The following is a 61,845-nucleotide window of genomic DNA, read 5'->3' on the forward strand; positions in this document are numbered from 1 at the left end:
TTTGCCAAGTTCAGACACCATTGTTTGTTTGTGTCTGAGTGTGTGTGAGAGAGAGAGATAGAAAGAGAGAGAGAGAGAGAGAGAGTGCGTGCGTGCGTGCAGGTAAAAAAATAAAATGAAGAGAAAGATGATAGGTCACGATTTAGACTGGCGAATTCACTGTGTCTTTTGTTGTCATATCAATATTTAACGAGTGTCTGTGTCAAACCATGAAGTTGTAGCCTACATAGCTAAAGTCTTCAGATTTTCACCACTAAAGTCGGTAACTCAGTGTCGAGGTCATATTTGGAGCATGTGCTGCTTATTTACAGACATGGAAACACAACTCTCTTTCGAGCAACCAATAGATCTCCAAATGTGGCTTTGTGAACAATATATCAGACAGTGATATCTGAACCACGAATCTGACATGATATTGGATTACACATGTCCAAACCTCACGCGCAGGTGTTATCCCACCTTTTCCAGTGGCAACAAATGAACTGATACAAGCATTTTTTGCGGTTTTTGTTTCATCACCCATATGGGCGTTGTCATTTTGCAATGAAGATGGAAAAAGTGCTTAAACGCAATGAAAACAAACAATGGAAGGAATTTACATTTTCTAATTTTCTGAGGTGGCCTAGACCTATTTCTTAACTGTTTTTATTTGTATTTTCACAGATAAAATGCAAACAACAATTGAATTAGAATAGGCATGTGAATGTCTACACCCCAATATAATGTGGGAGCATAGTAAAACTAAAAGGTTGCCTATGCCAAATTAAGATTGGACCTATTCTTTAAAAATTGTTTTTTCATTTCATTTGCGTGCTTTTTTTTGACATCCTCGTTCTTTTAGATAGTTTTCATTCAGATTTTGCTTAGATTTTTCCAAAGATTTTTCTAAATACATCGTCCAATATATGGCCTACGCCTAAACCACGGTGCATTCATTTCAGGAAGACCAACCGCGCATTGGTTCGGCATAGATTCAACTATATTAAACAATGTAAGCTACGTTTAAGGTGATGATGTTGTGACATATGGCTGTGTTGATATGTTTAGATAAAAAAAAGGTTTTATACACACCTTTTGTCAATTTTTTTACTATATTGCAAACTTATCTGAAAGGCCTATGTGTAACGAGCACCATTTCTCTATTCTTAAATTCAAAGTAGGTATGTTGTTATTATTATTAAATAGCATATGTCTATGTTGTTATGTTTGATATGTTCAGATTTAAAGTAGGTTTTATGCACGACCTTTCTCTAATCTTTTTTTGCGATATTGCTGTTTAGACATCCCATATCATGTGCATTTCCTCATAGAATATCGACCTTTATGCACGCTGAGAATTTTGACTTTTACGCACGTTTATCAGATAGGTTTTACGCACACCTTATGTCTATTTTTACATTCAAAGTAGACCTGCTATTAAATTGCCTATAGTTAATCTCCATAATGTCTTGATGAACTAAAACCCATCACCTGAGTTTTTTTGAGTAACTACTGTCACTTGATGTGGAATCTTATTTGCATTTTATTAGCAGCCTATTTGCCAAATAAAGTTACTGTGGGTTGTTCGGTGTGCTTGTGGGGCTCATGGCTTAGCTTTGCGACATAATCCTTCGTCATATTTGCCATTAGGCTATAGGCCTATTTCTACCTACTACATGCCAAAAACGCATTTAGAGGCGTATATCTGAGAAACTTTTAAAACTTTCCACATGAGTGCGCCATACATATGGCTGTGCATTGTTTTGATGTTAAAGATTTCCACACAGCTGCGCTTGCGGACGGTGTGGCACATTGTTCGTGTTTTTCCTGCGGTCTATGTGGGCGGAAACCCCCCGACAAATTGAAGGTCAAGTTAGTAAGCTCCTTATATGGGGCTCCATTGTCCATCGTCAATGTTTTGGGAAAAGGGCAAGAATGACCGGTTAAAAAAGAGGGGGAAAACTGCTCCTATAAATCGTATGGTGGTTGTATTTTATAATACATTTCTCGTTGAGTGTAAAGTAAGACTTACAACTTAGGTGGATAGAGAGGGACAGGAGAGGAAAGGTTCCAGGGCGCGTTTTTGAGAGAATAAATTGTTTCTCAATAAGAATAGGAGATGTAATATATCCAATGTGATCGGGATGCCAACTTCAAAAGCGGCAGTCTCCGCTAGATCTGAAGGCAGCAGTGTCTAGAGTTGGAGAGGAAATTAAACGTCATAAAGAGAGAGGCTTAATTAGGGGCCCAATGCTTATGCGCTACCGAATCCTGTAGGAAACAAAGACGGATATTTGGTAAGAAAATACAGATTCTATTTCCTTTCTCATAAATCTACTTTACCTTTCAGATACTTAAGAAACAAGTTTTACTGCGTTTTTTGTCTGATCTCAGATAGTCAAATGCCAAATGTCTCAGATCAGCTAAAGTTCATTGGGTATTTTGGACATGTCGTGATTTTTGACCTAGGCTATAAGCAATTTGATCCCAGTTTAGAGGATAAAATAGCCTACGATTGTAGATGCGCTAGCCTAGTAGTAGGCATAATCTGAGCAACGCAAATGTGCAACTTTTTTATGAAGAAATTCACACGTTGATTATTTTCAGAATAGTAGCAGGTGATTTTATAAACCCTATCCAAGTAAATAATGGATCACCTGAATGACCGTGAATGCCTACTTGTGGTCATCCGAAGTCATGCATTGGTACCCACTGAAACCTCTGGTTGATATTCTATCAGTTGATTTGAGGGTATGCCATGCAAAATGGAGACATTGCTGATCGTGGGATATCGACCACGTGGCTTATCACCTGAACACCACACAAATATGTGACGAATAATTCTCAATTCGTAAGGTTACAAAAAAATAAACACGATTTGGGGTCAATTCCAGTTCCACTCAGGCAGTTCAGTAAATTAAATTATTTTATGGAAACCATCCTTCAAAATATATGTATATATGTAAATATATGTATATGCATGTATGATGTATATGCATTTGTCCAAAGCGATGTACGGTACACGTACTGAATATCCATTCGTATGTTTCCAATGCGGGAATAAAATATAGTTTACACAATCCTGGTGTTGCAGATACCTTGTTCCAACCAACTGAGGCATCATAGCCTTAAAATTTGACAATTTCCAGTTGAATCTCAACTCATTACCTGAATTGGTGTAACCATCACTTACTTGTATGCTCATATTGCGTTTGAGAGCTCCAGGGCACATGGCACATGTAGTCTATACCAGTTTATTATTTTTGGCTCATTTACGAATTTGAGTTTTTTTGTTCATTCGTAGTATAGTACCTATAATATAAAAGTGTATAGTACTTTCATATTAGGTCGCTATCTAGTTTGTTGTTTTGATGCGCTGTGCTTTCCACTGGATGTCAGCTTTATATCCAATTTGATCAATATGTGTTTGTTGTGTCATTGTATGGCCTGGCCTGGCCTAAGCTCTCATAGTCTTACGTCAGAATTAGACCTTCATCCACGTTTCTCAAAAATCAAATTTCGAAGTTGTTCCAAAGTGTGATTACTTCTCTGTATTAATCCAAGGATAAGTTAAAACAAAAATATCTATCTCTGGATTCGAACATGCAACCTTTTTACCATCCACGAAGCCCTGGCAAAACCATAGCCTACTTGAAGGTAACAGCGCTCACTATTGCCTCTAGTGGCTGGTTTCCACGTCCTCTCCCGACGTCCTCCGAAATGGATTGACATTAATACTGACTTGTATCATGGGTGACCTGCCTGGTTGTATTTTGTTTTGAAACAAGGCAACATGTGTATTGTGCTAGTCGATAAATTTTTCATCCTCTAATTAGTTTTCAACTTTGATGCGACCTTATCACGTTGATGATTTGTTGATGAAATAATGTAGAACTAGCTACGATTAGAGTTTTTGACGAGTTGATTAATTCTCATTACCGCAGAGACATGTTGCGTTTATTCCCGTACATGGATGGATGTGCTAACGAAATCGTGACACTTGAATGAATGTTTAACCCTTTCCAAATACTAACCATTTCCAAAAATAGGCTATATTGGTATTGAACATATTGCCCAAATTCGGTTTATTCCTGCTCCAATTGATGTTATTTTGATAATCTATCAGTTTACAGATATGGATTGGTTTTATAATCGTCAACATTTGATAAGCCTATATCATAGCTTTCTCGAACAGTGTCATCACTCAATGGACCCATTTTATCCAAGTATTTGTAATGTTCTGAGGTGTCTTTTTTAACGAAATAAGATGTGCCAACTCAAAATGTATTCATCAGTTTGTATGCATCCTATTTCAGATAGGTAACGAAATGAACCACAGCTTGATAATATTAACTTGTTGTTGCTTTTTTTTGCATGTTTGGGATTCAAATTAGTATTTGGTTACGACTATAAACCAGCTTCCAATTTTATTTTTAAAAACAAGTGTACAAATCCCACACTCGAAAAGAAAGGCGAGTTTAGTTATAACGTTGAGTATAGTTATAACGTTTTCAGTGTTCGTGGATACTAGCTGTTCCTGTCAGCACCTGGAAACCGATTACTGTGCAGAAGGTTTTCTTAATTTTTTCCTTAATTTTTTTGCCTAGTCTGTCCACGCGAGTCGTGCAGATTCACCCCACAAATTACAGACAAATCGGTAAATGCATCGGTAAATTTGTAGCCTGTAATATTTTGTCTTCTTCATATAATGCAAAAGTGCACAAAGTGAAATGACACTATAAATTCGACTCTATATGCCTACACACGACTCTCCCACACACGTGGAGAAAATAGTCCTCAACACGCGCAATCCAACCACATCACTGGGTTTGTAGGCTATATTAGGCCCTATTGTAAGTGACAGATGGCAGCCATGATTAAAAACAAGAAATGAAAAAAATGTACTATATGGAATGAGCATTTTAAATGCCCTCAAAATTGTTTGTGGAATGTATGCTGTTGCAGTTTTGGTTTTAATTTCCCACACATAAGCATAAAGCAAATATAGCTTGTTCGAGGAGCGTGTTCTGTCAACGTTGACTCTCCCTGGGCTGGACCACACCTCAGCTAACCCTCCAAAATATTTTTTCATAACACATTTGGGTTTGTTATATCCATGAGGTAGGCTACCCTCGCCACAAATCATCCCCAAAACAAGACGGCAAAATCAACAGATTTAACGTTACGAACTTTATCGTTAAGTGTTTTATTCATGGTTTATTATTGTGTTAGGCTATATGGTATAGGCAAGTTATAGTATCGTTTAAAGTATGGCTAATTTCCACAATAAATAGGCTAGCACGTGATATTTGTTAGCATATTTAGAAGCTATGTATTTCTAATGAATAGTAGCTTAATGTAACTTTCAACCTTTCAAAATGCTATATCCTGAAACTGACTTACCAAAAAGTAAGTTATAGCCTATACCTAACTCACCTGCAGTCCTTGTATTTGAATTAGGCTATTTATTGATAAATCCACTTTTCCACTTGAGTGGTTTGCAAAACAAAACTTGCACAATGAAATGCGTAAGGTTGTGTGCTTACTGCACAATGAACTCCTGATATTTTCACCTAAGGGCATATATGTTAAAACCTGCTTGCCATTCTCAGTTGCTGCGGCTCGTTGCTGCAGCCAGGACCTCGGTGTAACCATGGCCTTTTTTTGTCGATGCTTGAAACTGTTCACAGCTCATACAACCGGATTTAATAGGTTGGCTTACATCCAATTAAAATGATCTGGGCCATGAGGGGACAATAATATTATTTCACACGCTTGCCACATTGAGCGATTGTTTCTGCTCGATTTTTTGAGGGTATAGACATTCACGGAGCTAACTTGACCACTGTCTTGAGAGAAATGTTCGCCTATCCTGGTCTCCGTTTGGTCTCTATTTTCATGATTTCTCTTTGGATTAAAAATAGGTCAGTAGTCTTGTTGGATTACTATAAGGGGTGGCGAGGCGTTGCCAGGATTCCGCAGTCAAACACATGTCGTAAAGTCTTCTCCCGAACAGTGGTGTTTTCAAGCAGAGAATGGCAAATATTTACAACACCCCTTTCATTCAAGTCTCAAGACGCAAGAGACCATTGGCACTTTTGGGGATATTAGGCTACCCGCATCAATATTATATTTCCTATGCACAATATTAAACCGTCGGATGCAGTCTTAGGAAATACCAAACTCAGCAGAACTGTATAGGACGAAAATCTATTTTCAAATCGAACTAATACCTAGATTGTTTTATGTGTGCAGGGTCCTATTGCGAGCAGACTTGCGCCAACCTAGCCATAGCTCTTCAAGTGCATGCAGACGCAATCGTTACTTTCTGTCAGCCTTCATGAAAGCAATATCACTCACATTCAGATGCTATAGGCTACATGTAAGCGACTATAGAAAGGATCTGTATTGTGCCTAAAAGAAACAGTATATAGCCAGTATGTTCAAATGAACACTGAATAGTGCACTTGGCATCCCTGCAGCATGGAAGAGAGCATTTAATGGTCATACACGGCCGAAGGTCCCAGGAAGAGGATACCATTTTTATGGCAGGCTATTTGTTTATTAGTTCTACTGCTCTCCGGGTGCAGTTTCTGTGCCGACATTCAATCTAATCTTTTGCTGCATTTGACAAGAGATATACAGAAATCTTTAAAAGCTAACACTATGACTAACATTACACTCAATTAAATTCTAGTGTGCACACCTCACCTTTCTTTTCTTGAAGTTCAACAGCTTTGGAATGGCATGCATGGAGCCTATGATATATTTAACACAGTAAACACAATGATGTAGTCTTCTTGTAAATGTCTGTTTCGGATATGCCACATGTTGTGTTAGTGGTCTAAATGTAAGGAATTAAAATGGCACAATTGTATGTAAACTTCGCTCCTTTTAACAAAAGCCTAGTAGCCAAAGAGGTGAAGAAAAGTCTGTTTATTGCAGCTATTCGGCCTTTTATGGTGGTTGCTTACAGGATTTTGGTGGTCAAATTCAAGTGCTGTGTCTGGAAAGCTGTCTGGTTTCTTTGTACTTGATTGCAGGCGTCTTGTGCCTCGACCTTTATTCTGTTGAAATTTGGGTTTTTGAACAAACTGTCCCCCCCAAAAACAGCCACCACATTTAGAAAGTGATGCAGACCTCAACTATTTGAGTCAAGTCTAGGGGAGTAGGACCAAGGTCTTGGTCAATTCTCTGATTACAATGAATATAATTTCAAAACACGAAATTATTTGAATTCCAATGGAATGGACCGAGATCGTGAACATGTTCCTGCATGAATCTCAAACTATGCACTATTTATTAGTCCACAGCATAACTCTGAAATATATGTTTTGTACACTTGGCCCTTTTCCTTTCGGGAAAATTCAATGAAACCATTTGGTTTTGGTAGCACTGGCATGTCTTATGTCTTGGTATTATGGAATGGTCATCGTGGATTCTAGTTGATGCAAAAATGCAGGGAAGAAAATATATGTGAAACCGGGCTAATGTCTAAACATAATCATGCAGGGGCAAGCATGGGGGCACACACACGCGCGCGCACACACAGGTTATAAAATCGAAAGCTGTGTTTTTTCTCTCTGAATTCCTAGTTTCCACGTCGCCAAACACTGGGCTGTGTTGCAGCCATATATGTACAAAAATAATAATAATTTATATTAGTTTCTTTCTTTAAGTGATCTTGGTGCTGGGGATAGAGCAATGAACTGCGTTAAAATTGGGTCCCTTAACGAGATCTTTATACCAGTTATTACAACAGGTTTACTTGCAATTCATAACTTATAATACTTTCACGAGGAACAAAACCATCGGACTGTATGATAATGACTATTTGAACTATCTTCGATGTCCTGAAATCTCAGGATATATGTAAATTGGGCCTTCATGTATTTTCATTCACTAAAGAAGACAGGAATACATTGTACGTCTTATTATAACGTATTTGTAATAATTCAAGAGTTTATAGAATATGTCTAATATGCACTTCAAGGGTTTTTAGGATAATGGATTAAAAGAGGATTTTCATTGCTAGGAAAATACATTGGGGAAATGGGTGAAAATCTCAAACACTGCAATCTCATATGGTCGAAATTAAGTGAAGGTTTGCAAAATAACTTTTATAGGCTACTAGTAGTAGTAGTAGTAGTAGCCTAGTAACTATCAAGATATAGACTATAGTAGCCTACATTTGCATGGCCCAATACTACTACTACTATTACTACTACTACTACTACTACTAATAATAATAATAATAACAATAATAATAATTTGAATTATTATTAATTATTATTATCATTAAAAACCCTTAGCATACCTGTCAGGGTTATATGCTATATTGCATTGCGCATGTGCTATAAGGTATTCATATTTTGATTACATGGTTATAGGCTACGTAGCTAAGATACCTGATATAGATTTTTATAATGCTCATGCGGTGTTGGAAAACCAATCGTTTGAACCTCCTATATCTTACCAAAGTGAACCACTCCTACGCATGTAAGTGTTTCAAATTGATATATGACAATATCTACTTTCGATCACGTGTCTTGGGGTGACTTAGATGGATAGCGCGTCATCTCGCCTTCCCAAATGTTCTCCTTCTGCAGTTCAATCCAAAAAATCTATCTATAGTGCACGAGAACGGGAAGAACGATGTTTAACTCGGTTAATCTGGGAAACTTCTGCTCACAGACGCGAAAAGACAGGACTTCTGAGTTCGGCGACAGAGCAAGCTGTGGGTCCAACCTTTACCTCCCCAGCTGCACCTATTATGTCCCCGAATTTTCTGCCGTCTCTTCCTTCCTGCCACAGGCCCCTTCTCGGCAAATCACCTACCCTTACTCCACGAACCTCTCCCAAGTGCAACCGGTTCGAGACGTTTCTTACAGTTTGGAGCCTTCAAGTAAGTGGCACCATAGAGGAAACTATGCGTCCTGCTACTCAGGGGAGGAACTGGTACACAGGGACTGCCTTCCGCCATCGTCCACCATGACAGAAATGCTGATGAAAAACGAAAGTGTCTACAGCCATCACCATCACCACCACCACCACCCAAGCTCCAACCACCCTTCCGCGGGCTTTTACTCGGGTGTAGGGAAAAACAACGTTCTTCCGCAGGGCTTTGACCGCTTTTTCGAAAGCACACACAGCGGGGCGGATAACAGCTCGCAAGAGAACTGTTCTCAGAAGGGCGACTCCAGTAAACTGGATTCAGCGTCTCAACCGCCTGCCGCCCTCCACAGCGCCGCCGACCCGGAGAAAGACCCAGAAGATGAAGAGGAAAACACTAATTCGGGTTCTTGTGCCTCTTCATCGGTCACGAAAGACGACAGCGCCAGCAAAACCAGCCACTCGAGTAGGTACCGAAGCTGTAAATGGGAAAAAGGTTAAGGGACTAGCCCTGTGTTTTGTCGGTCAGATTTTATGTGGAGTTTTATAAGCATTCAAAGGATTTTATTATAACCTACAAAGCTCTTTCTTCCAGCAAGAATAATTTTTACGATGGGAAAGCGCTTTCAAAAAACGATACGTTACACACAGGCAGCAGCTATCCCAGAGTCTGTGAAATTTTAAGAGCGCGCTATTGTGACAAATGCTAACTTTGATCATGAACTTGCGCTGGGCTTTTTAAGGCATGTTTCGCCAGGCTGTCGAGGGTAAAAAGCAATTGGGCAGAACACTGCTTTTGGGCGTCCTGTGATGTTTCCCTTCTCGGCAGCCTCCTATAAAAGTAAAACTTATATTGTGTTGCTTCTGTCGACGTGTTGCTTTACGCTATAACAGCAGATGTTAACTGTTTTATCGAGATTTTATGTAAATGTTTATGTAAAATTGTTCAGAAAATATCGGTTGTGATAATAATAACGTTTGGGTTTCTTTGGGATGCTCCATGCTCTTCTCAAAAAGGCTATCCTAGTATTTCAGTTTGTAGACTAAGCAGTGATTTAAATATTTCAAGCGTTGAGATATTCTGTAAATCACCAACAAACTCGTTCTGCTTCGTTATAGTCCATGTGATAACCCAATGAGCATCGGTAAATTGGTAAAAAAAAGATATAATTATCTCAAATGTATTCGTAGACTATGAAACGGTGGTTCCCACTTCGCAGGCCAAAGCGCCCGCATAGTGTCATGTGGAAGAATTTGTCTCTAGCCTTTAATAATATCCCACCCATTGGTTATCCTATCTAGCTATCCAGTGTTAATTTGCCATAAATGATCGCAATATGAAAGTAAATATGTTCCTTGATAGGCATATATTGCCATTTTGGCAGTGTATTGAGAGAGGGAAATAATGAGGTAGGTAGGGTGTAAAAGTGCAATGTCTTGTGAATAGCGTTAGAAAACTAGTCAGAGGTTTTATAGAGGAGAAGGCTGATTATACTTTTGCATCATAAGTTCTCCATGTCACAATAGGTAGGCACTGGGGGATGTATTTAAGGATACAGAGAAATACAATGTATGCGCAAACTTAAGTGTACATGTTTAGCAAACTTACGTTTTATAAAACTTAACAAACCTACGTTTTGAATCTCCACAAGATTCAACGAGTCTCTAAATGCTTATTTTACTTAAAGTGTACATGTTGGATACATTTGACCTTACATTCTTCTGCGTATTTGTTTTATATTGCTCTAAGGTACACCACGCACGAGGAAGAAGAGGTGTCCTTACACGAAGTTCCAGATTCGAGAACTGGAAAGAGAGTTCTTCTTTAATGTTTATATCAACAAGGAAAAACGGCTGCAGCTCTCCAGAATGCTAAACCTCACTGACCGTCAAGTCAAAATCTGGTTCCAGAACCGCCGAATGAAAGAAAAGAAATTAAGCCGAGATCGCCTGCAGTATTTTTCTGGCAACCCCTTATTGTGAACTCTAAACTGATAGCTTTGGTGAGAAATAATCATTAATATTATCACCTCTAAAACTGAATTGCCTTTGGAGGACAAAGCCAGAGTCGACTTCAGCTAAAAACAAGTGTTAGGTCATGGAAACGCTGGGACTGAAAAGAAAGATAAGCAATTATTCATGTTTATTTTTTATGTTTCCTTGTTTTGTTGAACCAATAACAAGAACCAGCAAAAAGCAAGACCTCAGAGAACTGTATCTCTGACAATAGCAGAGAAATTAAGGTAACATTTTCATTTTTGTGCACAACATTTTTGCTAATTAAAGATTTTTATTCACACGTTTGCCACATTAAGCCAAATATGTGAAACATTATAATCGCAAGTACGACAGTTCTCAGTATTTTTTATTTTGTTTGATTATATAGCCTATTTCAATTCACTTGTGAAATGCTGTCTTTCCAGTGACATTTCTGTCTTTTACCTCTGCATTTCAACATTATCCTTTCTTTGTGAAATGATTTCGCTACAAACTGAACCGACTTGAGGACAGCCGCACAGATTCTTCATAGGTACCTTGCCGATACAGACACATTTTTGCCGCAACCAAGAACTTGGACACGAATCATTGGTCCCAAATGAATAATGTCCTTTAAGAGACTATACAATATGACTGACTGTATATATGAATTTCATTTGTTTATCAAATTTGATCCCTTAAACTAATTACTATCTTTGAAAGATTTCAAACAAATAACTTAAAAACTCTATGGCTTACAAGCTCTTTGATTCTATAGTGAGCTTTTTGTTAATTGCTTGCCGTTTGCTTGCCGATTTTGAGTTTATGCAGTATGAAGAGATGACGTCGCAAATATGCATCGAGTGAAATAATGTAACAAAAATAAACGAAGAGTGATTCTTAAATCAAGCCATTCTTTGAGACTGTTTATGTTATTATTTCCACTGGGTCTGTATTTCAAAGATCATCCACCAAGAACATGCGTTATAGTCTATAAGTGTATTCATACAGAATGCTTGGGCTTTAGTTATCAGTAGGGCTATAGTCCTCAAAACTGGTAGAAGAGCAATGTAATGTTACCTGCCACGTGACTTCTTAAGTAGGCCCTTACTAGCACAGTATACTAGGCTATTTAAACTGGTCACAACGGCCTATAAAAAGTTGTGAAACCCTATGCATGTCCCCGACAAGTCGTTGAAATTTCATGTGAAGAGTAATGGGAAATATGTATAGGCTCTATCGCAGAACTAGGTATTTAGGCTAATTGATACAAATCAAGACTCCATGTCTACCCACAAATCAATAGGCTAAGGGTAAGATGTCAGATTAGAATATTGGGAATGCTTGTAAAATAGTAAAAAATTAGGCGGACTTCGTGCGCAATTTGTCAGGAGTATGAGGGCGCTATATTTGTCTTCATTGTCCAGTGCTCTTGTTTTCACGAAAAAGTCTGCAAGTAATTAGGGGTGCTATAATGTTGAATTGGTTTTCATCCATGTATGACCTATGTAGGCTAAATGAAAACACATTTGCGTGTGCGTGCATGTTTGCCCGTGTTACTGATGTTGGTGAGTGAATGTGTCAATAAGAGAGTGAGAGAGAGAGGTTGATAAGTGCACTAAAATAAATATCCAATGGTCATTTTGAAAACTAGACCTGTCCAGTCTAGACACTGTCATAAAGACCAGGGGCACTAAATAGTTAGTTTTCTCTTAATTGCACCGTCTGCCCAGTGGAGTGAGATACCTTCCGTCGTAAATGGGGAACTCGAATAGAAGGCCTTTTACTTTAAAACATACAAAAATCTCATGTTGATATCATCACTAGTGCACAATATTCACGTCATCCTTATCCTTATCCGTTTCTTCTCGTGATAACAAAACGAACCCAAGGATATCTATTGAGAGGCTTTCTGGCGAGAAAAAAAACCCTCAAGTTTATTGACCATGTGGTGGTGTATAGGCCCTCCTCATCGATGTCCTGCGGCTGTGGCATGTGTTTTACTCTGTAGCTGTGCATATATCGAATGTAATTCATACCGATGCCCACCAATTTACAGATATGGAGTCCTGGGACGTTTAGGTGTATTTTGATGTCTTGCAAGAAAGAAAGAGATATTGTCTTTGAACTTCCGGGAAGTCAAGGCCATCACCTTTAACCCGACGCAATAAAGTTGAATCAGAGAGTGGCTTTGCTCCCGGAAATGCGGGTACCAACAACCAGCCAATGAGGTTTGCGAAGGAGAGAAGGTCGGGGGAAAGGGGGATGGGGTTTAGAAGGGGATGTTTAGAGAACCCAGCACTGACCTCTTGAAAACTGATGCATATAACGTGTTTTTTTAACAGCTGTGATTGTTTTATAATTTTGGAAAACAAATTTCCATTTTTTAAATTCTATTGTTTAATATCTGTTTCATTTTAGGCGTGTGTGCACCCAAAATAAGCAAAACAGTTCGTGTGTATTGGATGCACTACGGCGAAGAGCATATGTGTAACCGGGTCATAAAACTATATCATTAATTTTCTGTTATTGAAATGGAAAAGCACTTGGAAACTAGCAAAACTGTCTCATGCCCAGAATAACCTTAACGTTTGGCATTTACTTATTTTCATGTGCCATCTCAAAAGTCTCATACATGCAGGATTAAATAATAGTTATATACCGGCCTACATATTTATAATACGCTTTTTAATTGTATATTTTTACTAGCAAAAACAAAATAGATAATGATCGAAAATGTATCGATTTGTCTTAGCTCAACTAACATGGAACCCGCGCCCCAAACTAATTTCACAGCCTACCGAAAAATAAACGAAATCTGGCCGAGGGATGTGGGTTTTGGATCAATGTTGGAGATCAAGACTCTCACACTGCGCTTTCACACCCTGCCGAGGGACCTTGGACCTGGACTGCCGAGTTTCACAAATCCGGGCCCCTCTCACGGCATCAGATTGCTTGCTCTTCTTTGACTCCCGCCTGTTCCCCATTTTCTCTTGCGTGCATGTGCCTATGAGACCAGTGCATTGAGATGGATAGAGCACTCATCATGGATATAACTCGTTTTAATATGGGCATTGCCATTGAGGGCTTCCACCATTTAAAAGTTGTCCAGTTGGTGGGGCTTCCTGTGAATTGGGAGAAATCAGCCAATGCATAAGAATAAAATGTATATTACTTTAAAATGGAGATGGTCTCAACGGCGCTGCCCATGCTGTCACTGACGCCATAATGGCACAGATACAAGATGAGTCGTCTATCTATCTCTATGAACCAGTGGGATCTGGAGTATGATGCGATAAGCTGTTCTGTCTGGTGGTGTCCAACGTCACTCAAAGGTGGCAGGTCTCGGCTTACAATATTAACGTAATCAAGACACCCTCTCAATATTGATCTGGGAGGAGTCTTGGCTGTGGTACAATCAAATAAATGTTAATCCAGGGCTCCACAAAATCCTGTCCTGCGCTTTGATTTGGTGTTATGTCAATGTTGTTATGTTCACGAGGCTACGCATCCGCACTTGATAGACAATTGTGTAACAAGGCCCAAATGGCTCTATAGCCGTCCTCTAAGGAGAAGAGAACCACAGGGAGGAGAAAGATGAATTCTTCGAATAAAGCCTACATTGCTTGGAACCTATGTGTAGAGGTTTGAACAGGAGCAATAGTGATATGAGCTTGCTCTCTTGAAGACTTTCTTTGTTTTGCTACGGTTAATTTACTTTTCTGAAATATTTAGCCTATAAGCTAGCTAGTATAAGCTAGCTACGTATATGGTATGAAGGCATGCGAGAGGACGAGAGGATGGAATAATGAAAATCTTTTAGAAATCCAGGTCAGGTTTTGAAAAATTGTATTTGTGTGTAAAGGTCCATATGTAGTCTATGGTGTGCGTAAAGGCTTGTATAGAATAATGTGTACATGTGCATATGTGTGTGCTTGCACATTATATCAGAAAAAAATACATTGCTTAAACCCACAAGGTGATGACAAGCCTATGCATCACCAGCCCGGTGCGGTGTGGTCATTTTTTAAAGCTTTTTGACGATATTCCCATTTAAAATGGAATGCTTACTTCTCTTGTATATCACACCTGAACGATGTATAATAGGATTTAATACAGAGAACATGCACCACGCGTAAATGTAACATTAGTGTGTCGGTAGAGCGGGCTTCCAGCGCAAAATAGCTCAACGTTACTTCAAATTGAATATGATTTTTCGGTCATTTTGATGGCTTGGCATGGAGGGGGACTCCATTTTATTGTGTGTTTTGTGGCGACAGGAGGATTTGCTGTGTGAGTAATAATGTTACCCCATTAAGGCTTTAGGTTTTATTGAATATTTTTGTCTCTTCTCACATGTTCGAAAAAAGTAATTCACATTCCCCGTAAGAAAAGCCACGTGAGGCATGAAATACCAATAAGTAAAACACATATATAATAAGCCCATATAGTAATCATATTAAGCTAAAAGTAATTACGAATGTGAATGTGTTTAATAAGAACATGGATACAATTAATAATAGTCAGTTTAATGTCGGCAATGGGTATTGAACCACTTGAAAGATTGATTTTGAACCGTTAAGATGAATATTTTCATTCTATATTTCAATTCAGGCGGATGTTTTGACGTGCTCGTGTTTATTCCAACTCGTAAACCCCTCTTATGCATTACCCCGGGTCGGTTTAGCGCACACCGTCAAGTTGGCTATCTGTGTGCATGGCTGTGTGCATATTTCAGTGTACATATTTGATGGTCTTTCACCTCGGTGGATTGGCATTCGTAAGTTGTTTAGGAATGGCACAGGATTTGAACACGCGTGTCTGTCTAATATAACTATATATGTTTAAGGTTGTGGGGTTTAGGACAGTGGGGCGGACCTAAAATCAAATCAATAAACAAACGTTGATTCCATGGGTTCATCTGGCTCACCTTCTTTTAGCCATAGTTTGTCAGAGATGTGTGGAATTCCATTGCAATTCCAATCAAATTATTGGATTTAGAAATATTTTTAGGCTACCTTATTACCCGAAAACCCTTTATAGAAAACTGTGATAAATACAATAAAAGTAGAGACTGCACCATCAACTCTACGGATCTTATATAAAAAATATTATATTATCGGCCTATGATATGCAGATTATGAAACTTTATGATCCAAGACGTTTTATGGAAAAAAAATAAAGAAAGTCGCACATTCTATCCTCCAACTAATGTAATGGGTATAAACACCAACGTTTCGGCACGACAACCAATCACAGTGTCTTGGATCAGTTCTATCAAAACACATCCTTATAAACAAACTCGTTTTGTTCCAAATGTTATAGGCCTACTGAACATATATTGTTGATATTCAAAGAAGGGTGGAAGTTAATCATCGAATTAATAGCAACAACACAGTTTGCATTGAGAGTATCCACCACATTCATTGGTGGTGCTTAGAGTTCCAGAATTGTCATTTTTGCATGCCAAGTCAATGACTAAGACAGGTCGACCAGGTGCTACGGTTAATTGGACACGCAGTCAGTCACATATTACAATTCATATTGTTCCTCACGATCAGTCACCCTGTTTAAAATGGTATTGATATTATGTAGGCCTATGATCCAAAAATGGGCTACATGTGACTTTTTTGTTGTGTTCTTATTAAGAAGCAACATCTGAGTGCAAGACAGTTAGGCTATGGCATATATTGAACTCACATAGCCGATAGGCCACCACACCGAATAAAGCGCGATCTCTTAACAATCATTTTTAAGTTTGAAAATAAAAGCTCTGTGAGCTATAGTTGTTTTGTTTGTTTCATAGAAACATAACTTGGCGATATTATCAATATCAAAACGGATAGCCTTTTTGATTTGACTGGAAATCAACCCAACCTCCCTAAAAGACTGAATGAATTCTTATTTCAGATACGGCCAATTTCTCGATGTTTCGCACAAATCATGTAAGCTATTGATATAAATGCTTTTTCGCTGAAGTTCAGGATGCACACACAAATAGTCTAGCCCTACAGTTATAGGATTCGCCCGACAGCCTATATTCACTTTCTCTCTCCCCTGAAAACGTAAAAACGAGATCAATGGTTTAAATCGTTAGGCTACACCATAACATGTTGAACGAAATATGCCCTTGCAAAAAAGATATGCCTTTAAAAAATAAAAGTACTAACGGTGACAGAGAGAGCAGGTAAAGCTGATCTCTTGCTGTGGACAGGCCGGGTCATTGTCAGTGACCTCTGTCGGCGCCATTGAAGGCAAAACTAGACTACAGTTCCACCGTCACATAACCGATAAGATCAGAACCAACTAACAAAACAGTCGCAGCACAACAAAACTGTTTTTGTATTTACTTGTATGTCTAGATGGTATAGCTTGTTCATTTGTCGATTGCGTTTACTTTTAATTGCAAGGCGAAACGTAACGTTAACTGAGTAATTATATCAAAACATATATACATCCTTTATCTGGTTAAAGAGGATGCCTGTGAGTAGGAATGTATGTTATGTTGCATTTGTTAAATCACCATAGATTATGTAGGTCTACAGGAATATAAATGAATGAAATAACATATAAAAAATCGGGTGCACTGGAGAATAGTTCAATATACGTTAAATAAAATACAACAAATAGTTCCCCGTATATAATGCATGTCAATTGCAGAATTTATCCAAAGTTATTTAGAAAACCAAATAAAGTGGGTGCATACTCTACATTTTGTTTGTGTAAGTGATCCCTGCAGGAATTGAACCCACGACCATAGCGTTTCTAGCGACACGCTCTTACCGTATACGAACTAAGTAACACAACACAATTAACACTAATACGTGATGATGATTGAATCCACTTTGCAATGATAAAGAATCAACTAAGAAAACTCAGCACTTCATTGGCACTAGCCTATATTAATAGATTTGGAATTGTTCCCAAGTATTTTCTGTAATTGCTCATACTATGGGCAAACAGAGGATTCGCTAGGAAATTGCCTCTCACACAATTCAAAAATAAAAAATCTAATCAAATTTAGCAGGTTATTGCGGGTGTAGCGACATGCTTGTGTTCTTAGCTCCGACAGTGCAATAATATTTAACAATATACAACAATACACAATAATCTAAAAAGTAAAGGATGGAATTAAGAAATCTAGAAATATTAGGACAAGCAATGTCGGAGTTATAGCCAATATCTAAGCCTAGAAGCCCAAAACAACATATGGCAGTAAGGTTTACAAGAATTGGAAATAGATTAACCATGATAAAATGGGTTTATTGAAAAGTAATTCAATAAAATCATTATGCACATATTTGCAACACTATTGTGTAGTCTAACAAATGTTGTTCAATTAGCTATATTAATCAATGATCAGCACAATAAAATGGCCAAAGACAATTCAAACCATAGACAAATCAATGGCAAACAGAAAGGGTAGACTATTGCTTACTTTTTAATTGCTTGTCATACCAACGACTGTTTAAATGCATTTCTATTATTGAAAGGTTTGCACAAAAATAGGCGTTTCGATTAAAAAAAATAGTAGTGCATTGTAATGCAAATTCACGAAATTGTGCCTCTAAAACACATTAAAAAAGCTTAGAAGTGAACTAATTCATTTTGGGCTATCGATAGTAGAGTGCCACAATGTTTATAAACTTTGCGTCCTTATTACACTCTCTCTTTGTCCTCAATTCACCCCCCTTTTTTTAAACTTAGGCCTGCTACTGCTACAGCCTATAACTAAAGCTACTGCGTTCGTCCCAATTTGAAGGAACTATAGGCTAAATGATATTTAAACAAGCAAACAATTTTCGTTATCACCTTTATCAACTATTTGGCAGTTGAATTTTCAAGAATCATTGCCGAAATGTTTGTTTTTGCTTTTGTTTCATCTAAATAAAAAATATATATATAATTTTGTGGAGAAGTTGTACACAAAAAGCAGATGATGGAATCTAGCCTACATGTTATCCAATTTACATAACCAACATCTAGTTGCTATTTAGGTTTATTATCTTATTTTTTTGCCAGCTCAGTCGCTCACATTTGTTTTCTAGAACACATAATTAAAATAACACTATTTTAATTTTAGTGACTTTGTGTTCTAGAACGTGTGTCTGTACCCTATCTGTCCTACTAGATGGCGCCCTTACTCTGTCCTAGAACTGAGAATTCGACAACTTGACCCCAGTGTCGTCATGGTAATCTGGTGCGTCAAGGCCACTTTCAACCCCCCATTGGTCTGAAATTCACGTGGCATGCCTCGTACAATCATAATTGTGTTGCTGATATTTTTTTATGCTCCATGCCCCCAACTCAAATATGTCAGCTTCCTACCCCTCTATAATCCTTTAGGGGGGCACTGAACACTGGTATCAAAATAAGAAAGATAACAATAAAATGGAATGTCCAAATAGAATCCCAGCTTCTATCTTCCATGTGGAACAGTTGGTAGGAGGATCCTCTGTGTCCAGAGATGAGGGCTATTTCGGCAGTTCCGGAATGTATGCTCAAAGAGTTGCGACCGAGTATGACTGTTCGACAGCGAGAAATTATGGAATCGCTTCTTCGCCTCTCTCCAAAACGGGAGCACAATCTCCGACAAACACGGCTCTCAGCGTCTACCATCAACATCATTACCTTTCGCAACTAAATGCTTTTGGGCCTGAATATAAAAATTCATCCCAGGTAGCACAGCCTGTTATCCGACCCCTGTTTCCATGTTCTTTCCCATCGGACAGTGTGAAGGAGGACTCAATGTTCTGCCTATATAGCGGAGATCCAAACGGACGCACGGATACAGTTGTTGGAACTTGTTCCTACACGCGGATGGCTGAGAGACGCCATCCCAGTCAAACGCACGAACAGTCTTGTCCGGAATCCTCGACAGCTAATCAACGGTACCTAAGGAAAGAGAAGGCGCATGGCTTCGGATCAGAAAGTATCTTCTCTGTGTCCGGAATTGAGACAGATAATCCAGAACTATTTAACGACACCTGCGAAACCAATCAGGAGGCGCATCTGGCAGTGGCAGACAGTAAACTCGAGGAGAATCACAGTCCCACGAAACAACTGCCTGAGAAAGAGAACGTCCTAAAAACGGACGGTAGCACAGACAACTCAGACAGTGAGGTTAAAGGTAACACACACAAACACACACACACGCACGCACACAGGGTATATAACACGTAAACAAGCATATTGAGAGAGCGAGAACACACACGTATGGGTTATAACACATCAACAAGCATATTATCAGTGCGAGCACACACAGTTTATAAGACATAAGCAAGCTTTATCATCACACTCAGAGGAAGCACAAAGTTGGACAAGCCAATATCATATGAGAAGAGGAACTGTTTTTTGTGTTTTTTGATGTTATTGCGATGTTTAAACTTTTGATTTGAGATAAAGTCAACTAATACTTCAAACGATTATGCAACGCTGAGCCTTGGCATAGGCTTATATGCTATTTTTCATCATTTGTACAGTTTGTAATAGGCTACAATTTTCAGCACTTGCAAACTTGATTCGATTGGTAGGCTATGTTTTTTGTTACACTCTTGGGGAAAAAAAGGTTCAGAATAGAACAAAAAAGGTTCCACATGGACCCTTTTGTAGGGTTCTTTGATCAGAATCCTTGGGTTCTATATAGGGTTCTATATCGAACCTATTTCCATATATGAAGCAAGCAACCTTTTTTCTCTAAGAGTGTAAGCACATAGGCTACACTTCCCTCCCAACACTATCTTTATAATTAGGATCTCCTAGTTCCTAATCTCTTTCCTAAACATTTTATTTGTAAATACAGCAACACAAAAACAGTTAAGCAGACTACTTTTCGCTGTTTATCTTAATAGACTTCAAGGGTGAACACCAAAGGCGAGGCTGCGTGTACTCTTGACATTGTTTATTTAAGCAACTTTATTTCATACACTCAGCTGCCAGTCCATTACCAATTTGCTACGACCGACATTATCTGTTTAGCATTGAACTAATTGCAAGTTTGCATTGGTAAACCTTTGCAATGTTACTTGATAGTCTGCGTTTTTGGTTTTGATAAATTAAACTGCACAGTCGCAAATATATTTTGCAGTTGAGATGACGCTCATTCATTCTTATTAGTCGCTACATCTCTCTTGGATATTTTATAATAAAAAAGCATTCTAGGCTACTAGGAAATTGTTCCTATCCAAAGGAATACGCACGCACTAATTACAGCAATGAAGACTTCAAAACAAAACACGATTCACTTTATGTGCGTCTAACCTAGCCTGGTTTATATCTAATTGGATTTATAACCGGAGGGGCCGCTTTCCCAGAAACAGATTACGATTATTCCTAGACAAAAAACATCCTGTTCAATGGATATTCACCATTGAAAGTGCTTAGTCCAAAACCATGTTAAAACTGGGCACTAGAAACCGTCCCGGGAAGACATAGGCCTACAGACAAACTGACAAAAAACACATCACAAGGCATTTGCGTCGGAAAGTTTCTTGGAAGGTGAAGGGCAACGAAATGGCTGCTACATGATCGCTGCTGTTTTTCAGTTTGTCCACCTTTGAAACGATATTTTGAAGCTAAATTCTCGATAAACTATTTTTGTACGTGTAAAACAACAAGTATTATGTACATAGGCTTCCTCAAGTTCATTGCATTTCAATTTGTAAGTTATGTGTACTTTAGGGTAATGGTGAATCGATTAGTATTATTAGGCATATTATTATTATTATTATTATTTATTCTACTTAGGCCTGTTATTGAGCATATGTTGCCACACCGCGTGCATCCGAAATTCACGCCAATGCTTACACAATGGTACTTTATCGAGTAACTCGTGTTAAAATCAGGCAGATATGAGGCCTCTATGTACGTGCGGGGCGGCAGGGTAGCCTAGTGGTTAGAGCGTTGGACTAGTAACCGAAAGGTTGCAAGTTCGAATCCCCGACAAGGTACAAATCTGTCGTTCTGCCCCTGAACAGGCAGTTAACCCACTGTTCCTAGGCCGTCATTGAAAATAAGAATTTTTTCTTAACTGACTTGCCTAGTAAAATAAAGGTCAAATTTAAATAAAAAAATAAATAACGTTTTGTTGAAAACAACTTGTGATTTAGGTCGAAATAGAATAAGTTGCTTCAGTCCCTAATTTCTCTCTACATTAAATCTGAACATGAACGTCAGATTCGTTACAATATTAATAACTTTCTATTAAAATATGACACTTTTATCCCAAATGTTTAAATAATAATTGATCAGTGATTCACTGAAAAATGAAGCGATGACTAAGGCTACATAAAAACACTGGTCTGGAATAGTCTGAATGTGTAGGTTATAGGGCTATACCTTTGCGCAGTTCAATTACTAGGCCTATATGATTTCCAGATTGTGTGAATAGTTGTATTTTTCGTGCCCGTTGAGCCATGTAATCAAGACGGAAGTCAATAACATTTAGATTTGAAACCCCTCCGGACTCCTTTGTCGGTAGACTAGACAAGTCCGTCATATCCATTCCACTTACCAAGAGCTGTAGTGGCATTAACTAATATAGGCTACATTTTATTTCTCTCTTTTAGGCTATTTATGAAGGGATTGAAGAACATAATGTAATTCTTATCGCCAAAAGGACCCAAATTGCCCAGATGAATTATCCATTGATTTACTTTATTTGCCTGATGAGATCTAGACAAATGTTTTTCTGTAGGCCCTGTCTTTGTACTTAATTACTTCAATTGAACTTGAGTGAGCGTAGACTACTGAAGATTCGCAAATAATGCAACATTATTTGTAGGTCTGCCTCTAAGAAGCGGTCATTTATCATCTCACTAAAAGCTAGAGTAGCCCAATTATATCGTCCGTTCATAAAAGACATCGAAGTCAACGACAAGTTGTATAACAATTGGAGTAGAAATTAGAACGTTTTCCTTGCATCTCAGATTAGTGGGCCTACTCATTTCAGCTAAAAAGGGAAGTTGCAAATATAATGGTCGAATAGATTAAAAACGTGCAATGATATAAAATGGCAGGCAGAATATAAAAGATAGTTTTGTCGTCAAGACGTGGCCTTTGTAACCTGATTAAGTCAGTGCATTATTGTTTTATATCACAAATAAGCCTATGGTTAGGCTATACACTGAGAATTACGTTAATTTAACTCATTCCTTTTTACAGGGGACAGATTGGAGAATGTCTTTGGAAACTGGCTCACAGCGAAAAGTAGACGGAAAAAGCGTTGTCCTTACACCAAACATCAAATACTGGAACTGGAGAAGGAGTTCTTGTTCAACATGTATCTGACGCGAGAGCGCCGCTTGGAGATCAGCAAGAGTATTGACTTATCTGACAGACAGGTCAAAATATGGTTCCAAAACCGACGTATGAAGCTCAAGAAATTCAACAGGGAGAGTCGAGTGAGAGAGCTAACCTCTGCTTATGACTATACTTAAACCTTACATCTTATTTGGAGATAAATACTTTTACGCGTAAGCTGCACATACAGGCTAGGCATGCACACATACAGGAGAAAACATCTAGAGCAGGATAGGAATTGTAAGCCTTTCAAACATCTTCATGTTTTTTTCGAGTCCATGCATGGTTTTATGAAAAATGTAAGTTTCATGATTTGACAGTGAAATGCTATGATGCTCTAAAGATGCACATTGTTTATAAGGCTGGAAATTAAAGTGGCACTCCAGACTCCTTTTCACCTCATTTAACACCTGATGTAGTTAACAAAAGGCACATCTCAATAGGTGGTTCAGGTATGTCATGAAATACATAGCAAAAGTGGTGGTGTGTGTGTGTGTGTGTGTGGGGGGGGGGGGGGGGGGGGGGGGGCTTTCCTCTTTTCTTCTCTATTGCTCCTCTTTTGTTCCTCAAGCAGGGGGATGCCGATGACATCACGAATTTCCATCAGACCAACTCCTTGAATGCCCTACTTCTTGAAGTCTGCGGTTGTGTCTAGAAAACATTATTTTGCTCAAAAGTTGTTGTTTTTTTAACCTGGGGTGTACTTTACTGTATTTATACTTGGGATATCGCTTTTCAACAGTAAATGTTACACAAATCACGAAAGGAAGTCTTTAATTGTTTGTGAAATGTGTCTTAAAGTGACAGTCCTGTGTCTGAAATGGTTTCCATGCACTTTTAATGAAAACGTGTCATTACTTGGTCTCTTCCTTTTCATCATTTCTGTTCTTATTGTTTTGTGTTTGATTATTTTGTCATTTCTGTGAACTTGTGCATTACAGCATCAAAGTGCATTAACTTCTAAAGCATTATCCCAAGAATTATGTTGCTGGACATTTGTAAAGATATCAAATAAATGGGTTTGGAGCATCATTTACCCTGGTTATCCTTCTCTTTCGTGTCCTTTATGGCTTGCTTTGAGAAAGAGAGGGGCGAGAAAGGAGTGGAAAGACCGACCATATAGCGGTGATTTAAATATTAGCCAGGTGACCAATAAGTCAAGGTCATAAAATAGTAATGTCAGGATGGTCGGAGTACAGCGCCAGAGGTGGGTTTAATGATCTGCAAATCTAATGTGCGCCGCGGCAGTAAAGATGCGTTTAAAGGTGAGGAGGAGGAACTCTATACCCACAGAGCCGCACTACGATGGGGCTGGTTTGCACGGGCACACGCCACTGCTTTCACCGGATGAGGGAAATGCGACATTCTCCAACGGGTGATGGAGGATAAAGAGACCGGGTGATTAAGGGAATGTATATAATGGCACAAAGTCCGCAACGAGACATGGCTGCAGAAACATGGAAACGGATCCCCGCATGCAGCCAGGTTTGAAGGTAGGACTATAGCCGCTGGCATTTCTCTTCTTTGCTTTGGACTCGATCACGTCTGGCTCTGCTCATTTGGCACATTTGCAACTGGCAGCACATAACAGTTCTTTACACCGATGGTATTTCGTGTTTTTCTGTTGCTGTATTTGTTTTGTTTTTTTACATCCTAAAGACATGCGAAATCCGTCCTGATGTTTATGGGGGGTTTGTATGTTTGCAAGTGGATTTTGGATTATGATGTGTGCTGTGATCATTTTGTTGAATGTACCTCTACCTTGGATGGACAACGATGTTTTTTGATATAATGAACAGACGATTGTGCACCTGCATGTGTTCATGGAGTATGCTATCTATTTGACTATTAAACATTTTGTGTTACAAACTATCTTCCAAAATATGTTCGCTCCTTGGTGGATGTCCACTCAGATCGTGGACATCATAGGCTGTATTACCTTGCTCTTTTCAAACTGGATTTAGATGCAAAACAAGACACATGCATGAATCACATCAAATTATTATTGGGTCCAGTATCCCGTTGTTGAAGATTAACAGGTAGCTTTAGTTGATGAACATGGAAACGTAGACTAATAGCCTAGGATCGTTCGTCCTTGTCTAGAAATACATCACGTTGTTATTCGTATATTTTCTATTGATTTTCTTTCCCATCGGTCAAAAGAAAAGCGTTTCACAGTATGCGAGACGTTTGATATTGCGTCTAATTCTCAATGGATTGCCCTTTCACGCTTAGCTGATCCGTGGTTTAGGTAGTTTCATGTTGTTGGGATTGACTTCCTGGCTCGGCAACAAAAAACTGCCTTGATTACGTCAGTTCGCCTTCATCAAGGGCGTCCATTTCCGACAGATTATACTCTCTGCTCTGGAGTCGCCGCAAATGGCATTGTAAATGAACCGAGCCACCAATATCCACGACGAGACCTTTTTTCTTCGCTCTTTGGCTTTATGTGGTGGACACTAAAGGTCTTTTGGCTGCAGTGGGAGAATTGGGGTTGTAAACATCACGGGGTAAAATCCTTTCAGCTTTGTGTTGTGGCGCAGACTTTTGAGGTCTAGCCTTGCAGACGGGATTATTGACCGGAGGTGTTTTAAGGATGGTAATCAGCATTCCAAGACCGTCTCCAGGTGCCTATATGGGACATCTGCCAAGTAGTGAAAATCCAAGTCTCATCTCTAGACTAATTTAGATATGCTTTTGTTGGAATAGATAGACTTGATCATGATAGTGTCTTTATCTATCATATTTTATCGTATGATATTAGTGTCCTTATCACATCATTTGTATGATCATTAAATAACAATAAAACTACATGTCTATTAAAATGACTCGCAAGATTATTAGGGCTTGTTTTATATTAACTGAATTCGTCATTTAGGTGGGCTTGCTTTCTCTGTTGTACTTCATCTCAGCTGAAATAGCCTAAGCAAAATTGTAATTAGGCCTAAACATGGTTTTGCTACATAAACCATTTTGAAACATTAAATGAACATTACATCCCGACGGTCTTATGTTTATCGAATGGTCACGGAACAGAAATGTGCCACACGCTCAAATGTGCAGCACGCTCTTGTGTCCACTTGAACCGATTTAGTAGACTAGATCTGGGCCTTTTTGCTTTCTTAAATTTGCCGTTGTGAATTTATCTCAACGTTTTTGCTACATAAAGTGACTGATCTCCGTTTGTTATGACACTAAATCGAGTGACGGAAGCAAACAAATAAATCATTTTTTCGTAAAATGAGACGTACATAATTTATTCAATAAGCGTTGCCTATAATTCACTAACAATTACAATTGGCCTATGTTACATTGTAACAAATATAGGCTTATGTGTGTTTGTATATTATCGCCTATTGTAGGCCTATTGTATTATATAAGGCCTGGATTCAAAATCTGGTGTTTAAAAATATTTTTCTGTGTATTTGAGCATTTTCAAAGGCCTACAAAGGCCAAAACAAATAATTTTTCTTAATTTTTATTTGTAAAAATCAAATAGTCTACCAAATTGTATTTGACAGTATTTTCCCGCGTTAAATGCATGAGAGTGTATTTGAATAAGAGTATTTGAGTATTTTCAAATACTTTCCAAGTGTATTTCCAAATTGGCCTACATTAAAATATTGTACTTGTCTTTTTAAAAAATATAACATTTTAATATTTACTTCGAATGTATGTGAACGTAATTGAGCTATTTGAAATCGTATTTGAACCCAGGTTTGATGTATAATGACTGTATTACAAGTTTAATGGGTTGAAAGAACTACACCCTTTCTGAGGCCGGTAACAGTAAATATTCACCATCTGCATGATATCAGGTTTCATAATGCAGAAGGAAGGTGTTGACCTATTAGGATACTAGCTCTTTTGTCTTAATCACCACGAAGATTTGACAAAATGTAATTGAAATCATCCATGAACGACAAACATTGACATTTACCACAAACATGGGCCAGAGCAAATGTTGGCCCCGTGAGCACATATATTGATTGGCTCTTCCCTGGTCTGTATATTTAGTATTTAGTACATTAAGTATGTTGTGTATGTCATGGCTCACTTGTAAAACAGACATGGGTATTAATGTGACTCCCTATATAAAATAGGTATATGTATATATATTGGCTGATATTGTTGTTTGCCAGATGCTTGCGTTCACTTTTATGCACGGACCACAATCACACATAGGCCTATACAGACGGAACGTGTTTCAATGACAGCGTGATCTGGCTTGGTGTCTGCCTGCAGGGATGCAATACCAACGCGAGGACTCAATATGACTTATTGGAATATTATTAGGCCCTTTATTAATCTGCCGTGCGGCGCCCGTCTCCGTGACCAAATACATTTCTACCATTTATATATAGTCTTCAAAAGTAACCCTCGTAAGAGAAAGAAGGCCTAGCAATGCTTTAACGCCGAATTGCTGCCCCAATATGAATGTCTTTACTATATGATAGCTTTTATTCAAACGTTTCCTTTCAGTAAGGCCTTTAAGTGGTGGCTTTAAATGCGTTTACGAGTTCGCAATGTTACTCCAACTCCACCAAATGAACGTCTGTAATAAACAGCATTCTTCCAATCCCGACGGCTCTAATTTCGTATCCCACGGCAGAGGTATAGGCCTAAATGTATGTTATGCAGTTATAGATAATATTAATACATACACACATAGACTCTCTATCGCCAGCAACATTAAATTGTCATATAATTCCAGAATTTAATAAACAACAACTGAAAAAATATTTCTGGGTTCATACTGAATATTAGTTTATAGGATTATTCCCGGGAGCATTGCTGTTCAAGAAATAACGTGTGGCTGTTAATCTACATTTCAGGATTTATGAAAGCTTGAGCGAATGTGACTGTGTTGAACTAGGATGTGGTTCTCTCATCTAGCTATTTGTTTATTTATTTGACCTTTATTTAACTAGGCAAGTCAGTTAAGAACAAATTCGTATTTACAATGACGGCCTACCAGGGAACAGTGGGTTAACTGCCTTGTTCAGGGGCAGAACGACAGATCTGTGTCACCTTGTCAGCTCTGGGATTCGATCCAGCAACCATTCGGTTACTGGCAAAAACGCTCTAACTACTAGACTATCTGCCGCGCCTATCTTGTGAGGAAAGCATTAACTGCGTCTGCTAAATGACTAAAATGTAGGCTAACTGTAATTAATGTGGAAATACTTTTTTTCACTTCTTCTCCTACACACACAGAGAGAGAGAGAGAGAGAGGAGAGAGAGAGAGAGAGGGAGGAGAGAGGAGAGAAAGAGAGGAGGAGGAGAGAGGAGGAGAGAGGGAGAGAGAGAGAGAGCGAGCGAGAGGAGAGATGAGAGCGGAGAGAGGAGGAGAGAGGAGAGAGGAGAGGAGAGAGAGAGAGAGAGAGAGAGAGAGAGAGAGAGAGAGAGGAGAGGAGAGGAGACGAGAGAGGAGAGGAGAGAGAGAGAGAGAGAGAGGAGAGAGAGAGAGAGAGAGAGAGAGAGAGAGAGAGAGAGAGAGAGAGAGAGAGAGAGAGAGAGAGAGAGAGAGAGAGAGAGAGAAAGAAGAGAGAGAGAGAGAGAGACACACGTTACCTTCAAGATGAATTCTAATTCTAATACCACCTGCTTGCACGCACTGAGCTGTCACAGTTTTGTATTCTTGTTCTTAATGTTATCATTAATCAAGGATCATTCTTTTTTTATTGGAAATAACAAAAGTACTGAAGATGTTATTAACATAAACATAATTATTTCAATCCTCTTATACAATGATGAAAGTTTTGTGGGCTGAAGGTCAAAGAATGAACGATAGTCCCACCATCTTTGCTAATATGCTACCTTTCTAATACCTACTAATGACTAAATGGGTATGTTGTTTAATGTTTTCAAAACGTTGTTAATGTACTCAAATGGATGATTTAATAAAAAATAGGCTACATTATGGGCATTAGTCAGTAAACAGTCAGGGTAGCCTATCATTACAGATTTGTTGAAATGAAATGACCTCACATCTTAAAATACAGTTTCAATTTTAAAATGTTTTGCCTTCCCAGAAGAGTGGAGGCATATTATTGCCATTCATTAAAATAGATGTTCGATTAGCAGGCGTCCACATACATTTGGTAATGTGGTACATGTAATGAATACTTCAACACTTGGATCCATATTAAATAGGCAGTGATTTCACCTTAAACTAGGCCTACTAGGCAAATGGTGACCGTAGATTGCCTGATTCGCATTGATTATCCGTCACTCAATATTCGTATCTACGTGCACATTCATATGATTCCAGTTGTAATTCCTCTTAGCACGTTATTGAGTGTTTCAACACTCCCATGTGACTGAATAATATAGCCAATATAGCTGTAGCGGTGATATAAGTCAAGACCCCATGTGTTCATGCCTTGCACTAGACTGTGAAGTTGACCAATGTTGCATGCGGTGTGGCCATGTCATTTTCTTAGCAACCTCATGGTGCTCAAATAAACTGAAATGGGTGATGAACCAAAGTACAGCATCCTATGTATTTTAAGTATATTCGGCTGTAGGTAATAATGCAAGAAACGTAAGAAATAACACACAAAAAAAATACTGTGTGTGTGTGTTAGTTCGATTGCATCTTCCCAATATTATATAAAGGTTGTTTATGTCAATTTGATTTCAGATCCAGATATTTTATTTAAGGAACTTGAAATGGAAAAGATCCATCCCTGAATCTTTTTTAAGAGGATCTAAGGCTACCTTTAGACAAACACACCAATTCAGATCTTTTTTTTCTCACTAATTGATCTTTTGACCAATCAGATCAGCTCTGAAAAAAATCTGATTGGATGTGATTGGTCAAAGTGGATATAATATCAGAATTAGGTTGCGTGTCTAAATGCGTCCTTATATCTCTAATAATGTTGAGTTCATTGAAATGGAGTCAACACCTATCCTGGTTAGTTTCAAGAAATCACACTGGACACAAATGCTCAACGTTCACTGTTTATTTGTTCAGTTTAAGGTCACAAAAAGGGAAGAAAGGCTGACATGGATAATGTTACAAAAAAACACGTGAAGGCTTACATGGGTGTAGATCTGTAAATAAATAGAATATGAATTACGTATTAATAAGAGTGCAAACTAGTCCTACACCGACAAAACTCAATAAAGCGCTAACTAGAACCTGGTATTTACATTTCTCCAAATGCGCTACCGCGACATGCATAAATGTGGGATAGGCCTACACACAAACATCTGGAATTATATATCCTATAAAACAACATTTGCATTCTAAAATATTCCGTATGGCTGATTAACCGACTTAAAGAACATATAATTATAATTATAAATGTTGCATTATCATTCATGTAAGCTACTGTATACTTACTACTGAGATGGTAATCACACTGATTCCTCATAAGAAAGAACATTTGATTCTACGGGAGTTCTTGAATTCTACGGGAGTTCTTTGTTATAGTTGGTACTAAAATGCAGAAAATGCACCATATAACCTTATATAGTTTATTACAACAACAACATAAAACATTTTACTAGGTTTTTTTTATCAACCTTCCAGGCAAGAAAGCACACTATCTGAGTGATACCCTGTTGTATTTACAAATTAAACTATAGAATATACACTGAGTTTACAAAACATTAAGAACACCTGTTCTTTCCATGACATAGCCTGACCAGGTGAATCCAGGTGAAAGCTATGATCCCTTATTGATGTCACTTGTTAAATCCACTTCAATCAGTGTAGATGAAGGGGAGGAGACATGGTTAAAGAAGGATTTTTAAGCCTTGAGACAATTGAGACATAGATTGTGCATGAGTGCCATTCAGAATGGGCAAGACAAAAGATTTAAGTGCTTTTGAACAGGGTATGGTAGTAGCAGCCAGGCACACCTGTTTGTATCAAGAACTGCAATGCTGCTGGGTTTTTCACACTCAACAGTTTCCTGTGTGTATCAAGAATGGTCCACCACCCAAAGGACATCCAGCCTACTTGACACAACTGTAGGAAGCATTGGAGTCCACATGGACCAGCATCCCTGTGAAACGCTTTTTGCCAGCTTGTAGAGTCCATGCCCCAATGAATTGAGGCTGTTCTGAGGGCAAAAGGGGGTGCAACACAATATTAGGAAGGTGTTTCTAATGCTTTGTACACTCAGTGTGTTTAACTTATGAAAATCTACCTCTTTAAAGAACATCTTAAAACATCCCCATGCCAATGACACCTACTACCATACCTCATTCAAAGGCACTTCATCTTTTGTCTTGCCCATTCACCCTTTGAATTTCACACATACACAATCCATGTCTCAATTATCGTAATGCTTAAAATGTATTCTTTAACCTGTCTCCTACCCTTCATCTACACTGAAGAAAAATGCACTTGTCTTTTCCTACCAGCTCTAACTTTGCTGATAAGTACTTTGTTGAGGGAAAATGTACTTGCTACGATTGTGATATGTTGTCTCACCTTGCTATCTTAAGATGAATGCCTGAGAGCAGATGCTAAATTACAAAAAATGTAAATTGAAAATGAATGTCCATTCACAGGAACACAGGGTATTGCTTTTGCAAATCAGGATTTCGTTTTTTACTAGTATGCTAGTATTAGCCTATAATTACTAGAACCCGTATGGTACTACTATAGTAGCAGTACTTGTATTAATAGTCGTATAGGTCTATAGTGGTTGGCTCCTTGTAATATATTATTTAAGAGGGGGCTCATTTGTCCATGAAGCTGTAATGTACAGCATCTATGTGTAACTAGACCATAGGCCTACAGGTCACAATCAAAGAGCATTCGTGGAGATATTTTTCACTATTTTGTTACATTTTGCTGATACAGAGGAACATATGGATACTTTGCATGATATGCAGGCTATTTGCATACCACCTATTCATATTTTGAGACATACGTTTACAGAATCTCTGCAATATCCCGACCACCAAGATCATGAGACAAAGAAGATCATAATATTTGAAATTGAGATATAGACAAGGTTTAGGCTTATAGGAAATGCAAATTACTTTTTCCCATCTACTTTTCCGCATAACATACAGCATTTATGCACAGGAATAGTGGCCAAAAGCAATGCTCATGGTAAACGTTTGGCTTTGAGATACATTCTTGTTTATATATACAGTCGTGGCCAAAAGTTTTGAGAATGACACAAATATTAATTTCCACAAAGTTTGCTGCTTCAGTGTCTTTAGATATTTTTGTCAGATGTTACTATGGAATACTGAAGTATAATTACAAGCATTTCATAAGTGTCAAAGGCATTTATTGACAATTACATAAAGTTGATGCAAAGAGTCAATATTTGCAGCGTTGACCCTTCTTTTTCAAGACCTCTGCAATCTGCCCTGCCATGTTGTCAATTAACTTCTGGGCCACATCCTGACTTATGGCAGCCAATTCTTGCATAATCAATGGTTGGAGTTTGTCAGAATTTGTGGGGTCTTGTTTGTCCACCCACCTCTTGATGATTGACCTCAAGTTCTCAATGGAACTAAGGTCTGGGGAGTTTCCTGGCCATGGACCCAAAATATCGATGTTTTGTTACCGAGCCACTTAGTTATCACTTTTTCCTTATGGCAAGTTGCTCCATCATGCTGGAAAAGGCATTGTTCGTCACCAAACTGTTCCTGGATGGTTGGGAGAAGTTGCACTCGGAGGATGTGTTGGTACCATTCTTTATTCACAGCTGTGTTCTTAGGCAAAATTGTGAGTGAGCCCACTCCCTTGGCTGAGAAGCAACCCCACACATGAATGGTCTCAGGATGCTTTACTGTCGGCATGACATAGGACTGATGGTAGAGCTCACCTTGTCTTCTCCGGACAAGCTTTTTTTCCGGATGCCCCAAACAATCAGAAGTTTACCACAGTCCTCAGCAGTCCAATCCCTGTATATTTTGCACAATATCAGTCTGTCCCTGATGTTTTTCCTGGAGAGAAGTGGCTTCTTTGCTGCCGTTCTTGACATCAGGCCATCCTCCAAAAGTCTTTGCCTCACTGTGCGTGCAGATGCACTCACACCTGCCTGCTGCCATTCTTGAGCAAGCTCTGTACTGGTGGTGCCCTGATCCCGCAGCTGAATCAACTTTAGGAGACGGTCCTGGCGCTTGCTGGACTTTCTTGGGCACCCTGATGCCTTCTTTACAACAATTGAATCGCTCTGTCACGTTCTGACCTTAGTTCTTTTGTTTTAGTATGGTCAGGGCGTGAGTTGGGTGGGTTGTCTATGTTAGTTTTTCTATGATTTGGTATTTCTGTGTTTGGCCTGGTATGGTTCTCAATCAGAGGCAGCTGTCAATCATTGTCCCTGATTGAGAACCATACTTAGGTAGCCTGTTTTTCACCCTTGAGTTGTGGGTGATTGTTTCCTGTGTCTGTGTTTGCACCATACGGGACTGTTTCAATTTTCGTTTGTTCTTTCACTTTGTTATTTTGTATTTTTTTAGTGTTCAGTTTGACATGTTAAAATGGACACTTACCACGCTGCACATTGGTCCGACATCTCTTACTCCTCGTCAGAAGAAGACAACAATCGTTACACAGTTTTACGAGGGTATGTTTGGCAGCATGAGTGAAGGAAGCTTTGTTGCGAAATAGATTTAATTTTTGATTGGAGATGCTTAATGTGATGAGTCTGGAAGGAGAGTTTACAATCTAGCCAGACACCTAGGTATTTGTAGTTATCCACGTATTCTAAGTCAGAGCCGTCCAGAGTAGTGATGCTGGATGGGCGGGCAGGTGCGGGCAATGATCGGTTGAATAGCATGCATTTGGTTTTATTTGCGTTTAAGAGCAGTTGGAGGCCACGGAAGGAGAGTTGTATGGCATTGAAGCTCGTCTGGAGGTTAGTTAACACAGTGTCCAAAGAAGGGCCAGAAGTATACAGAATGGTGTCGTTTTAAAGCTTCCAGTCTGTTATTCGAACTCAATCAGCATGACAGAGTGATCTCCAGCCTTGTCCTCATCCTTTGTTAACGAGAGAATCACTGACATGTTGTCAGCTGGTCCATTTGTTGCAGGGCTGAAATGCAGTGGAAATGTTTTTTGGGGGGATTCAGTTCATTTGCATGGCAAATAGGGACTTTGCAATTAATCTGATCACTCTTCATAACATTCTGGAGTATATGCAAATTGCCATCATACAAACTGAGGCAGCAGACTTTGTGAAAATTCATATTTGTGTCATTCTCAAAACTTTTGACCACGACTGTACACTACTGTTCAAAAGTTTGGGGTCACTTAGAAAAGCACATTTTTTGTCCATTAAAATAACATCAAATTGGTCAGAAATACACTGTAGACATTGTTAATGTTGTAAATGACTATTGTAGCTGGAAATGGCAGATTTTTTATGGAATATCTACATAGGCTTATACAGAGGCCCATAATCAGCAACCATCACTCCTCTGTTCCAATGTCACGCTGTGTTAGCTAATCCAAGTTTATCATTTCATTTTAAAAGGCTAATTGATCATTAGAAAACTATTTTGCAATTATGTTAGCACAGAAGAAAACTGTTGTCCTGATTAAAGAAGCAATAAAACTGGCCTTCTTTAGACTAGTTGAGGATCTGGAGCATCAGCATTTGTCTAGAAGGCCAGCATCCCGGAGACGCCTCTTCACTGTTGGCGTTGAGACTGGTGTTTTGCGGGTACTATTTAATGAAGCTGCCAGTTGAGGACTTGTGAGGCGTCTTTTTCTCAAACTAGACACTCTAATATACTTGCCCTCTTGCTCAGTTGTGCACCGGGGCCTCCCACTCCTCTTTCTATTTTGGTTAGAGATGGTTTGCGCTGTTCTGTGAAGGGAGTAGTACACAGTGTTGTACGAGATCTTCAGTCTCTTGGCAATTTGTCACATGGAATAGCCTTCATTTCTCAGAACAAGAATAGACTGACGAGTTTCAGAAGAAAGTTCTTTGTTTCTGGCCATTTTTAGCATGTAATCGAACCCACAAATGCTGATGCTCCATATACTCAAATAGTCTAAAGAATGACAGCTTTATTGCTTCTTTATTAATCAGGACAACAGTTTTCTGCTGTGCTAACATAATTGCAAAAGTGTTTTCTCATGATCAATTAGACTTGTAAAATTATAAACTTGGATTAACTAACACAATGTGCAATTGGAACATAGGAGTGATGATTGCTGATAAAGGGCCTCTGTACACCTATATAGATATTCCATTAAAAATCTACCGTTTTCAGCTACAATAGTCATTTACAACATTAACAATGTCTGCACTGTATTTCTGATCAGTTTGATGTTAATTTAATGGACAAAAAAATTTGCTTTTCTTTCAAAACAAGGACATTTCTAAGTGACCCCAAACTTTTGAACGGTAGTGTAGGTTACAGTTAATCCAGATATTAGGCCTAGGCCTAAAATAATCAAAGGGGAGCAATTATCGGTAATAACATAATATTTTGTATAGGCCTAGTCTTTCCAAAGTTGCATTTTGATTGGCTATTGACAGTTGCATTGAGAATAATATTGATATGATCTTATTCATAAAAAATAGTGCTACACAGTAATTTCTCGTCTGTGTTAGTTGTTGTGTGTGTACTTCACGTCCGCTGATCATCATTGTTAACTTTGGTTCGCAGATGCCAGTAATAGATAGCAAGACAATCGATTATCTGGGCTATACAACAGACTCACCCCATCGCCTGTCTTTATAACCATTTCCATCTACTCATCCATTTTTGCAGATGAAGTCATGACCACCTCAGTCCATGACCTACAGTATATAACTATATTCGTGCCCCTGTAGGCTACAAGTATAATGTCGATAGGAACCTACCAAATACTAATGTGTACATTTGAGTGTGATTGATAGGTCCACCAAATAAACATAAGCCTAGACCTACTTTTTCCAACATTTGGTGTTTGATATACCACTTAATATATATAGCCTTTTGATTATCAGCATGGCACAAGGCTACATCGTGTCCAGCAAATTATATTTTAACATTTTAGGCTGATCATTTAACAATGACGTCAATGTTTGTTATTTCTTTTGTCTACAACAGTCACAGAGTCATAGCAAGTATGGAGGCCTAGTTGTTAGGCTTATTGAATTGATGAATCGAAATGGCTTAATCCAGTTGGCCATCTTTTCCGTGAGGTTTCAAAAGACAGCATTGTAAAAATACAGGTGTTATTGCATTTGTAGTTTATTGCATTTCTGAATAGAAGGTGATTTGAGCCTTGGTATCCTATTTTCCGTGAAAAGAGAGAAACGCAGACTGACGTGTTGAGCCAAAATGAATATTAGGCCTAGAGCCCAGACTGAATTACAATGACTGGTCCTCCGACGCCCAGACACCGCACTGCGGAGTGTCCTAGAACATCATGCATGCCTATCATCTCCCCCAATTGATCATCATGAATAGTAGCCAATGTTACTAGCACACGTATATAGATTTCCAGATGTAGGCTACCCATACCAAAGGTTTCTTAAAGAGATCAGGTGGCAATTGCAGGTTTGCTATTTTTGTAAGGTTATTCAATTTACTTATTATGCTTTATTTTCCCTGATGACCACCGCTTAAAGTGTGAGGTTGGGAGGTGCATGTGTAGTAGAGCATGCACACAAACTGGTGGGCGAGAAATAGCAAAGTCAACACCCAAGAGATGAGAACAGTGTCACCCTTAATGCACACCAGATATACCGCAATATTACCACTTAAACCCAATTTAAACTGGACTTACTCCACAAGGCGCTCAGTCATTATATAAATAGGGACTGACTAGCCTACATGATCACAAATACACTATGTTGTGGTAGGTCTAGGCTATTTGCTGTTATCGACACACCATCCAACCAACATTTTATTTTATGGATCGGCCTATGTCTAGGCCTACTCCGAATTGTCCCTCAGACCAGGGATTCCCAACTCCTTTCTGATGCATAGGTTTAGCATGTGATTTTTTTCCTGCATTAAATTGTTGTGGAATGTTGTTTTTATATTGTCATTCGTGCAATAGTTGTAATTTGCTTATTGTTCTTCGTCTATGTTGGATTTATGTTTATGCGATAATATGAATTAATCAGTTGTGTTTTTTTGATTAACGACACATTTATGAACAATCAAATGGTCCTCATAAACATTTATTGAGGGACATAAAAACACGAGCGGCCTCTATCCGAATTAGGCAGCAGTGGTGGGCAAGAGTTCCGAATCTACACAGACACAAAGTTTTAGACTCCATTAACTGGTCTTATGTGTTTCTACAACATAAAAGCCTCATGTGAATCAAACATGTGTTGTATATTATTGTATTATTGGATCTTTAATCTCTTTTCGCTATTGTGCATGTTACAGCAATGTTGTTACCATTGAAGTGCACGGTGCTTTCAGATTGGAACAACTCTAAAGGAAAAAGGCATTCGTATTTTCCTAAATTGTTTTACTTTAAGAATATCCCTCAAATTTCAAATGTACCATTCAGATTATGGTCGACAAAAAGATAAATTACGTCGAGAAATAGGGTATCGTGCTGTGTGATCAATGTACCTCATGCTCCAATACGAGGGGATATAGCCTACCGTTCTCCATTTTTTATAGACAAGGAAAAACTTTAAAAAAATGATAGGTGGTGAATCCGTCTTAATGATTGCTCATACAATAGAAATCCTATACATAAATAGCATTCAAATGTCTGAGGTACATCACAGTCCTAGGAGTGCATGCGCATTAATCGACTGTGTAATTTTGGGGTAAATATAATCACGTGTTCAGCGGTGGCCAATGAGAGTCGAAGAACCCCAGAATAAATAATTACCTGGCTTGATTGTTCTACGGGTAAGATTTGTTTTAAAGTACACATACAGTCCATATAATAATCGGATGCATGTTAAAGAGACGAGAGGCATCGTCATGTCGACCACTGGTCCCATAAACAATTATTATGTGGATTCTTTGATAAACCATGAGAGCGAGGATGTGCTGACATCGCGGTTCTCAGCTCCAGAGCTTCTCCCCACCGGTTCTCGACCGACGACACTAGCACCAGAGTGCTCCGAATACCCCTCCTGCAGTTTTGCGCCGAAACCTCCTGTCTTTACCTCCTCCTGGGGCCCTGTTCACCCCCAATCTTCAGTGGTATACCACCCATACACCCACCAACCTCACATTGGAACGGACTCGAGGTATGTTCGCTCATGGCTAGAGCCCATATCTGGAACAATATCCTTCCCAGGCTATCCTGCGAACGGCAGACACTACGGACTCAAAACAGATGGTTTTCCTCAGCCCGGTGCCGGAGACTCCATCGCCTTTAACCGCCACGGATACCCGGATTATTTCTACAACACCTCGGTGGACATCCGAGACAAGACACAGCAGATCATCCCTTCTCCAGAGACAGAGGTTTTGGCTTCTGGAAAGCACAAAGACGGCAAGCCAGAATTCGACCCAAGTAAGTAGAAGCCATGGCAGTTTACGCTGTTTTTACAACCGGCTATTGGAGTCGTTTGTTTGTGGGTGAGTTGGGGGTGTTTGTCTTCCATGGGGTTTTCGCTCCTTGTCTGTTGTCCTACTATAAAACGAAATCTCTTTTCCCTTCTCTTTGAACGCGAGGGGCACTGGGGGCTGTTAGACAGTGTTAGACAGGACAAACGCCAATCCCCATAAGGTTGTAAAATAGGAAGAAGCTATAAAACGGCTATAAAATGGGGAACTCTGGAATCAAGCTTTTCATTGACGAGATTAGAATCTCCAGTAAACTCCACTGTCTTACATGGCCTAAACTTGTACGTAAACGCATTTATTTTGTGCGTAAAAGCATATTTTATTTTACTTAGATACATTTGATGTGGTATGCAGGATTCATACACACGAGGTGTGGCCCTATTAATCATAGAATTTGATTTACAGTGGATTATTTATGAATGTATTATTATTACTGTACTTATTATTATTATTTGCATTCTGGGTTAATAGCCTACGATTGGAATGCACATCCAAAGGCCTAAAAGGCTTATACAGCTTGTAGAAACGATCAAAAGTCACCATAGATTTGATCTGCAGTATGATTATAATAGCTCGTTTTTTTCTTTCATTTATTGTAAATCTATACTGGTTTATTGCCACGTATTATTTAGTCACTAATGGCTTATTTCTCACGTGAATATTCATAGTTCTGGTACAACCGAAGCCGAGTAGCCTAAGTCACAAAACATAACGTTGAGATGCAACCTATTAAGCGAGGACCACAACCATTGATATTGAAAGTTCCTCATATCAGTACTTAGAAAACATGACAACAGCGAGCAAACTCCCTGCAATAAACACAGAACATAATATTTGAGGCCACAACAGGAATGCCAGGGTGAAATGCATCTAGCTGTATCTGTTGCAGACCTGCCGAGACTTGAAGCTAAAGGCTTTTAAAATCATTTATGGGCCAATAAAACAAACCGGCGCACTCACAGTTTTACGACTCGGTACTTTTCTAGCACTGTTGACGCTCTTAAAATATGGATGTCTATAAGAGAGATACTTATTTATAATTATTAAGGAAAACATTGATGACACACTTGACAATGTACATGGATTATATTGAACCAGGCTTATTGTAGTTTTAGAAAATCAAGAGAGGTATGATGCTCTCTGTTTGCTTTATTGTGTGTTGAAGTGTTTATGATAATGCTTTTAAAGTAACTTGTAGTTTATACACTGCAAAAGTTCATCAGAAGTGTTGAATTTATTTACTTTTTTATCTGTCCTATCATTTTACAGGCAACCCGGTGGCGAATTGGATACACGCTCGTTCAACAAGGAAGAAACGGTGTCCATATACAAAATATCAGACTCTCGAACTCGAAAAGGAGTTTTTGTTCAATATGTACCTTACCAGGGACCGTCGTTATGAGGTCGCTCTGGTTCTTAATTTGACCGAGAGACAGGTCAAAATTTGGTTCCAGAATCGGCGGATGAAGATGAAGAAAATGAATAAAGAGAAGACAGAAACCAATGAGCAGTAACGTGCCCTATGGACACATTGACAAGTACACATTCAGAAAAATGCCACTCATGAACTGTGTGCGACGGTCTCTCCTCTTGATAGATACTATTTTCCTTTTTTATCTGATATAATTAAGCCATAGGCCTATTATTGGCAAGGTAGCACAGCGCAATTTAGGCCCACGTCTCAATATGAATGTATGCAGCTTGTTAGACTATTTATTCGTTATTAGGCCTACTGTTTCATGTCAAGACCCACAAATGGGATTTTGGTAAAGAAAGGTAGCCTGTAAGGGGAAGTTGGATAACTATGTGTGAATGGTGTTTCATCTGTTCACGTGTATAACAAAACCTGTGTATTTTTGTACATGTTGCATCTTATTCAAGTGTAAATTAGTGTTTTGTACACGAAAATGAATCAAGGTACATGGAACGTTTGTCTGTGTTTTCGTCTGTGAATATATATTTAGTTGTAGCCTGTATGTCTTTAAATCTTTTTTTTCTCTCGACAGTTGAACTTTATACTGTATACTGTAGATTTTGGTCATCTTTAAATATAACCCAAATAGTCTAATTTTCTGTATTTGTTATGTCATTCTTATTAAAACGTTTAAAAAACTCTTACCTTGATCAGAAATATTAACATATGAAAAAATGACATTGGGAGATGGCAGTGTTCAAGACGCAGTAAATTCTTGTTAATTCTTGTTAATTCAACAATTCAAATAGGCTACACCCTACAGTTAGATATACGGGCCACTTCTTATTGAAAGCAGCTGTGACTTTTAACTCATTATTCTTCATTTTCTATTTCCTTTCATAATGCACGTTTCCTGACCACTTCCCGCCTCCACTTTTTTTCTGCAATCTGAATGGTTCTGGGAGAAAAATTAGGTGACATTTGAGGCACTGTGTAAACTCATTGCTCAGAAAGCATCACGTTGCTTCCTTTATACGTGTTATCCTTTCATAATAATTTCAGATTATTGCAACCATTTCAACGAATAGATTTTAGGTTGACATTCTGGCACTGAAATGTTTTCTGTAGTACAAAGGTCCGTATCAGTCTCAACCTGGCTATATTTCTAATTGGTGATCAGTTAACAAAACTTGCCACACGGTATAACTTCATTATTGTGACTCAGGTATAATAAAGGACTATTTTCTAGGTCCGAGTGCATTTCATGCAACCACGTTGTATGGACCTATCTCAATGTAGGGCTTTAGTCCGTGCTTAATTTTAAACAAGGTGTAGGCTAGTTTACGACAAAGGCTGTTAGATCTTGGACCACGTGAGTTGTTTTATTGTTTTTTTTCTCAGCCTTCTTGTGCCTATGGACTCCACAATATTTGAATCAAAATGTTGGCTATATGAGTGTTGTTGTCACATCACAAATCTTGAACATAGGGCCTACACATTGATGGCATTACGAAGTAACTTTCAATAGGGCAATGCGTCATGCAAACTATCGGTCATTGATTCGAGGCAATTGTGGCTGAGTTGGTGCTCTATGTTGCAGTTTAGATGGGTAATAATGGTCATGTGTCGTGGGTATGTGAGACATATAACCCACAACAAACGTCGACAGATTTGCTCACACCCTTTGTCATTATGTTATTTTTGAACACCTTGGACACCACACTAATTTGCCAGTCATATTTTGCGTTCTATCAATTCATTTGAGAGGATGTGTGAAGTATCTTGTCTGGCGTTTATTTTTCCTTCTTGCTAAATTAGCTTTCCTTTTAAAAAAGTGCCACAAACAATACTGACAGCATGCAGAGATTATAGAGCCTAGTAATAGTTGGACATTTCCCTCGTGCAGCGCTGTTTGTCTCGAATGTAATCTAACAAAGCAACCCTGGCAGAGCTGGCTAGACGTCTGGAGTAAATTACTTTATTGTTCTTATTTGAGGATATGGTGTGCTCGTTTTAAAGGGGGCTTATTTCACTTGTTTTTGTCTACTGCAAACGTGACTCCCGCCCGCTTTATTTTTCCACTCTGCATGTGGCGGAGGGGGAAAGAGCAACACATGAAAGGGCCCAAATTCCACTTCCTTTATTCCAAATCTAGCACAGTGCACCAATATTCTGTTTGAACGCTGGCACTGTCCCCGGTCTAATGGACATCTCCGTAAATCTGAAATAGCCTCGATTGAATTCAACCCATACCCATCTATTTATGACTTTGGCCTGTCTATGGCTTCTGTATAGCCTTTAAATGTCCACCATGCCATAATTTCTAGTTTTGCTATGACTATATGCCAACAATTATGAAGACCGCTATCACTGATATAAATGTTTTGCTCATTATTAAATGGTTAGTATTTCTACTTACACTATTAGGCTATAGGATTTGTATCTTTAGAAGAAGTTATCAAATAGCAAGCTACCAGCCGTAGCAACAGGCCCATTTGTGGTAGTAGCATTCTATTGACATGATTCATACTGGCATATACTTTAATTATATCCAATCTTCCGCTATCATTATATAGCCTACCATACAACACCACCAATAGTATTATAGCCTAATAAATAATAATAATGATGATGATGATGATGATGATGATGATGATGATGGTGAAGTTTATAATAATAATAATAATAATAAATTAAACACAAATTTTTTTAAAGAATTTTCAGCAAAGATTTCGTTTTTCTGTCTTAGTTTTTTTTGTCTAAATGTCAATTCAATTGTATTTCCTAAATACAATATTATTGTATCCATTCCCATTTTGTTTTTATTCGGATGAAGGCCATTGACTTTCGAAATGTCATGGTTTTAACCTAGATTAGATAAATAAAGCATAAATAAAGAATTACATTAATAAAGCATCAATATTTTAATTGTGAGAGAGAGTTGCACCTATTCCTTCCAAATTGTCTAAATGTCAAGAAATGATTGTGGATCATAGTGTAATCATGCCAGATTGAAATAGAATTGCAATGCACTACTACTACACAGTCTCAACATTAATCCCAACCCAAACATTGAAGAAAGAGTATAATTATAAAAGTTGAGGACACGAAATAAAATGTGTACTTTTCAAGAACCGAAGAGACTGAATCTTCAACCAAATGTGTAGGCCTAGCCTATATGGCTACATGACGTACTGTAGGTCTATCACTAATCCAGTTAGTGTAGTACCACACACCAAAATGCCACTGGATGTCGCTGTTGACTAAGTATTGAAAACGTTCGAGCCCGTGTAGCCTGTTCCCCTATATATAGCCTGTATCGGAAGCCTGTGGGGGACTTCGAGGTAGATGGTGTCCTTACAGACAAGACCAATGATTAGGTCTACTAGTCACAAATTTAGAGATGAACAACCAATGAATACAACTGAACAACCAACAGGGCCCGTTTTTTTGTCAATAGCCTACCTCTTATTAATAGTCTACGCGTAACTTTCACGGAGAATAAGTATCTTTCTTCACTCTACTATGGGCAGTAGTTATCTGAGATATGCCAATCTTTTTTTTCTTCTTAAAAAAAAAAAGATCGATAGCGCAATTTATCTAGCCTATATCTTACGACACTCATGTATCTGTCTGCCTCTATCTCCTTTTTTCTTGTTGTATTATTATGAAGAACACTTCGTTGATATATAACTGATTAATACTATTGTATCGATATGTTTTATGGATAGCCGATAGGTGTAGTGTTGAGTAGCCTAAGATACACCTGCTATGGCCTCAAAAGAACATCAGAACCTCTCGGCCAAACTTAATGTCTAATGTCTCGTCTTTGTTATTGTAAACATATTGTAATATTTGTATTATGTTTGCTTTAATGAAAGACAAAATAATTCAACCAACCACATTTATTACAGTTTTATTTTCATTAATAATTGTGTAAGTCATGTACAATAATAATAATAATAATACATCAATGGCATCAACAACTATTAAAGCATTATAAAATAATTCTGGCAATAGAAAAACAATATAAACAAAATATTTATGATTTGTTATTAGCAAATACAATTTTTCTACATGTTAACCATTTCAACTCAAATATTATACTTTCAATAGGCTATAGGCTACAATACCTTTTCTGAATTCCACTGCCACTGGGTGCGGATGTAGGCTGTGTGCGCGCACGTGTGTGCGTGAATGTAAATTCTTTACGCAATGCATAGACCCTGCCTTAGCAGTCAGAATAGATTTTTTTATCACTTTCTTAAGAGCAATAAAGGTAGGCCTATAAACTAGAAAGAAATGTCTAGATTTCCATTTTTTTGTGCTTATAAATGTACCACTACTCTTTCAAGTAGACAATGCGTAGCCTATAAGACCAAACAAAAGGATAGTTTACATATAGGCCTAGTCTAGGCTACAGAAAATGTTTTTTTCTTGTTCTTCAAAGCAAAATGCACAATCCCTTCCTGCTAGTCCGCTTCAAGGTATAGACATTCGAGAGCGCGGTGAGAATGGGAGGGGGTTGACGGTTGGTGCGGAGAGAGGTAGGGGGGGGGTGGGGGGGGGGTCAAAAACGCTTGTGACTGTGTGTGGAAGGGGCTAGCCAACTTTAGCTATAGCACACATCAACCATTCACGACATAAGAAGCTGATTTGAAGCTGCAAAAGGAAAAAGCAAGAAAAAGCAAAGGACTTCCATTGGTAGCAGGGCAGTGCTGGAACAGAACGGTGGTGAATAAGGAAACAGGATTTATTATCTTATTCGTTAAACCTGTCTCTATGATTTTGTGGTTTCGTTCGTTTTATGTATTGGGTTTGGAACAGGACTAAGGCAGTAATTGGAATGGTCGTAAACCAAGTTCTTCAGCTGTAACATTGTGAATAGAAAAACATGAGCTCCTATTTTGTGAACCCTCTCTTTTCCAAGTACAAAGGCGGTGAAACGTTGGAACCAACTTACTATGACTGCAGGTTCCCTCAAAGCGTCACCCGGAGCCACGCGCTGGTGTACGGTGCAGGATCGGCGGCGCCAGGCTTTCAGCACCCGCCCCATCACGTCCAAGACTTCTTCCACAGTGGGACGCCGGGGATCTCCACACCAGGCTACCAGCAGAATCCATGCGCCTTGGCATGCCATGGAGATGCCACCAAATTTTATGGATACGAAGCCCTTCCGAGACAAACGCTTTATGGCACCCAACAAGAGGCGAGCGTGGCGCAATACCCAGACTGTAAATCGTCAAATGGCACTAACCTCGGAGAAGGACAAGGCCACCTAAATCAAAACCCGTCTCCTAGTCTCATGTTTCCATGGATGAGACCGCACGGTTAGTAGGCTACGTTTTAATACGCTCTTGTGTGGTTATGTTGTTGTACTTTTCAGGGCATGTAGCCTACATCTGCTAACGTATGATTACGTTTTCGGATCATCACTTATCACTCAGTAGGACTTTATCCGTTAACCGTGGCGCAATGATTCAAAAATGCCAGTTAATCTGAGTCAGTGCTGTGCCATTCACCGCGGCTCAGTTGATCGCTAGTAGTAGATAAGAAAATGAGCAGAGATGAATAACAACAGTAAAAACGAATTCAGTGAAAGTTCAGCAGAAGCCCTTGGCATGGCGTTTATTTTCACATGAATCCCTACAGCTATCCAACGGTAGAGGCTTGGCTATAGTCTTGGAATATACTGTAAACAAAATGTGGATGTCACCAACCTCTAGCAGATTTCAAACAAGTTCTAGTTCTCCGAACTACCTCCGGCACACACACATACACCAATCAATCTTTTGCAATTTTTTAAAATATATAATAGCAGTGTAAACTAATAGCATACAGGTCTTGCAACGATTCCTGCTTAATTGTAAGTGCTATTTCCATTCTATAGCCCCCGGAAGACGCAGTGGCCGACAGACCTACAGTCGATACCAAACACTGGAGTTGGAGAAGGAATTTCTCTTCAACCCTTACCTCACCCGTAAGCGTCGGATCGAGGTGTCTCATGCTTTAGGGCTGACGGAGCGGCAGGTTAAGATTTGGTTCCAAAACCGACGGATGAAATGGAAAAAGGAGAACAACAAAGACAAATTTCCGGGCCAAAGAGGAGAGATGGAGGTGGAGGGAGAGGCAGAGGGCGAGGGTGAGTGCGAAGATGAAGGCAATGATGACGGTGAAGGGGAAGAAGGAGACAAAAAGGAAACGGGAGAGGAAGAGGACACAAAAGAGTGATTTGAATTGCTATTTTTTATGATTACATGGCTTAAAGTTGAAGATGGTAGAGAGAGAGAGAGGCCCGGGAAATTGAATTGAGAGAGAGAGAGAGAGAGAGAGAGAGAGAGAGAGAGAGAGAGAGAGAGAGAGAGAGAGAGAGAGAGAGAGAGATCACATTTTATGACCACCGTTTTATTGGGTTAACAAGTAAGACAAATCCTTTAAAGACACATTTAAAACTCAAAAACAAATATTCCACAATACTGACGACGGATCTGCTTCTATAGAGATATTGCAATTTATGCCTGCACATAGGCTATTGTAGGCAGCATATTATCCTTACCCAATCATAATGCACTAACTCACAAATTGGGCACATCACTGCGCACATGTTGTCACACATCATGGAACACATAGAGGCAAAAATTACAGACATTAGCCTAGTCGCAAAATAGAACTCATTTGATTCAACATTACATTGATTTCAGTATGATTGAAATAGCCTATATAGGCTAATCTAGCCTATTGATATTTTAATGCAGTCATCTCAGTTTTCTTTTTAAGCGAAATGTTATCCTTCACTTGTTTGTAACATTTGTAAATACTTTGGCAACTTTGTATTTGTAGTCAACTTCATTCTGAAGTTAACAGCAGTTACAGTCAGACAGATTGCCTAAACATCTTGATTTCATGTTTATCGGAGATCTTCTGTGAATGAAGTCACACGGAAGGGCAAAAAAAGCGTTTAAGGATGCACTTTGGCTGCTCTACGAGTGGTCTGGATCACTTCTACATGTACGAAGGTTGTTAAGAGCCACGATACTAACGAAGGCTCTGGGAAACACCTCGGCTACTAAAGATACATCGTATGAAGGTTCTAATGATGATCTTAACGCTACGAAGGCTCTGGGAAACGATGCCCAGCTCTGTTTTGCAGAAAATAGCTATCTTCAGGAGGATAATCACTGCTTATAATATCTAGCTTAAAACGATGCAAATGCCCACATAACACAGAGACTAAGCACTAGAAAAACACTCATATGGTCCACAGAATGTACAAGCGGAGGATGGCTAGAAATGTTTCAATGTTCAATCAATGTTGTCATTCAAGGAAAAGGGTTGATTATTAATACACATTATTTGTACTTTTTGTGTTTTGTTTTTCCTCTGAAGTATTATTTATGTGGATTTGTATGTTTATTGGGGTGATGGGAGTTTTTTTTATTGGCCACTGTCAATTCCACATTTGGAGTCATGAGTAGGCTCTATAAGGTGGGAAATTGGTTAGGAGGTACATTTCATAACGGATATTTCATATTATTGTCTCAAATATACTAGTGTGTGTATTGTAATGTATTTTTTGGATTGCAACTGCTCGGACATATTCAATCCGATAAGCCTATCAAAAACTAAACAAATAAGAAATTCTCCATATATTGAATATTTATTGATTCTTGACCTAATTTAGATAAATCAAAGATTCTAGCCATATAGTAAGGCAGCAATAACTTACGCTTATGTGATTATTAGCCTACTGCTGATTTGAATATCGGGAAATACGCCTTTACTGCCTAAATAGGACGCACTTGGAGGTAATGTTAAAATCTACCAACAAAGCTGTATTGTCATTAATAATGTTGATCTATACATTTTTACGAAAGTGACAAGGCAGTCCAAGGACAGGCCTATAGCTATAACACATTTATTGCATTTGATTGCATGATACTTATGGTGCTACTTGTGGCGGTACAGTTCTAGGCCTATATTGATATATCTTTGAAACAAGTGTCTCTGCGTCACGTCATACTAGCTAGTCAGCCATTGGACTATGTCACAAACATTGGTGTCCCAACAACTTAAACTGCCTAAAGTAGCCTAATGCACATTTATTTAACCAACAGCCTATGTTATAATTGAACGAGGAATTGTACTTCTTCGAATATTTCATCAACTTTTAAACATTATTACATTATTGTGATGATCCAATAGACTCGTTTTTGTATTGCACTGATTAGGACCTCTACGTATGTCTTCGTATATCTTATTGTATTGATAAGCTTGATTTCTTATGTTTTAAGTTAAAGGAGGGGATGTTGGTTCTGAATGCACACACCCTTGACATTGACTTGTTGAAATAAATGGCAAAACCTGAATTTCTCTTCCTCATTATTGATACAATAGCCCATAATCCACCCAACACACACACACACACACACACACACACACACACACACACACACACACACACACACACACACACACACACACACACACACACACACACACACACACACACACACGCACACACACACACACACACACCAGTGAATTATAAGAAAGATAACATTTAAACATCACAATTGGGGAAAGTGGGTTAAATTTAGTTATTTTTTTATTTCAGCATAACGCTGTCAAGGTAAACATAGTACTCTTTCTAACAAAGATATCTACAAATATTTCAGGATGTTGTGCATCACTGGAAATAATCAGAATTCATGTAAACATTACAGTTTTGAAAACCAAAAAAATACAGTTTTGTCCCCAGAAAAGTGGTCTCTTGGCACAACTAACCCTGGGTATGGGGTAAATTGAGCTGTGGGTTAGGGTAAGTTAAGCCTCCTACATATTTCTGTACTGAATGAAATATTACTACTACGTATTTAAACTCATGTCTATCTTTATTTCCCAAAGACAATTCACCATATTCACAATCACTTTTTTGTCTTTTAATCATTTTAAGCATCTATTCACACAGGCTTAACACCTAACGCGGAACCCAAACCAGCTGCGCGCGTGAGCCCCCCACACCAAACACGATCATGACTCGCAGGTTAAAATATCAAAACAAACTCTGAACCAATTACATTAATTTGGGGACAGGTCGAAAAGCATTAAACATTATGTCAATTTAGCTAGCTAGCTTGCACTTGCTAGCTAATTTGTCCTGGGATATAAACATTGAGCTGTTATTTTGAAATGCACAAGGTCCTCCACTCCGACAATTAATCCACACATAAAACGGTCAACCAAATTATTTCTAGTCATCTCTCCTCCTTCCAGGCTGTTTCAACTTTGAACTTATATGGCGATTGGCATCTAAACTTTCATAGTATTACCACGATGACTGACAGCGCAGTTTGTCTTTCAGTCACCCATGTGGGAATAACCAATGAGGAGAAGTCACGTGGGTATCTACTTGTATAAAACAATGAGGAGATGGGAGAGGCAGGACTTGCAGCGCGATCTGCGTCACAAATAGAACTGACTCTATTTTAGCCCTTGGCAACACAGATGCTCATTGGCGCGCACGAGCAGTGTGGGTACAATAACTGAATAATATACATTTCTAAATTTATTTTGCAATTCTCGCGCACGCGACGCGAGTGGTGTAGTCAGGGTGTAACAAACACTTAGTACTTAAAAAAAAAAAACTTTTAACACAGGCCCAAGCCTTGTTGTTACCTCATATTCCAGCGATAATGCATTGCATTATGCCTGGGAAGAAAATAGTTCAATTCTCTCAACTTGCCATTAGCTCAACCATTGGCTCAATTTACTCCAAGGCAACCAATTTGACAAATTAGCCCCCACAGCTACAATGATGCATTTTCATGCTAGGTTTAGGACCTCATATTGAAGCTAAGAGAGACCCTAACTAATGTATAAAACAATCTTAAAATGATCTACTTTGGTTTAGGTAGAAGCACCATGAAAACTCTATAAATTCATTTGACTTGGTGAAAATCAGTTTTTCGGACCTAACTTGCTTACCACTTTTTCCGTGGGGTTTCTTCCTCCACAGACTCCATGAAATTATGACCTCTTCCTAAATATTTGGTCAAATTATACATTTTGTGTATGGTTTCCTAGAAACAAGGGTGGCTCAATTTACTCCTTTAGGTCAATTTACCCAACTCTCCCCTGTCTTAAATATAGCGAAGATATGTTTTTATCACAACCTTGTTTTCATTCAGATCAATGGACGAAGGTGTGGATACGGGATACACCCGCTAGCCTGTACTGCTAGTGGGTAAGAGAAAATGTTTGTTTGAGACAAAATTAATGTAAGGAGTTATTTGACCAATCAGCAGAGACTGTTTTGGTACATAGAAAGTGTTTGCTCACCTAAACTCTTGCCTAGGCCTTCATTTCCAATGCATGTAGATGCGTAAATATGGAATATCCATTTGGGTACTTCCTACCAAGGTACTAGGTGCCAAAAATATCATTGTTTGTGTGCACGTTCGTGCTTGTGCACAGAGCTATTCTTGTTTGAGACCTGTCTGTATAGAGGTTGGTGACATTATATACAGACTGGCATCTGCCTGGAGCCTCCAAATCCATGTCTGCCCCTGTGTAGGGAAAACAATCCGTGCTTACGTTGGTTACCGAATTTGCACACAACACCTTTTTCAAACGCAATCTTCTTGTTGTCTGCTTGTTTAAAGTCCATTGCAAAACTACATTTAAGGAAAGTACATGTCTAAAGATTTTCAACATTACCTGCTCCCAAGCGTTCTCATTACTATCTTAGCCAAGTGAGTGAGTGCTAGCAAACTACCAACTAGAACAGTAAGGGTGCGTTCATAAATTGATTCTGGCTATCTACTCCGATTTCAGAATACTCTCGTCTGAGTGTGCCAGAGCGCAGTATAGCTGATTAATTTACGAACGCGCAACATCTGTTGTATATGACCGGTGTCAGTAAATGTTGGCATTTAAAAAAAATGTTGCCAGCAGCATAGTTAGTCACCAACACTAGACAACATGAAAACAGCCTAAACAGGTCTGCTAGGGCGAGTGAAATGGTCAGAGTGAGATGTTCTCTCATTTGTGTCTGGAAGGCCAACATGAGCCAATTAGCTTGGGTGCTTGACTGCCGTTGTGAGGTCAGAACACTCGAATCAACCCTACTCCTCGACCAGAGCATCCTGTGTGCGCTCTGAACTCTCTGAGAGCGAAGCATTATGGAAGCATTATGAGTGTTCATAAATTCAGAGTGCGCTCTGGGGGTTTGTCAATTCAGAGCCTTGTCAAATTGTCCGCATGTAAATTCAGAGCGTTTCACTCTAGTCAGAGCGTACACTGGACGCTCTGGCGGGTTGATCCGAGAGTTCTGACCTCAAAACGGCAGTCAAGCACCCTAGCTAATTGGCTAATGTTGGCTAGCTAGCTAGCTACTTCTAGACACAAATGAGAGAACACCTCACTCTGACCATTTTACTCTCCCTAGCAGAGCTGGTTAGGCTGTTTTCGTGTTATCCAGAGTGTTGGTGACTGTAACTGTGCTGCTGGCAACAATTAGCTTTTTGCCGAGGTTTACTGACACAGGCCATATTCAACTGATGTTGAGCAGTATAAATTCATCAATTATGCTGCGCTCTGGTACACTCCAACGAGAGTGCTCTGAAATCAGAGTAGATAGCCAGAGTGAATTTACAAATGCACCCTATGAATGTATGAATGGACAATCTGATAATGCTCTGAATTTACCAATATCCAGAGCCAATCTGAGCACACTCTGGCACTCCAGAGTGAATTTACAAAAGAACTATAAAGCTACAAGTAGTGAGTAGAGTTACAAACGGACTACACTAAATTAGTTAAATATTTTACCATAGAACCTAAGAGAAATAGAACCTAAGAGAAAAGCCCTGTGGCTTCAGAATATTTGGTGTGGAGAGTGGGAAATTGTGGGGACCAGGTGTCCAACTAAGTAGGCTACAAGCAGATATGTGTTGAAATATTTTCTTGTAGCCTACTTAGTTGGACACCTGGTCCCCACAATTTCCCACTCTCCACACCAAATATTCTGAAGCCACAGGGCTTTTCTCTTAGGTTCTATTTCCCAACCTGGGAGCATTGCAAACCGTAGGTCGGGATTTTTAAAACTTGCTTACATGTACAACACAGTTGCTTTTTGGCCTTTTTTTGTGTTATTTCTGTATAACTAAATACCAACTACGAAGTTGGCTCTTTTACAATGTGGGTCAATGGGACATCATATTTGTTTTCCCCAGTTTGTGGGCGTGGTCAAGGGGAATTTCTCATTATGGCTTAAATACCGACTCAGTGTATAGCTGTCCGGATGCATGGAAAGATTAACACCATGCATGTGTTTTGAGGGGACATTTTCCATGTATTTTGGAGTCAAAAGTCTACATCGCGCCTACCTCTTCAACACATCATCACCACTATACAATTTAGAGGTATACAATCACTAGATAGCTTAGCTGTATTTTATATCAATCTCAATTATCTCAGTTATAAAATGACAGTCGACTAGAATATTAGAGTATTGGGACAACAATCGTTAGGTTTCGGATAAACTATATTATGTAAATAGTTATAATTAGACTATATTACTGTAGTGTATTGTTTGAAATAGGTTGGCCTGTTGTTTTTTGACCAGTAACGGAAATGCAAGTGCAAATGTCTCTTTTTTTATGGAAAGATAAATATCTGTGTAGGCTTTTATGTGTATGTTTTATTCCCTTGTATTCAATACGTTATTATGAAACCATTGGAGTAGGCTACAATGCAAGATGTTTGTAATGTATTACCTATTTAAATTCAATCAAAACATATAACTTACTCAGAGTAGATGATGTAAGAAATCATATAGTCTACACATAGGCCTACTTGTTTTCAGAAATAAACTGCAGTCTACAGGAAAAAATACATATTCATTTAAATGTTTATTTATTTTAGGCCTATAGGTCTTGTCTAACAATATCTTTTTAGGTTTTTGTTGTTTTATCGAGCTTAAACTAAATGTATTTGTAACCAGCGCAGTGTGACAATTGGAATAGGGTGCATAGCCTATGCATATTTTTACATCATATTTTATTTAACTAGGAAAGTCAGTTAAGAACAAATTCTTATTTACAATCACGGCCTACCCAGGCCAATCCCTAACCCGGAAGAGGCTGGACCAATTGTGCGCCGCCCTATGGGACTCCCAACCACGTCTGGTTGTGATACAGCCTGAAATCGAACCAGGGTCTGTAATGACGTCCCAAGCACTGAGATGCAGTGTCTTAGACAGCTGCGCCACTCGGGACCCCCAGTGTGTTCATTTTTTATAAGCCTCAATATATTTTTTCAAACCATCTCTTCGATTAAGATAAAAAGGACACATAGCCATAGCCTGCAACAACAACTCAAGAACAGCTTCTGAGAAGTCCATATGTTCTTGTTTTATCCTTAATTTGATTTACTTTTAAGAATAAAAAGACTCACCATGTCAATCAACGCCGCCACAGTCAGATGTTCATATGGCTTCTTAACTAAACAAGGCTCCTAACTTATAGTAAAACTCTCTTGACTTGAGGTTCTCAGGCTAGATTTAGCCAATTCTATATGTTTACTGCTGTTTACTGCCGAAATTCCGGAAGGTTTCTGTAGAGTGACAATTGTCAATGAGCATTGTCTACCCGTCTCCCTTTGTACTTTATATTGCCGTGAGGGAAGACCACTTCCATAATAAGGTCGTAACCACCTGAAAACTTTATAGACGACATAAACTCGCCAGTGTCTCTGTGTTAACTTCTGACCCACTCCTGGCGCTTTCAGTGTTGGCCCCCACAAGCAATGTGATTGTCTGGTTTTCTCTATTTTAAGCAGCAAAGGAAAACTTAATACACAATTATATAGACAATTAAGACTCATATTAGCTATTTCATTTTTTTAAAGTCCGCCCTACCCCAACTTTGATGTATTTATTTTGCTGACTTATTTCACGTGGGCTGAAATGTATTTACAATGTAAATAAATAAATCGAGACTCACCAACACACATAGCCTATTCATTGTTTTCAGTGTTATCAATGATGGCCAATCTTGAGTTATCCTCCATTGCTAATTCACTGTGCACACAAAGAATGTTCTCCAAATGTCGTTTGTTCAGTAACAAAAATGGACTCGCAAATGTCAGAAATAATAATGTAGTTGGAAAGAGGAATATGCTTAATGTGAAGGCCGCATGCATCTTTAATCCTTCGAGGTCAAGTGAACACCTTCATTACAAAAGGCTTAATAATAATGGTTAACAATATAGATTTATATCATTAATTATATGATAGCTATACAGACGTACGAGTTACCAGACCCGGTCTCAAATATGCATAGTGAAACTGTGTTCCTTTTGGACAGATGAGAAGTTTATTGTTAAATGGGTATGGTGCAACATGTTTCTCCCTCATTTAAGACACATATCCCAATGTGCTGACAGAGCCAACAAAATGTATTGGATGAACGCATGAATACATATCAGGGCTGGTCTCACTATGGTTGTTATAATACAATGTTATACAGACCAACTTGCAATATAAGCTACCCAATATGATTATAATCAAATCAATTAGGCTATTTCGATTCGAAGAGTTAAACAATATTGTCGTCAAATCAAATGGTCACATGCATTTGTTACTGTTCCGGAGAATAATGTTTTCATGCAAATATATACAATATTTTTATGAATAAATATTTTAACTGGTCTCCATCATTTACAGAATGAACTGCTCCTATTGACCTGGGATGAGGGTACAGCATGCGCGCGCAGTTTGTCGCAGCTATGTTTATGCGCATGTGTGCGCGCATGTGGAGGGGTGTTTGGTGCGTCTGCTGGATACAACAGCGGTGTAAATGCAGTATTATGCTGTGTCTTAAATAATTGTCAACACATAGTATCGCCATAGGTCTTGGCTACCGTAATGTAGTGGTTGTTTGAGTACTAGGCTATCAGCATCTCGGACCGATATTCGACTGGAGTTTGATGTTCTGCACATGTAGGATATGTGACTGTTACTGTTTCAGAGGTAGGAGCAAAGAAAAACAGAACCAAATTAAAGTATATAGGACTAGACTGGCGGTACAATTGCGTAAAGGGTGGGACAACAGTAAGGAACGAACAAGGAAATGGAGAAGGCTAGCTTTCATCGCCACAATGCATGAGATGTGAGTTTCTGGAGTTGCTGAGTTTATTCCAAAGATAGTGAAGTGTCTTTATGAAGAAGGAAATATATAGAGAATGGGTCGGGGAGGAAGGGGGCGCAGCGCATTTCTGGTTGTTTGGTGGGAAATTTGCAGCTGATAAAAGTTTACGACTGAATCGGAACTTGGATTGGCTGTAGATTGTCATGTGACTCCCCCTCGATGAACATGAACTTTGATTACTAGCATCCTCAATCGATACACGACCTGCCCGTCTAAGCAACAGCATTTTTCGCGTGCTATACATAAATATGTTTTATTTTGCAGCACACCTACATGTTTAGCCATCCTATTTCACTGCTACCCCCCCCCCCCCCTCTCTGACTTTATGGCTTCCCGTCCCCCTCTCTCTCTCTCTCTCTCTCTCTCTCTCTCTCTCTCTCTCTCTCTCTCTCTCTCTCTCATCGCTGTTAAGTCAGAAGTGGAGCATGAGTAGTCTACTCGGTTCCCGATAGTGTATTGTAACACTTCAGAGCCCGAATACCCTTCCTTTCGTTCTACAGAGTTAAACAGAATACCAGCCACTTATAGGATATTAAAAAGTTGGGTTCGTCGGTCTTCTTGGTTTCCCTCCCGCCCTCGTAACAGCTGGACCAGTGAACGTGAGTCATGTAGTGGCAAGGAGAACGTGGGTAAGTTTGAGTTTCAACGGTCCTTATTAGTTTAAAATGAATCTAATGGTCTGTGGCCCATCGGATGAATCTAATGATGTTATATATATTTTACTAAACGGGGAGTCAATGCAGAAGTTGACCAAATCATGCATATTATGTATGCTATGCTTATATTGACACTGTGAGGTCTATGGTCTATGGACATACGGTTTTGGCCTGATATAGGTATAAATATTGTAACGTCAGTCTACTTGTTCGTGGAAATATCAAATGCAAAACAAATTGTGTAGTAGTCTATATATTATGGTTTAGTAATATGCTACACATTCTGCGTTGTAATAAAAAGAGTGTCTATTAGGCTTTGTTTTGTTATAGAATTAATATTGGTTTGTGGAGTTGAATTAACTTTTTTTGGACCTGAGCCTGCATCTCTCAAAGTTTTAGTGAAAGGCCAATACATCTGCAAGTGGAACTGTTCCTAGTAGCTTATTGTAACCCATGTGAGCAATCATTTTGGTTCTGACAGAAATAGTCAAGACGGCCAATGTGCATCACCAGGACTAACTTGTTGTAATGCTTATTGTATCAGACCATAGAAAGTAACTAGTACCTTGTGGCGTGGGAGTTGATTGATGCCTGGGATAGTTTACTGTAATTGTTCCTATTACATTTGAGCTACTTGTTTTATTTAAAGGAAAATTCCACCCCAAAACATTTTTTATTTTATTTGTTTCATTAGTCCATTGTTGATATAGTCCCAAAATGTTTTGCTTGTCAGCAATCAAGTTTTCTGCATATGTAACTTTCAACATAGAGAAATGATCCTGTATGATGCCTTTTGCATCATTTCTGTATGTTGAAAGTTACATATGTTGAAAACTTGATTGCTGACAAGCAAAACATTTTGGGACTATATCAACAATGGACTAATGAAACAAATACAAAACAAAATTGGGGGGCGGAATTTTCCTTTAACTCTTTAATGGTACATGCCTTAAACATCAAGTGTGATGCCTTATGATACCCTGGTGTGATTCAGGAATGATGTTTTCTCAGTCTGCAGTCAAGTAAATATTTCATTGGTAACCATTCCTTATTACCAGGCCTAGGCTATTGCTTTGGCTTTAATGTTTAGGACTCGTGTCTTTAATTTGTGGCAATACATTGAGATGCACACAGATATAGCCTTTTGTATAAACCTTCATACTGATATTATATAGGTAAGTAAAGCTGCGACACATGCGTAAATAAAAGACCCATTGTTCCGTTGGTTATTTATCTGAACCATATTGCAACATGAGCAGACAAAAGAAAAGGGGGTTCTGGTGACATTGTGGTGGTGTGAAAGTATTAGTTTTGTTTATTGAACTGGTACACTTGTGTATAAAGTGTAGGCTATAATCTACATATACACTAATGAGTATTGTGTTTAATGTACGTCGTATACACTAATGTGTGTTGTGTATAATGTACATACACTACTGTGTGGCCTATCAGTACAAGGAAGTTTATTTACACACACTTAATCATCATGGATCACCAAAGCCAAACACTTTATTTAGTTAGACATTGGATAGCCTCAGTCAATAACTTATCACAGCAATACAACATCAAACATGTTATAGTTTTTGTCATGCACAGCAAATAAGCAGTGGAATGTGGCAATACCCTACCAATTCAGGCCCAAACCTCTTTTCTCACACCTAATTTGCATTACATTCAACACTGCCATCTAGTGTTCAATCACAACACCTAACTGCCAATATACTGTGTGATCCATACCGTGAGTACATGTGGCATAGGCCTATTGTCAATAGTGTATGTCCAGTCACGTTAGTTTTATGTAATTAGATGTTGACTATGACACAATATTGGACAAAATAATAACATGATGTTGTTTCCGTAGCCCACAGTAAGCTGCAAGAAGTGTTGTTTGCACTGCTCCCTATATACCCTGTATGAAATAGTTTGGGCTGGCTCTAGACGTTTTGGGGCCCTAAGCAAGGTTTGGTTGGGAGGGCCCACCTTGGGGGCAAAACATTATAGTGGCCCCCATCTTGACGATGGAGAGAAAAATTTACATTTTATAGTTCATTTTCTGCAATTGTACACATTTTGAAGTGGGGCGTAGAGAAAATGTTGCAGTTTTAATGCAAGTTTTTGGCAGTTATACACATTTTGCCATGGTGCCGGAGAGAAAACCTTTCAATTTTATGAGATATTTCATAAAATTCTACTAATTTTGCCATGGGGTGGAGAGACATTTTTTAAGTTTTAAAGCAAATTTCCTGCAATTCTACACATGTTGTAATTACTTATGTCGTATTACTTATGTACTATTCAATAGTAAATTGAGACCTGACTGAGTTCTTTTTTGGGGTGGTCAGGGCCCCCTAGCGACTGGGCCCTAAGCGACCGCTTATGTTGCTTATACCTGGAACCGGCCCTGCAAATAGTAGGGCCTATTTTAAAGATTCGTCTTAGGGACCTAAGCTTTTGCACCAGCTAATGGGGATCCTAATAAAATAACAAAATATGACACATGGCAAAGACCTTGTGACTACAATGCAGCAACCAACAACCCAATGGCTTTACCATACTAAATTGCCATTCCTTGCCAGCAATAATGGTTGAAGACTTATTCCTATTAAATAATAATAAGTTGTATTATTATTATAGCTTATGTTGTTGCTTTCACAGTTCTTTTTTTACTAAAATGAGAGCCAGGTGCTGCTTGGCTTTGTTTGGGATTTACCTTGCCTGTAATTATTACTAAGAAGACAAGACCATAATTTAGTAGCCCTTTAAATGCCTCCCATGAAAAAAAAGTGGGCTGCAGTCCGTTACCTGCAAGCTATAGAGTTTTGTCGCTTGCCAAGAAATGGGTCAAATAGCTGCAGCATATAGGAACCATAACCCTTACCCGAGATAGGCGCACAACTCACATTTTCCCGTAAATCGTGGATTGTCAGATAAATATATTTGCGTAAATTCAGGTTGATGCGCGCAGATGTCCTGTTAACTAGTCATCCAAAACAAGTGTCTTGTGCTAACCACACACAACGTTTGCCATGACAAAATTGTCCCTTAACGACTATTATATTTGACCTCAATAAATTCGGAACTATAATTTAAGAAAATGTACTTCTATTTCCTCTGCCATTTCCTTTACAATATTGTGCGGGACGAATGTCCACAAACGTGTTGTTATTTTGATGGAGGATTGCAGCAGATCCTTTTTATTGTTCCAGTTCTTGGGCCTCCTGGAGTTTATCCAAGGACACATGCGTTCAGATGATCTTTCCGCAGAGCTGCAGAGAGGGAGAAAAAAATGGGAGTGGGGGGGGGGTGTAAGGTTATTAAAGGTTATGGCCTCACAGTCAAGAAGTGAGGACACTTTGTAGGCCTGTCTATAAGGGAGAAAATATCGTCACAAACGCTTGGCATGCATGCCTGGCATTTAGAAAATGTCATCATACACAACAAATGTGTAGGCCTATTGCCTACTTGTAAATAGACTACAACAGGCTTTCATAAACATTCTACTCAACAACAACAAAAGTACAACATTAAGAGTAAATATTTATTCGAGTAAACAAATTTCATGCCAAAATAAAATGATGGGCATCTAGATAGGTAGACTAATATTTGGCTGACACCAAATAAAACCCCAAACGCTGCACTAAAAATGCAAAGCCCTTGCTTTTCGCTAGGCGCACCCTGTCCTAGTGCGGTTGTTTTCATTGCAGTTTATTGTTCATTTATTGTGCCGTAAAAGCAGGGTGCTATTGACTATGCGCTTGACTTCTCACCTTCACATGGCACCTGATCAGGTAATTGGTATAAAAAAAAACAGTTTTAGAGAAGGGCAATTCCACCCATCATAGGGTAAAGACACATTTTAAACCTTTATATTTACAAGAGCAGGCCTTCAATATCTTGCTTTATTTGGTGATTCCCTTAGTCAAAATACAAAAATGAATGGTTCAAAATATTTAGATATTATTGAGGGATATCAATTGTAAATCGCAAGTGTAGGCCTGCATTTGTTTGGTAGGCTATTGGTCCTAAAAAGCAGATGGTTATGATACCCCGTCTGCTATAGTGCTTTATTAAACTGTTTAAAATAATCACAATAAGCATGTCATTTAATAATAATAGCATAATGATAGTAATCATTTTTTCAAAGACTTTTGTTTAGGGATGTTTTGCCCGTGCAAAAAAAAGCTAATATTATAATTTAGCGATGAGTTTCAAGACTATTTCAGCATTACACCAGTAATAGCGTATTGAATATAATCTAGCCTATAACACGGATATCATAATTGTTATTATCAGTGAAGTCTAGTTATTTACTTACCAATTCTATTTGTGCTACTGGCACAAGAGACAGAGTTGGAGTTGCAATACTTTGTGTTTAGAAATGCACAATTGTGCTTCTCTTGTACACGTCTACAGCTGAGTTAGACTTGCTGTATCTGCAAATAATAATGTAGCACAGAACAAAAATCTATAATATTCAGGACGACAATTGGAGCCTTATTTATGTCCGATTCGTTTTTTGTCTGGTTCAAATGGTAGGCTATACCTCCATACCTCCAAAGGACATGAGTGACCAGCTGTTTTTTTCCGTGCAAATGACAGACTGTTTTCCACAAAGGGTGCAATAAAACACTTCCCCGTACACTTCCACTTCCATAGTACAATAAAACCGCTCTCTACCTCTCCCCAACCCAATTCACGTTTCCTTCACAGAAAGCGCATCAACAACGTCGGCCTATGTTGTTAACGCGAAGTATAGAGCACGGTGCCTATTTTTCTATTCGAAAGATATAATCTACTCAACCTAATATTGTGTGTATGGTGGTGTGGGGGGGGGGGGGTCTCAGTTAATACATGTATAAATTATCTTAAGAGTTGCATGATAAACCTGGTTTACAGAGGTCAAATGTTCCATATTAACTAGTTCTCTATTCAATTCAGAGAAAGGCTCACCGATAACATCCCACTGCTGCCTTCGTCACATGGCCCACATTAAAGTAATAGCCTTTTAAAAGCATTCGGATGTAGAGATCAAAGCATGTTTGGGGAACACCACGTTTGTATCCGACAACTTCTGCCAACCCATGAGCTCATTATTTCGATTAAACTGAGTGCGGAACTTTTATTTGGAAAGCCGAGAAGGATTGATTAGACTATGTGGATATTAATCGAATTCATCATACCTGTCATAAAAGTCCTTATTATCTTTCCCATGTTATTCCAAAAAGAAAAAAAATACGTCATTCAAATCTAACTTTAGGTAGGCTGTATTGTTTATATGGAAGTCTAATAATCTGAGTTTGATATCGATTAAGACGCCACAGACACGTTTGTGGCACGTTTACTACGGATATTTTAAAAGCAGGATTTTCGCTATATTTACATTTGTCATCATTTATTTTATATTGGGTTGTCCTGCAATAGGCCTTTACCGTCAAATAGTAATATTTTCCACCTACACACTGGCTTAGCTATTTCATAAACTAACTATCAACTATTACAGTAACATCCCTCAAATGTTCACTGCAGTATAGGCTACAGTAGTTTAATAAACTTTGCTCTCTTGCTGTTTAAGCCTATTGGCCTTGTTTGTAATAGGCCTAACATAATTTTGTGGTTTTGTCCATTATATATTTTTTAAAGGCACCGCTTGACTATCCAGTGTCTTCACTTTAAGTTTATTCTCTTTCCATTCACTAGTGCAGTTAATTTCTTTGTTGGGCTAGGATTTCCCACACGCGGATACACACAGTGCATGCAGTGGTAGAGCGTTATAGGCGGTAGACTGGAAGCTGTCATTTGTCTGGTTTTATGACTTCTGCGGCTTACACAGGCGTTAAAGACATTCTTTCGCTGTAAAACTGCAATAAACCCCCACTCTCCTTGCCCAAAGAATTCGCACTGAACAAAGGGGCAACGCGCCAAAAAAAACGCTTGTCCCAAT

General features: G+C 38.7%; 4 protein-coding genes across 4 annotated transcripts; all 4 read left to right on the top strand.

Moving 5' to 3' along the window:
* Positions 1–8,544: 8,544 nt before the first annotated feature.
* Positions 8,545–11,757, top strand: LOC109903347 (homeobox protein Hox-C11a-like). Its single transcript, XM_020500026.2, has 2 exons — positions 8,545–9,337; positions 10,622–11,757. The coding sequence occupies exons 1-2, from the start codon at positions 8,635–8,637 to the stop codon at positions 10,852–10,854; spliced, it is 936 nt and encodes a 311-aa protein (XP_020355615.1). The 5' UTR covers positions 8,545–8,634; the 3' UTR covers positions 10,855–11,757.
* A 6,827-nt stretch (positions 11,758–18,584) lies between these two features.
* On the top strand, positions 18,585–23,651 carry LOC109903250 (homeobox protein Hox-C10-like). Its single transcript, XM_020499914.2, has 2 exons — positions 18,585–19,978; positions 23,011–23,651. Exons 1-2 carry the CDS (start codon positions 19,240–19,242, stop codon positions 23,283–23,285), a joined length of 1,014 nt encoding a protein of 337 aa, XP_020355503.1. The 5' UTR covers positions 18,585–19,239; the 3' UTR covers positions 23,286–23,651.
* Positions 23,652–37,974: 14,323 nt separating this feature from the next.
* On the top strand, positions 37,975–40,733 carry LOC109895052 (homeobox protein Hox-C9a-like). The gene is made up of 2 exons (XM_020488707.2): positions 37,975–38,572; positions 39,895–40,733. Exons 1-2 carry the CDS (start codon positions 38,002–38,004, stop codon positions 40,137–40,139), a joined length of 816 nt encoding a protein of 271 aa, XP_020344296.1. The 5' UTR covers positions 37,975–38,001; the 3' UTR covers positions 40,140–40,733.
* A 3,934-nt stretch (positions 40,734–44,667) lies between these two features.
* LOC109895060 (homeobox protein Hox-C8a) lies at positions 44,668–48,405 on the top strand. Its single transcript, XM_020488714.2, has 2 exons — positions 44,668–45,369; positions 45,930–48,405. Exons 1-2 carry the CDS (start codon positions 44,934–44,936, stop codon positions 46,268–46,270), a joined length of 777 nt encoding a protein of 258 aa, XP_020344303.1. The 5' UTR covers positions 44,668–44,933; the 3' UTR covers positions 46,271–48,405.
* The last annotated feature ends 13,440 nt before the right edge of the window (positions 48,406–61,845 follow it).

Source organism: Oncorhynchus kisutch, linkage group LG1 (genome assembly GCF_002021735.2).
Source record: "Oncorhynchus kisutch isolate 150728-3 linkage group LG1, Okis_V2, whole genome shotgun sequence".
Classification (NCBI taxonomy): domain Eukaryota; kingdom Metazoa; phylum Chordata; class Actinopteri; order Salmoniformes; family Salmonidae; genus Oncorhynchus; species Oncorhynchus kisutch.

Excerpts from the sequence above, each read along its gene's own strand:
- LOC109903347 (XM_020500026.2), top strand. The coding sequence starts at position 8,635 with ATGTTTAACTCGGTTAATCTGGGAAACTTCTGCTCACAGACGCGAAAA. Across the intron at positions 9,338-10,621 it reads CAGCAAAACCAGCCACTCGA|GTACACCACGCACGAGGAAG; the intron begins GTAGGTACCGAA and ends TATTGCTCTAAG.
- LOC109903250 (XM_020499914.2), top strand. The coding sequence starts at position 19,240 with ATGGAATGTCCAAATAGAATCCCAGCTTCTATCTTCCATGTGGAACAG. Across the intron at positions 19,979-23,010 it reads CTCAGACAGTGAGGTTAAAG|GGGACAGATTGGAGAATGTC; the intron begins GTAACACACACA and ends TCCTTTTTACAG.
- LOC109895052 (XM_020488707.2), top strand. The coding sequence starts at position 38,002 with ATGCATGTTAAAGAGACGAGAGGCATCGTCATGTCGACCACTGGTCCC. Across the intron at positions 38,573-39,894 it reads CAAGCCAGAATTCGACCCAA|GCAACCCGGTGGCGAATTGG; the intron begins GTAAGTAGAAGC and ends ATCATTTTACAG.
- LOC109895060 (XM_020488714.2), top strand. The coding sequence starts at position 44,934 with ATGAGCTCCTATTTTGTGAACCCTCTCTTTTCCAAGTACAAAGGCGGT. Across the intron at positions 45,370-45,929 it reads TCCATGGATGAGACCGCACG|CCCCCGGAAGACGCAGTGGC; the intron begins GTTAGTAGGCTA and ends TCCATTCTATAG.